Raw genomic sequence first — 72,089 nt, forward strand, 5'->3', positions numbered from 1 at the left:
TATTTCAACAGTCCTTGGGCATTGCTTTCATTTCTAGCGGCTATCTTATTGCTTGCACTTGCAACTACAAGAACGATATTTTCCATTATTCCGTATATTCCTTAGCTTTTTCAAGTAGTCTTGATGTATGTTCTCTTAGTGAATGTAATAAATATTGAATAATAAAAGTAAGAGTGTGGCCCCAAACCATATTTTATTGAATGAAATTGATTGGGACTTGGACGAGTACACAAGCTAACACACGAAATAGGGTAAAATGGATGGAGTGTCCATGCATCCATTTTGGCCTATTTCGTGTTTTAACCTGTGGCATGTTCGTGCAATTAGCACTGCTTTTGAATAACAATGTGGAAGGAAATTTTTCTTTGCTTAGAGCATTAGGCCCATATGAATAGTGAAATATGAGTAGTGAAAGTGTTTTATCTCATCTCATTATTACAACTTTATCAAATTTTTACATAAAATATAATAAAAAATTTGACTTATTAAAATCTCAAAATAATAATAATATTAAAAAATAATATTATAATAATATTTTATTTAACTTTAATTCAAAACATCTCATCTCACTATCCAAACCGCACCTTAGACAGCCGTACAACAATGATATGTTATCCCACACATCATGAATAAAATAATTTTTCTAGAAGACACCATGTATAAGTGACAAGGAATTATCTAGAAATGTAATAATTTTTCTTCTCTTACTTTTCAGTTTGTGTCAATCATAGTGTCTTTCTTAACTTCCAGCTAATCGGCTATACATATATAATTAAACTTATTTCTATAAATCGTAAATTTAACTGATATTGCATTTTATTATAGGATCAAATCATGTGCATGTTCGCATTACAAGACTACATAATAAGTACTATACAGGTCAGTCTCGTATTTAACCAACCAAACATTGAATGATTAAGCAGGGGTGGTTCAATACAAATTGAGGCCTAAGGCGATATTTAAGTGAGTCATTTGTAATTATAATATAATAAAATATAAATTATTATATGGAATATTTTCAAACTTTACAATAAAATGAGATTTTATTTAAAATCTTTAAATACAATTTTTGTGAATTTATATTTACAACAACAACTTAAAATGATCGAGGGTATAAGATTTTGTGTCTCAATCTAGCAAGATCTTAAAAGAGTTATTTAAAATATAAACAATTCATTGCTTTACTTATTCAAAAAAAAAAAAAAATTCACTGTATTAAATATTAAATTTAGTATTATGGGGCCTTGCACAACATTTAAAACTATAAAAATTATTTAAAATTTTATTTAATGAAATGGTTTTTATTTTAATTTTTCAAAAAAAAAATCTCATTTTTATTTTTGGGAGCCTTACCTAAGGTGGGGGCCTTATAACATATCACATGAAACAGCGTCAATTTATCAGTTTATTTTTGCTTTCCCTTACAGTAGTGGCGTGAATTCAAGAAGTAATGGAGGACTCAACAGCAAAGCTATAGCTCCGATTATAACTAGCTTCTAAAAATTTCCTCTTCCTTTAATAATTTTTTTATTACATGTTTAGCTTACAAAGTGATAATTCTTTACTTTTGTTATGGGAAATGACTTGTATAGTCTTAGGGCATATAAGCCCCGCATAGTCTTTAAAAAAAATATATATATATGCACACTTTAGACCTAATTGAAAAATTCCAATTTTTTTTCTTATATTGGGGATCCCACTTTTATTTAAATGATTGCACTAAACTTGCATTCATGGACATATTAGGTGGATGAAGAACATATCTCGCTTCTTTCTAAATCTTAGCTCTAATGCCTTTGCCATTGAAATGTAGTCAATTCATAGCTCACCTTTTTAATTACTTCTACTATCTACTAGTTTTTTTTTCCTTTTTAAGGGTATGCTTGATGCTTAAAATATTTCAAAATTTTATGAATAGTAGTGAAAGAGTTTGAATGAAAATGTTTTGTTGAGTCTTAAAAAAGGAGGTAGAAAAAATTGAATAAAAATAAATTTTGTATTGGAGTTTGTGAAATTGAAAAACCAATATTAAAATTTATTTGAATGTAATTTTTTAATATTAGTTTTGTTTTGAAATTGATAAAAGTTTGTAAAACTTTATGATATGAAATGAATACACACTATACTTTAATTTCCCCAACTTATAATTAATTTCCAAACTATAAGTTGACGTGTTATTTTTCAAATGGTTTTAACGCGATTGAGGTCCGAGGAGAACATCTGAGGAGCGGTTGCAAAAGGATAAGTACTAAGAATTTGTGGACAAGCCTATACGTACAAAGAAGAATATTATAGGGGAGCGTCACAAGTTCTAGCTACACTACAACAAATTAGAATTTTTTCACGAATGATTTTGCCGCAATTAGTCCATATTTTTGTCAGAAATAACTTTTTGTCGCCACTTCAAGTCGTAGCTAGCTCCCTGGAAATCAATGGCAACATATAGTACTTAAACTCGCGAGCGAAATGTATGCCGAAAATAATCTTATTTCCAACAATTTTTGTCCTTGCAAAAAGTGTAAAATTTCACTGCAAAAAGTGTGTCAACCATGGTTAACGGGGTTGGAAAAAGTAAATGTTTTTGCCAGAGAGTTTTTTGTTGCCGGAAAAAGTAAACCATAATGTTGAGTCCTGTTTAGAGATGCCTATTTGCAATGATTTTAAAAACTGCAAATATGCATTTGCCAACAAAAAATTAATTATGGTCGCAAATACTTATCTGCCTTATACCTAAAAATGCAACAAAAAAAAAAGTTCTTTTATGAAAAAAAAGTACTAGTAAAAAAGTATCACAACAAAAAGAAAAATGTGAACAATATATTACCAATACACTAAGGTCATAGATTAAAAACAAATACTAGTAAAATAATATCACAGCCTTATACCCTTACCTAAAACACATCAAGAATTTGAACAATATATTGTAAATACACTAAGCTCATAGATTAAAAAACAATTAAAAATAGTATAATAACTGAAATAGACCCTGTAAATCTTAGCCAACCTTTCCATGGTATACTTTTTAACAAGCAGCTGAAGATTCAGATTGAGAAGAAATTGGAATACAAACAATAATTTTTAGGTAGTTTGAAAAGAAAAAGGAAAATAAATAAATAAGCACAAGTACTAAACCATGGAAAAATGCATTGAATGAGTAAAAGAGCAAAAGGAAAAACTTCCAAGTAAAAAAGTCAAATGCACTTGAGTAGAGTTGAAAGCAAAAGAATCCCAAAGAAGCAATAAGAAAAACACTAAGTAGTCTTGGTTAGCCTAAAAAAAAAGGTATAACACTAAATAGTCTAGGTTAGCCTAAAAAGCTAGCCTAACACACACAAACACAATTCACCTAATAGTTTTTTTGCCAGAAGACTCCCAAACCACATCCAATAAAGTTAACATATTAGTATTAGAATCAGTGATCCTTAAACCTTATTGAAGCAAAAAAAAGAAAGGAAAAAAGAAAGATCGAAAGGTCACATTTGAATGCAACACAGACTATCCAATACTTTGGCATTCTCTCCAAATTCTTTCTTGAACAATTTGATTGAACCAAGGCTGCAAAGATCGTCGGTCATTAGAATGTCAATGTTAACCCAAACATTGGCTGCTAGTAGAAAAATAAGAATAATAAACAAATAATAATGAAAGAATAGAAAAGCCAACCCACCATATAAAAAACAAAAACAAAAACAAGTGCGCACATACACATGCAGAGAGAGGGGGCTCCCTGGCAAAGAATAGATGCTCTGAAGAGTAATTAACACAACTGTTAAAATTAAACTACCATGTTCTACTTAACTTCAATGGGAAATAACTACATTAGAAGATGACATACCCACCTCGTACTTTAGTTGTGCTCTTGACTGAAGATCTATTTCAAATAACGTAAAAGGTTTGGTTAGTGTGACTAAAATTTCTGTTAAAAGACAATTTATTTAACAAGTTGAGTAACACCTATCAAGTTTCAATCTTAGGCTATAATTAATTTTATACTAATTTTAAATGTCTCTCCCAATACAAGAAACTGATAATCTCTCAAAAAAAATGATAAGAAGCCATTCCATATTAGGAAAATAAACTAATTCCATTCCCTTCTTGTCAAATAATCTATCAGTTCTTGTAGTGGAAAAAACAAATTAGCCCTTACCAAATTTAAAAGTAGCTAGCTGTACTCAAACTAAAATCAATATGCAAATCATGAATTATGAAAAAGAAAAGCTTAAATGTGCATGTAGAAGATAAAGTCATATATGAACATTGTGAGCAGAAAAGTAAAACTAGAAAAGCTTACAAGTGAAAACTAGAAAAGCTTACAAGTGCATTTTACCAAATTGATTAAGTATACATATGTGGGGATCTCTAGGCCAACAAATTAAAGACAACAAAAAATAAAAATAAAAACTACTCCGAACACAAATTTGATTAACGAAGTACCTTGATTATTACTCGCTTGGCCCACCTTGATCCCTCTCATTTTCCCACTTTGATTGCTAGCTATAGACTGTACCAGCCCTTACACAAAAAAAATAGACCATTTTAATTAAAAAACTTAACCATAATAGATGTAAAACATCAAAACTAGCTTTAATTTGATGTCCAATTGACATTGACCATTTAACGTCAAAGGTAGGAGAATAAAAGATGGACTAATATATGAGGCATAAACATGCACAAATTAGCAATATCTAAAACCAAACAAGAGGAAAAACAATAGGCTAGCAACTATTAAAGCCAAAGATTAAAAATTTCCTAGAATCTCTAGTTTTTGGGTAGGGTTCAATCTTAAAAATATGAAGGCAAGTTAATCAGTGTGAAGCAATATAAAAAAATGTATGAATGTATTGTTGTATATTATGACATAATAACAATTAGGGGTTAGACTTTCTACAAATACCATCTTCATATCTATTTTTTTTATAACGTCTTCATATAATCTATTTCTCTTTGTCCAGGTTTTTTCCCTCACAAAGCATAGTGTGCCATCTAGAACTTGAGATGAAACGACAATAGAATCAACAAGCAAGTTAAAGTGTGCAACAAAAGAAGTTTACTAAAATTAGTCTTTCCGATGGCATTACAAGAAAAATCGATATTTGCGGCTAAATTTATTTACAACGATGAAAATTTAGCCACAAAAAGTGTTTTTCATTGTAACGGCATTATCTTTCTGGCAACAGAGAAAAATTGCCACAAATTCACATTTATGTCGCCGCAAAAAAAGGCGCCATGAAACAGACATACATCACTAATTTTGCAGTGAAAATACTATTAAGTTGTGACAATTGTTAACCTTTTACGGCGATGCTTGATAGCCACACAAACAGTTTCATGCAAAGAAACCTTTTGCGGCAAGTATTGTCGCTGCAAAAGGTCACTATTTCAAAATTAGACTTGTATTTCTTTTGCCCTATTTCGACATTCTGTCTTTCATTCTTGTAGTCTCTCTCTCTCTCCCTCACATGTGCCCAATGCCGCCCCTTCCCACAGCCACACCGTCGCCACCTCCCCTAGCCAATGAGTCTCTCTCTCTCTCTCTCTCTCTCTCTCTCTCTCTCTCTCTCTCTTCATTCATGTCTCTCTTTTTCTCCGGGGAGTCTCCCTCATGAAACCTAACTCCTATCTCTTTTATCTCACTCTCCTCTTCTTCCTTTCTTCCCCAACCCGATACTCTCTCTCTATTTTTTTAAATTTTCTGCTGCCCGATACCACTGCCACGCACCTGCCTTGCCGTGGCCACTAAAGGAAGGCAGTAAGTCTCTCAAGCCTCCATCTCCCTCTCCCTCACTCTATGTCTCTGCTATTCTTTTTTATTTCCTCAAAAAACCAAACCGTTGCATCTTAACCAATGACATTGGGGTTTCTATTTTCTATTTCTCTCGGCGTGTTTGTTTTGGCTTTATGCTTCTTCTTCTATTGTGTTTTTGTTAATGGCTTTTTGTTGTTTCACTTATTTCTACCTTGGAAGTTGGTTAAGGTTGTCGATGTCGATGTCGAAGAGCCCACTGCATTTCCATATTCCCACTCCGCTATCGAGGCCACTTCAACTAGCCCCTAAAAATTTTGGATTTGCAGACAAGCTACTTGTCGATGAATCTACTGTCACAATCCCCCCTTGCAACGTTTGGCCCTCATCTATTCAGTTGCTATAAAATGCATAGTGAACCTACCAAGCTCCATAAACTTTCGAGTGTACTGTTCCACTGTCATATCTCTTTGCACAAGATTAGCAAACTCCCTATCCTTATGTCGCTTCATATCGAGTTTGGAAAGAAGCAGTTTTCAAACTCTCGAATAAAACGCTGCCAGGACACTGCCATAATAGATCCAAGTTCCCTCTCAAGGAGTTCCCGCTTAGTCTCCCACCATATCGCTGCTTCTCCTTGAAATAGGTAGCCCACAAACAACACCTTCTGGTTTTCTGTGCACCCTTAAATCTTGAAGGTCGATTCAAGATCCCTGATCCATCTTCCTACACCGAGTGAATCTTCATTACTAGAGAATCCAAGGATCATATATGCCAAAAAATGTTCATAAGTACACCCTCGATACTCATCCCAGGGTTGGTGTTGAAATTTCTATGGGAGGAATTCCATCATGAGATTCAACGCCCTCGCCATGGCGTAATTTCCATCACCCCACGGTTAATCGTCCTCGGGAGCTTGACCAAAAGAGTCGTCATGCTAAAACCTGGGTTGCACCATTTTTGCCTGTCAAAATGCAACCCATTACTCCATTCCTTAACTCAAAAGGATTCTAAATAATTAAAGCCTAAATTTCTGGTACTGCACCTAGGTGACTTGTGGCTTTACCCAAAGTTGAACCGCTCTGATACCACTAGTGGTGCCCTCTACCCCCACATGTGATTTAGAGGGAGTCGCAACGCCGAGGTGTTGGCCGCACTGATCACACGCCCCAAGCACAACGTGATAGCAAGTGTGTGCAAGCATTGAACTTAAAAGTGTATAGTTATAAACGCAGTGGAGAAGTAAAAAGGCAGTCTGAACTGCTAATAGTACTAGAAATTAAAATTACAAACTCCACAAAAATAAACCATAAATTAATATAGTCATCCAACAGATAAGAAGTAATGCTAAATCAAGCTACATAAGGGAAAAGTTCTCAAGTCTTCAGTCCTCAGGTGGGTTTGGTCCTCCAAACTCATGACCGTCCTCTACATCAAAGTCTACAGGTTCACACAGTTGAACTGCATCTCAGGACACTACAATGAGATTTCACAATCTCAGCATCTAAATTTGATAGAATGACACCCAAAAATACAAACACAAAAGAGTGGACATATCACAATATATGCAACATAAACAAGAGTTTTACCAAAATTGCACTAAGCCAATATCCTTCTCAACAATTCATAGAAAATTCCACGCATGCCATAAATACTTATTCCCATCCATTTAATCACTGTATGCACCAAGGTCTCCCCTAGGGACCACCCTGACTCCCTTCATCACACAACAAGCGATGCCCAGCTCGTGCCCGGCTGCCTAAATTTCTGGTACTGCACCTAGGTGACATGTGGCTTTACCCAAAGTTGAACCGCTCTGATACCACCAGTGGTGCCCTCTACCCCCGCATGTGATTTGGAGGGAGTCGCGACGCCGAGGTGTTGGCTGCACAGATCACACGCCCCAAGCACAACGTGATAGCAAGTGTGTGCAAGCATTGAACTTAAAAGTGTATAGTTATAAACGCAGTGGAGAAGTAAAAAGGTAGTCTGAACTGCTAATAGTACTAGAAATTAAAATTACAAACTCCACAAAAATAAACCATAAATTAATATAGTCATCCAACAGATAAGAAGTAATGCTAAATCAAGCTACATAAGGGAAAAGTTCTCAGGTCTTCAGTCCTCAGGTGGGTTTGGTCCTCCAAACTCATGACCGTCCTCTACATCAAAGTCTATAGGTTCGCACAGTTGAACCGCATCTCAGGACACCACAATGAGATTTCACAATCTCAGCATCTAAATTTGATAGAATGACACGCAAAAATACAAACACAAAAGAGTGGACATATCACAATATATGCAACATAAACAAGAGTTTTACCAAAATTGCACTAAGCCAATATCCTTCTCAACAATTCACAGAAAATTCCACGCATGCCATAAATACATATTCCCATCCATTTAATCACTGTATGCACCACGGTCTCCCCTAGGGACCACCCTGACTCCCTTCGTCACACAACAAGCGATGCCCAGCTCGTGCCCGGCTAGTACATGACGAGGCATGCTCATGCCTAAGCCAATAGAGAGGCCACAGAGTCAACACGAGAGCGTTACCGTTAATTCGAGCCCATTGTAGGCCGACGACAACCTAGGGGACTTCACTCAGTTTTACACGCTCCCGAGTGATCAGAGGAGCTCTACCGAGATAATGTCCCATCTCTGCTTGGGATCGTGATACACACACACCCACAAAATATGCTTTTAATCTTTTGACACCAAAGCACAGTTTTTCCAGTTTGACAGTACAACCATAAAACAAAGCACAAGTAATAAACTCATGAAAAGTAATAACAATAATAATGCAAAGGCATGACTGCAGTTATTGGATGACATGGCAATAGGCAGAACAAACAATGACAGGGCAACACACCGCTTCATAGATTCACAAATCACAACTACATGCGATTCCCAAAACTTCACCATGCCCTCGACCAAAAATTCCAAGACCAACTACAATAGTATGTCCCAACGCTCCATAGGGTCCTTGACCACTTAACCAATCACAACCAGACTGCAAAAAACACAGTTAAATAGTTTATTCCGCATTAGTATTTCCAGGGTCAACCTAGGATTTTACTCACTGCATAGAGGAGATTTCTGGATGATCGCGTCATGTTCAATCCTAAGTGATGGTTCCTTTCAGATTGAGAGAAAACAATGCATGTGTTCGTGCACGTGTCACTGCACAGACAGAGTTGGTTAGATTATCTGAACATGATAAAAAATTTAAAGTACTAGGCAAGAGGAAGAAGAGCTTACTATGGTGGCGTTTGGAGTGGCGGCGATAGTGGCAACGTACGATGATAGAGACAGATCTGGGCAAGGTTTCAAGCTGACAACTAGATCCTTTAAAGGGGGTGGCAGATCTGATGTGGTGGAGGATGAAAGAGGGAATTCTTAGAGGTGGAGGGTGGCGGTTGGTGGTGGAGCAGATCCCAAAGGGGAATTTTGGACTCGGTTTGGGGTGGATTTGAAGGGGAAAAAAGCCTAGCAGAGTGGAAAGGGTTGGATGACCATTGCAATGCTGTTGGAAGGGGGAACCCCGCGATGGTGCACGACTGCTCTAGGATAAAAAAAAGTCGCCCTAAACCTATGGGAAGACAAAACAGAGGGAGATGAAGAAGGTGGGACGAGATTTGAGAAAGAGTGATGTGGCGCCCTCGACCCCAACGCCTGATTTGGTAGGAGTCACGACACCGGGGTGATGCCGCCTCAAGTCACGCACCCCAACGCCAAGTGCAAGTGTGTGCAGACATGCAATATGTGTACAATTTATAAACGAAATGAAAAACTAATAATAAGGTTGTCTATAACTGAGTACCAAAAAAGTTAAAATACAACCCAATAAGAAAACTTCCATGAGGTTGTTATAGTCATCTATCTGGTTAAAAATAAAATAAAAGTTCATCAACCACAATTGAAATAAACTCCAAGTCATCACTCTTCAGATGGGGTCGATCCCTCATGCTCACACCCATATTCTGCATCAAAGTCTACGGTTCCATGGTGGGAACACCACAATGCGATCTCGCAATCTCAGCAAGTAAATCCATAGATTAACAATAAGGAATTTCGAACATGGAAACTGATGAGTGCGCAAAAGTGCACTCTAAATATCCTATTATTGGATTAAAATACTAAAATGTAAATAGAAATAATTAGATATAATTTATATTCATGAATTTAATATATATTCACACTGACATATATTTGAGCATGATTTTATAATGTTTTAAATCTCAAATATTGCATTATTGGTTGTGAGAGGTAATTTGCAATTGAGCTTTATACTTAACATTTTTGGAACTTTACTATTTTAATTTTTACATTTGGTGTTATTTTGACGGCTGCCGCTTGGAGTAAAATGCGTGGCAACGTATATATGGGTGATGAGAATTGGAGTAGCCGTATATCACTTTGGGTTACACTTACATGGGCTCAACTTCAATTGATCCATGCGTGCGGCAAGTGGGCTCTTTTCTTTTGGACGTGGGATTCAAACATTTTGGAGATTAGTCTTTGGGTCGTTGACCAATGGAGGGGTCTTGGAAGGAATAGAAGACATGCAACACGTGGGGGCAATTTTGAGTTTTACTTTTTGGGTTTTACGGAATATGTTTTGTTTTTCTATGGTTTTACATGTGGGGGGCACGACACAAGAGATGGGCCCACACAATTGAAGCCATACCTTCATGTATCACAGGGCACCTCATATATATTGGGAAGAAAAAGAACCAGCAACGAGGTAGAGAGAGCCAGACGGAAGAAAGAGGACAAGACGGATGAAGAACAGATTGGAAATAAAATTCTCATGGCCTGTTTGCTCTATTTTTCTTTTAAGATTTTTATTATCCATTATATTTATAGGTAATTATATTATTAAGTAAGGTTAGAGATGAACTTGTACAGTATATGATATTTTTAATTTATGTATTTGATTTTTAATTACTAAAACCATTTTGTTTATCATTCTCAATTCGTAGTTGATTGTAACGACCCGATCTTATATTTTATTTTTTTTTGGGAATAAATTACAGATAATTCTTTTTTAAGCTCAATAAATAAGTTAAAGCCCATTAGAGAATTTCTCGGATTGATATTTTTTTTTAAATTACGGCTCTATTATTATTATTATTATTATTATTATTATCTCTTCAAGCTCATGAGTCATTTTCATAATAAAACTCCTCCCTACCGTATTTTTTTTCTCTTTGAATTTCAACAATCCACTCACATGCACATTCACAGTCTCTTTTTATTTAGAATTTTCTTTTAGGTTTTCAATCATATATATATGTATGTATGTTAATACACTCACCAAAACTGCACGCTGCGAGTCCTCCACCATGAATCTTCCTCTCACGCATCAAACCTATGCATGCATGGCTTCATCTGTTTCCTCCGCATTCACATTTCTCATATCTAGGGTTTTCCTTTTGGCTCTCAACCGGCTCGGTTTAGCCCTCCTCTGCATGAAAAGCAGTCACTGCCGCCCAACGTCTAAAATACACTCACGCACACAGAGAACCTTTCACAAACCTCCTCCCCTCAAAACCGCAACACACGTCCAGAAAGAAACAACCTCCACAACCTCCCCTCAGTTCGTCCAGTAGACCATCCAAGATCTCCTCCGTGACCACCACCGAAAGCCACTCCGCAAAACCACGTTCAAGACGGAAACACGACCCAGTCCCACGTAAAGCAGAAATCACTTGGCATCCTTCCATAAACCAGACCACCCACACGACAACACCAGGAAACACCTCCATGCTTCCCTGTCCAGGAACACGCAGCACCCACGCACGGCCAAGCCAACCATGTCCGGCGAAATCCGCCAGCCCACCGCCTAACCAACACACGGACCATACTCTATTTTACAGCACCAAAACAGGGGATTTTTCTCCCCACCGTGAGCCACAGCCCAGCCACACCACGGCACCAGCCCCCTCCACGTTGTCACCGCGTTGCTCAGAGACTACCGCCCGTCACTGCCCGCCACAGCAAGCCGCCAACCTCGCTTAGTAAGTTCATGCCGACCCTCTCCTTGCATAGTCACTCACATCATATAGTTTCTCCCGTAAACTCTCTCACTCTCCGTCTCTCTCTCTCTCTCTATATATATCTCTCTCTCTCTCAGTTGCATAATCGCCCACTCGCCGGAGAGCCACCGGGCCCAACCACGAACCGCCGTACCGTGCCACTTCCTCTCGGTGAGTATCGCATGTCTCTCTTTCTCTCGTGCTTTCTGTTTCTCTACAAGTATAAATTGTATTTCAAGTTTCCGTGGGTTATTGAAACAATTACAAAAATGCCCCTTTGTATTGTTTTCCCAAAATACCCATGTCTATTTATAATTAAAAGATGAGAATATTTTAGTGTTAGGAAGATTCTAGGTTTAGGAAATATAGACTATTTTAGTAGTTTAGGTTTTCAATAAAGTCACAGATTTAATTAGAAATTTATAAAAAATTTCGTGTTTATTTTTAGGCGATCGACTACGCGCTGAAAATAGTGGATTAGCGTTGCAAGGTAAGTAGCATAATCATACCCTTACACGTATGTACGGTAAACGACATGTCTTTTATAAAAATATTTTGCATGTTTGCCCTTCTTTGGAAGCTCGTTTTTACGTATCCAGTCATGATATATTTATGAAAATCTATGATTTTATGTGAAGATTTATGCATTAAATTCATATGATTTTATGAAAGAAGTTATGCATTAAAAGATTTATGAGAGGTCATGATTTTATGTGAGAGTTATGCATGAAAATAAATTTATGAAAAGTCATGCATGATTTCACGTGAATATTTATGCATTAAAATATTTTATGAAAAATCATCAATTTATGTGAAGAAACATGTATCACTACATTTATGAAAAAATACGATTTTATTTGAAATCTATGATATGATATGACAAGTATGTATGTGATTTCTTTTGAAATCTATGATAAGACAAGTATGTATGCGATTTCTTTTGAAATCTATGAAATGACAAGTATGCAAGTATGATTATGATAAGATATGTAACGGCCTATGTTATGATATGAAGACGGTACCTATGTTATGGGCATATTGCATTGCCAGGTCGTGCATGCTGGTAATGCACCCAGTATGTCTTCCTTATGTATGGATTCCACAACTCGCGGTCACGGGCGGAATCAGAATCTATTTAAATTCGCTAACCCTAACTCACGAGGGTCAACTGTGGATAACGGCCTATGATAAGTTAAAGATAGTTCAGGTTCATGTTCATATTAATTACATATATATTTGTGAGTATGCACGTTTCCCAATAAACCTTATGTTTATTATGTTTACTATATGATGAGTTGCTTATTGAGTATTCAACTCATTTTTGTATATTTTTATGTTTTTAAACAACCCAGGTGATGACATTTATGAGAATAAGACTGCAGGACAGGACTTGACCCAGGGAGGCGAGGCAGAGGCCTAGACAAATTATGCTGTGATTATTTTATGGTTTAAGCTTTAAATAAATTATTTTGATAAACACATGAGACTTTCGTAATTTTTTAAAATAAGTGCTTCTGTTTACTTTATTTTGGATTTTCAGTATTTATTGAAATTTGTTATTTATGAAAATCTTTCGCATTTGGCGCTTTGTTAAAAAGAAAAGCTTTTAAGTTTAAGTTTAGTAGTAGCACACTGGCTCCCTGAAAATTCTAAAATGTCTTTTTGGGAAGTGGGGTGTTACATTGATGCTTTCTTCTTCGAATAATAATAGAATTTATTCTGTTTATGGATTCAATCATAATTTTTCTATTGAATTGATTGGTTCTTTGATTTTGTTTGGATTAATTATTTATCTATATTGATATAATTCTTTATTGCAATATCGCTCCCCAAGTATATTGTCATCATTGGATTTTCTCAATAGGGATAATAATTTATGTATTTTAAAAGTGGTGAATAATTTTTGAAAGGATTACATTTGATTTAATTTTAGTCTATAAATCTATACCTTCCGATTGGAAATTTTGGTAATTGAATTCCCAATTAAGTTACTCAATAAATTAAGAATAATTAAAATAACGGATTTGTGCAAGGGATTCCAGACTCTTTACTGTTTGTCAAATTTGAGTACATTTTCCGTTAGTCATTTTGCTTCACTTTAATTTGCATTTAAACGTAATCTTTGTTCTCCATTAATCATTTCATATTTTTCTTTAATTTCTTTGTTCCTTCTGATATTCTTTTAATTTGTCTCTCTGTGGAATCGACACCCCAAAGTTGTGCTATAGCTTCTGCGTTATTCTTTGGGCGTAATCAAATTTTGGCACCGTTGCCGAGGAGACGGTAGAAGAATTGCTAGATAGTTTTCCTTTCAGCAGTTTATAAAGGCGGTAACTTCATTGGCTCTTTTAGCTTGCAACATCTTTATTTTATTTTCTTTTTCTTTTGTAGTTTTTTTTTGTAGTGTTGTGCTTTTCTCTACCTTATATGCACAAGTATAGAGACGCCTTGGGTCGGTTTGCTTGTAGACTTGTGTTAGAGCCAGAGTCAGAATCAGAGTCTAATTTTTCTAATCATTTGTTTGATAATTCTTCTAATTTTGAGGAAGTGAGTGAACACGGAGATCAACCCACTAGGACCCTTTAGGATTACCTCCACCCTACACGCATAGCCACACCATCAAGTATCTTGTTTCCAGCTTATATTCACCAACTGGATTTTAAAACAGGGATAATACAGTTACTCCCTACTTTTCATGACTTGGAAAATAAAAATTCATATGTGCACATTAAGGAATTTGAGGAAGTAGTTGCAACTTTTCATAGTCAAAATGCAACTGATGACATTGTCAGACTTAAGTTCTTTCCTTTCTCTTTGAAGGATAGAGCTAAGAGTTGGCTATACTCACTGACACCACGATCTATTGGGTCATGGAATGAGATGATTCAAGTCTTCTTTAATAAACACTTTCCCCAACATAAAATCAACGTTTTAAAAAGGTAAATCTCCACCTTTGCACAAAAGGACAGTGATACTTTGTATCAATCTTGGGAGAGATTTAAGGAGTTGTTGAGTATATGTCCTCGCCATGGGTATGAGAATTGGCGGCTAGTGAATTATTTTTATGAGGGACTTACACCTATAGAGCACCATTTTGTGGAGATGATGTGTAATGGTGAGTTCTTACAAAAAGATCCTGATGATGCCATAAAATACCTCAATGAGCCTGCTGAAAAAGCTCACACTTAGACTGGACCTAGTGCTACTGAAAGCACAAATAGTTCACGACCTGGAGGAAACCCAAATTGTGGTGGAATTTACCATGTCAGGCAAGACGATAGCATAAAGGCTAAGGTTGAGATGCTCACTAGGGAGCTAAATGTGTTAAAGACTAAGGACTTAAAGCCAACACACATGGCTAATCATACAGAGTCTTTTGGACCATGTTTTGTGTGTGGTGGGGTAGATCACCTCGCCCAAGAGTGTCCCACATTGTTGAGATGAGAGGGACGTATGAGGAACAATGTAATGTCTTAGGTATGTACAAGAAGCCATTTTCACCCTTCTCTGATACCTATAATCCGGGGTGGCACAATCACCCCAATTTTAGCTAGAAGTCTGAAAACTAGCTGCCTGCACAACCCCTAGATCATATCCTACACCATGTCATGCACCTTCATCTTCTAGGAGTCCTTTAGAAGACACTTTGCATGCTTTTATTGAGGCACATGGTAAGCCTAACCAAAAGTTTGAATCTTTGATTACGCAGGTTGTTGAAGAAAACAAGAAGATAAAGAGCCAAGTGTCCAAATTGATGAGCTCCTTGAGTGTGAATGAGCGAGGTAAGTTCCCTTCTCAAGCTCAGTCTGCACCCTATGGTCAACACATGATGCAAAAGAATTTGAAGAATGTGAATGCTATTGTGACACGAAGTGGTAAGTCATTACATATCTTAACAACGAACAAATCAGAGGATGTGGAAAAGGATCAAGATAGTAGTGATGCCGAGTTGCCCAAGGAACCTGAGGTGACAAAAAGTCCTGTTAAGGTACCATTCCCTCAAGTTTTAAAATCAAGCAAGCGAACTTTAGATCCTATCAATGAAATCCTAGAAAATCTAAGGCAGGTAAAAATCAATCTTCCTCTTTTGCATGTGATTAAACAAGTTCCTACTTATGCAAAAGTTCTCAAGGATTTGTGTACAATTTAGAGGAAGCACCATGTGAAGAAGACAATGTTCCTGACGAGCAAGTTAGTGCTCTAATTGAGTAGCAGACTCTCCCAAGTACAAGGATCCTAGTTGTCCAACCATTGCATGCAGCATTGGAAATCATAAGTTTGGGCAAGCTTTGCTAGATTTAGGAGCTAACATGAATCTAATACCATATTCTATTTATTTGCAGTTGGGGTTGGGAGAAATCAAACCAACCACTGTGGTATTGCAGTTTTCTGATCGTTCAGTCAAAGTACCATGAGGTGTGACAGAGTATGTTCTAATTCAAATTGACAAATTTTATTATCCTGTTGATTTCCTAATCCTTGACACTAGCTCTATTATTGATACTACTTCTAAAATTCCTTTGATTTTAGGTAGACCTTTCCTTTCCACTGCTCTTATTAATTGCAGGAATGAGCTCATGAAGCTGTCTTTTGGAGACATGACTCTCAAGGTGAATATATTCCATATTGCAAAACAGCCAAAAGATGATGACGAGAGCTACCAGACATACATGATTGACTCACTCATGGATAAGGGAGTTTCTATAGCTCATGATTTTGACCCCCTTGAGTATTTTCTTATTAATTCTGAGTTTGATTCTATCAGTGATCCATCTGATGTAGTTGATATTTATGCTATTTCTTATAGAACTCAGGATTATGGCACTTGGGCATGGCAACCGAAGTTTGAGGAGTTGCCTGAGAAAGGTGAAAAACAAATTTCTTCAAGTGTGGAAGCACCCAAAGTTGAATTGAATCCTCTGCCTAAGGGTTTGAAGCATGCTTTCCTTGGTCCAGGTGATACTTTTCATGTTATTATTTCATCTGAATTGTCTGAGTCTCAAGGTGAGAAAATAATTCGGATCCTAAGTGAGCATAAGTCAGCCTTAGGTTGGAGCATTGCTGATATAAAAGGTGTTAGTCCCCTAGTCTGTTCTCATTAAATTAATTTGGTGGAAGGAACTAGTCCTCGTAGAAACCCACAGTGTAGGCTTAATCCCACTATGAAAGAAGTGGTAAAGAATGAAGTGTTGAAACTATTAGATGTAGGAATGATATATCATATTGCTGATAGTAAATGGGTAAGTACTACACAGGTTGTTTCTAAAAAGTTAGGTGTTACTATGGTGAAGAATGACCTGGGAGACTTAGTCCCTACAAAACTTGTGATTCGGTGGCTGATGTGCATTGAATACAGAAAATTAAATGCTGCTATCTAGAAAGACCATTTTCTTCTCCCTTTTATTGATCAAATTATTGAGCCTGTGGCTGCTCATCCTTTCTATTTTTTCTTGGATGGTTATTATCAAATTGAATTTGCATTAGAAGACCAAGATAAAACCACTTGCACTTGTTCTTTTGGCACTTATGCTTTTCGTAAAATGCCATTTGGATTGTGTAATGCATCTGCTACTTTTCAACGTTGCATGATGAGCATTTTTAGTGACATGTTTGAAAATTGCATGGAAGTTTTTATGGATGATTTGACTGTTTTTGGATCTTCTTTTGATGCATGCTTATTGAATTTAGAGAGATTGTTGACTCGTTGTGAGGAGAAAGAATTGGTTTTGAATTGAGAAAAATGCTGGTTTATGGTACCTTCAAGTATTGTCTTAGGGTATATTATTTCTTTTAGGGGGATAGAGGTTGATCAATCTAATATTGAATTAATCTATAAATTGCCTACACCTAGGACAATAAAGGATGTGAGATCCTTTCTTGGTCATGCGGGCTTTTATAGGAGGTTCATACAGAATTTTTCCACCATATCTAGACCACAATGTGACCTCCTAGCTAAAGATGCCCCATTTGAGTGGACACAAGCTTGTCAACAGACCTTTAAAATGCTAATTGACAAGCTTACCTTAGCAGCCATAATGCAGCCACCTGATTGGACTTTACCTTTTGAGATCATGTGTGATACTAGTGACTTTGCCGTAGGTGCTGTTCTTGGACAGCGAAGGGAGGAGAAGCCTTTTGTCATTTACTATGCCAGTAGAACTCTAAATAGTGCTCAGATGAATTATTCCACCATTGAAAAAGAGTTGCTAGCCGTAGTCTTTGCTTTGGATAAGGCTTGCTTACTTGATTGGTTTTCCTATTATTATTTTCACAAATCATGCAGCCCTTAAGTACCTTCTTAGAAAGAAAGATGCTAAGGCGCGACTAATACGATGGATTTTACTTTTGCAGGAATTTCATATCACCATCAAATACAAGAAAGGAATGGAGAACGTAGTGGCTGACCATCTCTCGTGACTCACATTTGAGGACACCTCTGACCACCTGCCAATCAGGGATGATTTTTCCAATGAGCATTTATTTTCTACTACTTCTCTACCATTGTTTGCTCATATTGTGAATTATTTAGCTGCTGGTGAGATACCTGTGGATTAGAGCGCTCAGGACAAGAGGAAGTTCATGAATGAGGTACGTAATTTATATTGGGATGACCATTTTCTTTTCAAGTACTGCCCTGACCAAATTTTAAGGCGTTGCATCCATGATGAGGAGATAGCCAGCGTCTTGGAATTGTGTCACTCCCAAACTTATGGGGGCCACTTTTCAAAGAAGAAAACCGCTACAAAAATCCTACAGTGTGGATTTTATTGGCCCACCTTGTTTAAGGATGCAAACAACTATCGTCGCTCATGTGAAAATTGTCAAAAGTTAGGAGTTATGTCCCGTCGTAATATGATGCCCTTAAACCTAATTTTAGTGATTGGAATTTTTGATTGTTGGGACATTGATTTTATGGGACCATTTTCTCCTTCTTTTGGATATCAATTTATTATTGTGGCAGTAGATTATGTGTTAAAATGGGTATAGGCAGCAACTTGCAGGAGCAATGATAATAGGATGGTAATTAAATTTCTCTAAAAGAATGTGTTATCTCGATTTGGTACACCACGTGCCATCATTAATGACTGGGGTACTCATTTTTGCAATCGTTCTTTTGAGGCTTTGATGAAAAAATATGGAGTGGTACATAAGGTCTTTACATCCTACCACCCCCAGACAAGTGGACAGGTAGAACTTGCAAACAAGAAAATTAAGCAAATTTTAGAAAAAAGGGTCAACCCAGATCGCAAAGAGTGGTCTTTGAGACTAGTTGATGTGCATTGGGCCTACCGTACAACTTTCAAAACTCCCTTAGGCATGTTACCTTATACGCTTGTTTTTGGAAAGCCTTACCACTTTCACTTGGGCCATCAAGCATTTCAATTTTGACATGGGAGAAGCAGGTAAGTTTAGAAAATTTTAGTTGACCGAGTTAGAGGAGTTGAGAAATGATGCTTATGAGAACTCTAGAATCTATAAGGCTACAATGAAAGCGTTTCATGATAAAAATATTTTGAGAAAAACATTTAAGCCTAATGATTGAGTGTTCTTCTATGATTTTAGACTCCGTAAGTACCCAGGAAAACTTCATTTTAGGTGGACCGACCCTTTTGTAGTGAAGAATGTTTTTGCAAGTGGGGTGGTAGAAATAAAGGATCTTAAGGATGGTCAGATCTTTAAAGTAAATGGTCAATGCCTTAAAGTATTAATCGATAGGAAAGTTTCGGAAGTGGAAGACATTCCACTTGTGGATCCGGTTTATCAACCTTGACCACACCACGTATGTATGTTTTTCTTTATTTTTTTTTGTTTGTTTTGTTTTATTTTTGTTTTCTCTTATTTTCTTTGTTGTTGTTTTCTTTGTTTTTGTTTGCAGGTTAGTTTCATTTTGTCATTTCAGGTGACCATCTTTGGTGCTTAGCAAGCTACCCACGTCACTCATCAGGTGTATTCTACCCTTTTTAGTTACTCCCCATTCAAATTTGATTTTTAAACATTGAGGACAATGTTTCATTTAAGTTGGGGGTGGTGGTGCAAATTCAGTATTTAAAATGCTTATTGGAGCTCTGTGGCATATTTTCATGTGTCATTTTTTTTTTTTTTTAATTTGCATCACATGTGCATCTTTTTCACATGTGTACTCATTCTTATTCATAGCTATTTTCGTGAATTCACCAAAGTTTTTTTTAATTTGCATCACATGTGCATCATTTTCACATGTGTACTCATTCTTATTCATAGTCATCTTCGTGAATTCACCAAACTCACCATAATCATTTTTTTCGCTGAAGCATTCACAGAACCCCTAATGCACTCATCCAAACTTTGTGGTAAGATGGTGGTTTGACACATGTAGCTAGAGAACTCTTTTCTTTAAGTATTCATGTGAGTCTTGGAGAGGATTGAAAGCCTACAAATGCAGTAAATTGTGATAAGCGTTCATTGATCTGTTGAATTGAGCATTTTTTTTAAGAATATCATTACGTGGGTTGTGGTAAGATGGTGGATATACTTAGGATATGACGAATGTCAACTTAGGATCAACGTTTGAGCATTTCAAGCTAACTCTTTCTATCATAGACCCCTAGTAGCCAACTTTGAGCCAATAAACACATGTAGTTTTTTCTTTTCATATGCCCACATTATCCATATCTCTCCACATTGGAGTATAACCTATACCCTGATTTTCTCTACCCCTATTACTTCCAAGTGTGTACTAGATCTGAAATTCTTCATTTTTACAGGAAAAGGAAAGAGAGAGAAAAAGTGAAGAACATGAGTTATAAGGTGTTCAAGTGAGTGAGCTTCAAAGGCAAAAATACCAACGCTGGGTAGAAATAGCAAAATACTAGGGTTACGTAATTGTTCACCAAATTATAAAAGAAAAAAAAAATGAAAAAAAAGAACAAAACTAAAAAGAAAAAGAAAAAGAGGTATTATTCGATGATTTGAAAGGTTGAAGAGTACATCAAGTGAGAAATGTGGTTTATTGAGAGGTTTAATAAGATTCCCTTTGTATGTACTTGAAAATTTTTTAGTCCTTTTCATTTTTTTTTATATAGCCTTGAACCTAAGCCACGTTACAACCTTTTGTGTTGACCGTTTTGATCCTAAGTAAGCTTTTGGAAAGAGTGGTGGAAGTCTTATTTGTTAGTGTTCCTATCATAAGATCAATATTTACTTGTTGCTTGTACATAATTGCCTAATTTTCCATGAGAGTCTGTGTGTACCCATTGTGAACTCCATAGAGAAATCCTCACATGAAACACTTTTATACCCGTGAGTTATTGAGTTGAACCTTTCGCTTGAGATGTTCTTGATGTTGCATGTGTCAGGACTTTTGGTTAGATGGATATGGTTTGGAACACACACACACATACTCTGTGGATTGCTATAGGTGGATTGTTTGTCATAGGGTTATTGAATTCCAAATATTGCTTTGATATGTGAATCTGGAAAGTGTGACTTGGTGGCCATTGTATGTGATTTTCTTTGGTCTCTTTCATTGTTTTGGCATGAAAATTGCTAGGGACTAGCAATGAGTAAGTTGGGGGTGTGATGAGTACGCAAAAGTGCACTCTAAATACTTTATTATTAAATTAAAATGCTAAAATGTGAATATAAATAATTAAATATAATTTATATTCTTGAACTTAATATCTATTCACACTAAGATATATTTGAGCATGATTTTATAATATTTTAAATCTCAAATATTACATTATTGGTTGTGAGAGATAATTTGTAATTGGGCTTTACACTTAATATTTTTGGAACTTTATTATTTTAATTTTTACATTTGGTTTTATTTGGATGGTAGTCGGATGGAGTAAAATGCGTGGCAACATGTATATATAGGTGAAAGGAATTGTAGCAGCCGTATATCACTTTGGGTTACACTTATGGGCTCAACTTCAATTGACCCATGAGTGCGGCAAGTGTGCTCTTTTCTTTTCGACGTGGGATTCTCAAAATTTGGAGATAAGTCTTTGGGTAGTTGACCAATGGAGGGGTCTTGGAAGGAGTAGAAGACATGCAATACGTGGGGGCCATTTTTCTATGGTTTTACATGTGGGGAGCACCACACAAGATGTGGGCCCACACAATTGAAGCCATACCTTATGTATCACACGGCACCTCATATATGTCGGGAAGAAAAAGAACCAGCAGCGCGATAGAGTGAACTTGAAGGTTGATTCTATTGCCGCCGTTTGCTCTATTTTTCTATTAAAATTTTTATTATCTATTATATTTATAAGGAACTAAATTTTCAAGTAGGGGTAGGAATGAACTTGTACAGTAAATAGTATTTTTAATTTATGTATTTGATTTTCAATTACTAAAACTCTTTTGTTTTATTATTTTTAATTCATTGTTGATGTTTTCTTCTCCGAATAATCATAAAATTTATTCTGTTTATGGATTCAGTCATGCTTTTTCTATTGAATGGATTGGTTCTTTGATTAAGTTCGGAATAATTATTTATTTATATTGATTTAATTCTTTGCTGCAATATCGCTCCCTAAGTATATGGTCGTCATTGGATTTCCTCAATAGGGATAATAATTTATGTATTTTAAAAGTGGTGAATAATTTTTTAAAGGGTTACATTTGATTTAACTTTTGTTTATAAATATATACCTTTTCGATTCGAAATTTTGAGAATTGAGTTCCCAATTGAGTTATTCAATAAATTAAGAATAATTAAAATATCGGATTTGTCCTGGGGATTCCTGACGCTTTACTATTTGTCAAATTTGAGTACTTTTTCCGTTAGTCATTTTGCTTCACTTTAATTTGCATTTAAAAGTAATCTTTGTTCTCCACTAATCATTTCATATTTGTCTTTAGTTTCTTTGTTCCTTCTGCTATTCTTTTAATTTGTCTCTCTGTAGAATTCACACCCCAAAGCTGTGCTACAACTACCGCGTTATTCTTTGGGCGTAATCAGAAACAAACCACACAAACACGCAGAGCATCCAAGAGAGATTATCCCAAAATACCACTTTTTGTAATGTTTGCCAAAATTGTTTCAATTATAGCCAGTCACGCCAAAACTCACATTTGTACACAGTTGACATTCATTTATTACGATGTGCACCATCATCTCCCCATGAGACCATCCGTACACTCTGGCTCTCTCCATCACACCAGGGATAACGACCATGAGTGTGAGTTCATAATGAGCAATGCCTTGCTCCGCATATGGAGCATACGTAATTAGACATCCTCTGGTCATCGCTAGCTGAGGCCCATAGAGTCGTACCAAGAGCATTACTGTCTGGGTCGAGCCTATTGTTGTCTAGCGACAGCCTAGGGGACGTCACTCAGGTTTACACTCTCCCAAGTGACTAGAGTTGCTCCATCGAGATAATACCCCATCTCGGCTTGGGGTCGTGATACGCACGTACCCACAAAATATGCTTTTAATCATTCGACACCAAAACACAGTTTTTTTGATTTCACAACATAACCACAGGGTAGAGCACAATTAACAAATCATGACAATCAATAACAATAAAAATTCAGAGGCATGACAGGCAGTGATTGTATGGCATGGCATAATACATCCAAGCAGTAAACAATTCATCATACAAACAATAACAATTGTCACAGTCTCAACAATTTCACAATTTCCAAACTATATGTGATTCCCAACGCTCCACCCGGCCCTAGGTCGACATTCATCGCCACCTATATTAATATAACCCAATGCTCCACATGGTCCCTCGGCAACCTCTCATTCACAACCAGGCTGCAACAACATTTGAGGGTCAATCCAGGAATTTACTTACAATAGCGGAACGACAATTTTTGAATGATTAAGCGTGATGAATTTAAGTATACCGCGAGCATGCGTGAGAACGTGTTGCTGCGCAATTGGACGAAAAATAGTTATTTAAATCTTATGCTGCCTAAAGATAAATAAACAATGTGAGTGGCATGCGGCTTACTGTCGTGGCATTTGGAGGGGCGGAGTACCGTGGTGGCAGTGGCGGATCCGGACAGATATAGGGTGGAAAAGGTGATTTTCACGACCGAGTGTGGTGGAGCATGGTGAAGCAGTGGCTAAAGTGAGCCTTCGCTCACGGGTTGGGTGAAATCAAGGGAGGAGGAAGTCGGGAATGGGATGAAGAAGGCAAGGAGGTGGTCGAACGACAACTAGAACGTGACTGAGAGTGGTGGCTCGAGGCAGCGCTGGGGAAAAGCTTCTCCTTAATTTTTGGGAAGGCAGATCTAGAGCTGAGGAAGTCAATGAGACTGTGTATGGGAGAAGGAAATGGCTTTTGAAGGATGATTTGGCAGTGGAGTGACTTAAGGGTTGAGGGTCGGTGGGGAATGCATGAGCTTCGCACTCGTGGCGTGCCGGTTGGTACTCAACAGCAGCTTGAAGCTGCCTTGGTCGTGGCTTCACGAGGAGCCAAATGAGGAGGTACACGGTGGAGGCGAATGGAAGGGATGGCTGCTGTGGGGAAAACATGTGGCAATGGCCGCCGAGGGGGTGGGCGACAGGAGGAGGTGCTTCAAGTCATGGGTTGAGGGGGTTGAGGAAGGAAGAAGAAGAAAAGAGAAAAGAAAGAAAAAGGGGAAGAAGTCGTGTAGTGCTGAGGAAGAAGAAGAGGAGGGGAAAAAGAGCTAGGGTTTTCACCCTTTGTAAAGACCCGGCCCAATATTTCTAAGGTTGGATTATAGATAATCTTATTGGGCTTAAATTAGGTTTAATGGGCCAATATTTTGAATGTTGATGGGCTATTATTTATTTAGGTTTTGTGTCATGTTGAGCCTAAATTAGACAATATATTAATTATTTATTGTCATTTTAAAATAATATAAAAAATATTTTTACTTTAACATATATTACTATGATGAATTTTATCAAATTCTATTAGTAATATAACGCCCTGGTCCCGCAGGGATCGAAGAGTTACTCCCTATAACTTAAAACTCACATTTCATCAATATATTTATAGACTCCAAAATATAACGTCATCAAAAAACTACAAAATCTCTTAATAAAATCCGTCACTTCTCAGAAATCTTCTATGAATAATCCACTATGCTTAAATAATCATCTCGCCGATGCTCCATAATCATGATCGTTAGCTGGACTATTCAAAATCATCTGAAAAATATATAAAGATAAGGGGTGAGTTATCAACAACTCAGTAAGCAGAGGACATATACTAGTGTGTAAACATGAACATTTTCACAGATTTCAGAATGCATAAACAAAACATTTCAGTATCAATATGCAAATCTTAAAAATACATATTATCAAAAAATCAGAGTGATTTTTCAAACATTTCATATTCAGAAACCAATATTTATATATTCAAAAACTCATTTGGCACAACATGACTTAACATCTTCATCTTACCAGAACATATCAGAACATCATATCAGAACAGATGTCATGTTTAACCCCCGTGGTAGGGTTGTGCATCCTGCGGAAAGCCAAACAGAACATAAATCACCAAGAATATCAAAGCGATTGAACTCAGAACAGAAATCGACTATTATATCCCGTTGTAGGGCCAGAGGTCACTATTATATCCCGTGACAAGGCCAAAGGTCATTATTGTATCCCGTGACAAGGCCAGAGATCACTATTATATCCCGTGACAGGGCCAGAGGTCACTATTATATCTCGTGATAGGGTCAAAGATCACTATTATCTCCTGTGACAGGGCCAGAGGTCACCATTATATCCCGTGACAGGGCCACATATCAGAGCAAAACAGAATCAGAATCACCATATCAGAGTCAGAATCAGAGTCAGAACAGAATCAGAAAGTCATGCCAAAGGTTTTTCAGATGCCACATCATATCAAAACAGAGTACTGATATTCAGATCATTTCACATTTTTCAAAATAGATTCAGAACATTTTCACGTCACATGCAAAATTTATCAAATTTTTATATTCACTCATTTTTGTCAGTTCAATAACAGAATGCCAAAAATAAGCTCATGTCTACACCAGTCATGACAGAAAATACTTTCTTCTTAAACAGAATCTCATGAGTAATGCAGCACAAATATCTGAGGTTGTTTTAAGATTTCTTTTCATAACAAAACATGCACATTTTCCAAAAAGGACCTCAGTTCATTTTATTTTATGCAAAGTCTAGCATATGAACCCCGCTTACTGGACTTCTTAGCCTTTTCAGAATTTTCTTCAAAAATATCGAACAATAATTAATCATCATCTATAAAATAATCACATAATTCTCGTAAATTTTCAATTAATCTCATATTTCGATATTCAATCCTACGCTTCTAAAATAACCTATTAAATTCCTCAAAACCTAAAATTTCAAATCATCATTTTCTAAAATCATCATTGTTGATTTAATAATTATGACAAAAACATTAAAAGTCAGACCTATTTATTATTGAAAACCAACTATAAAGTTTAATACTGGATAATATAATTATCCTAAAATATTTTAAAATAAACCATAACTATTTTTAAATAGACTAAATCATATCTAAAGTGTAAAAACAACATTACTCCAATATTGTTTACTCTTAAAATAAATCTTTACTTAGTAACATGTTGAAATACTTAAGTGATTTTCAGTAATCATAATTAAAATGTTCAAAATAAAATTCCAAACTTACTGTAAATATAATATGCTATCATTAGTACAATTCGAAAACCCTATTTATTTTCTGTAAATTTCTGGCAAGTTTGGGACATCAAACAAAACACAACATTCTCATCTCATCTCATCTCATCTCATCATTACACCTTTTTCAAATCCTCATACAAAATATAATAAATAATTCAATTTTTTTAAATCCCAATACACCTTTTTCAAATTCCAAAACAATAATAATATTAAAACTTAATATTTTAAACTTCAAAACAAAACACAAAATTCTCATCTCACCCCCCATACCTACCTTATACTTCCCACAAAGACCATGTAAAAAACAGATATATTATAAACATAATACCAAATTGAAACCACCCAATAATAAGGGTAATATTGTAATTTCATATCCAAAAATATGAAAAAGTAACTTTACGTAAATTCATGCGAAAATGTTGAATGAGTTTACGGTGCAACAGTCAGCGAGGCGGGGCGTGAGATGCAATGATAGTGTTGGGCGGAGGTCGAAGGTGGTCCATGCGGTGGCAGAGCACTGAGATTGAGAGGGAGAGATTAGCGGGAGAGAGAGAGAGAGAGAGACGGAGAGGAGAGGAGAGTTGAGTTCGGGGTTAGCTTACTGAGAGGAGAGTGAGGAACTTGGATGGAGTGCAGCGCCCAACGATACTCTCTGTGCGGTGGCGATGTCGTGGAAGAGGTTGGCGGCTGCATCGCTAGCTAGTCTACATCGAACAATAGCAAGCAGAAAAGAAATTTGCTCTGTTTTTGGGGACAAAAATAGAGGTTTCTTTAGTGTTGTTTGACCGTGGAGGAGGCAGGGTAGCTGGGCAGTGGGAGTTGTACCACGGTGGCTGAGAAGGGGTGCAACGGTGGTGGTGCAGGGACGGCGCTAAGGGGGTCCTAACGCAGAGGCAGAGGCGAGGCTACATGGGCTTCACAGTTTGCCAAGGGTCTGGGCGGTGGGGCTATCACACGGTGACTTGACTTACGGTTTCTGCAAGGGTGCACCCTCCACGACTGAGTGTTACGTTGGTTTGGGCTTACGTTGTGGAGGGCTTTCACACACGAGAGGGATGGGGAAGGTGACGGCAGTCCTGAGCTGAGAGCTACGGGTTGTGTGAGTGTGGCATTGAGCTTGCGGGGACAAAGACTACCGTGGGAGGTTTGCGGCTACTTCATTTTCAGGAGAGGAGTACAAGTATATAAAGAGTTGATTGACAAAACTCTAGAGAAAAAAATAGGCAAGAGACGTGCAAGATCATGCATGCCGTGGACGAGAGGGAAACTTAAGGGGGAAAAAGAAAATAGATGGAAAGAATAAAAAGTGCGGAAGTTAACGTGTGAAAAAAATAAAATAAAATAAAATAGAATAAACTAAAACAAAATAAATAGATAAATAAATAAATAAAAATTGAGCTTGATTGGGTCCGAGTGTTACAAGTAACGTGTAATTTTTAATTCAGGTTATTATTATTATTATTATTATTACCCATTAATAGAATAAACCCGCATCACGTCTTCCTCTTCATGTATATGCATGTTTATCAGTCTATAACAGATTGCATTGAACGCATTGAAGCTCTCTTTATATATCTTCACAACAAACCACCTCGAATCAAACCAAGCCCCCACTTTGAAGTCGATATGCATCGCACCTACCAGTAGTGTCGTGAACCTCGTTAGGTTAAGATGAAAGCCATCGTTCCATTAAACAGAGCACTTCTCTCTCACGCCAGAAGCCGCCACGGGGAGTCATCACAAGTTATGTCGCCAGCCACAACAGAAGACATAGGAGCACTTTTCCGGATAGGCAAAAAATTTCCGCTGTTGCATCGTGACGTTCGGACCAAGAGAAAGCAGCTGCCCAGCCACGCAAGACCATAGCACTAGCGCAGCTCCTCCTCCCCCTTTGCAGCAACTCCACGTTGCCCAGAACACGCCGACACCACCACCGGCTTAGAAGACATCGGACCAACCTCAGCCGCCAAGGTACGCCGCAGCAGTGAGGAATGCGAAGCCTAAAGCCCCTGCTTCTCTTGCATGGTTGCCACCTTAAGATGATGAAAAAACCACTCAGGAAGCCACAGAAACTACCGCATGGTTCACTTCCTTCGGCCTCGCATCACCACGGTAAGCCCACGACCGTTGCCACCCTCCTCCCTCTATTCCTGTCGGCTTGGTAGATCACACATTCTCTCTCTAACTCTCACTTCCTCTCTCGACGTCGCACCTCCCTGCCCAGAGGACCACCCAGAACTACCGCACGTCAGCTTCTTCTTTCGATGAGTCCCCTGCCTTGCACACCTCTCGCTGTTGCCTTGTCTCTTCACATATTAAGTTGCTTTTAGGTTTTAGTTAGTAAGTGCAGATATTGATGAGATTACATATATGCCATCTTTAATCTAGTATCATGAAGGATTGTTTTAAGTATAATTACACTTATAACCTTACATTTTAGTGTATGTTAATTATGGATATTATTAAGTCATTTTATTTAAAGTTGAGTTGGGCTTAATATTTTAAAGATGAGTTTTTACTTAAATAAATATATTAGTCATGAGCTCATTTTTATAAGAAAATGTTTAAAGAATTTGAAATGTATTTTAAAGTATACCATTGAGCCGATTATGTTAATTAATAATCCAATTGACTATGTAAGTAGGTTTTTTAAGATTTTTATTTTATATTTTGAATGGAAAATTAAGGAATATGTTATAAGTTTTGAATAATTATGTTAAGAAAAGAAAGCTATTTTAAGAATTGGGATTTTTTATGACTTATTTAAAATAGTCCAAGTATTCTATTAAATTATAATATGTTATTAGTATTTAAGTAATTTAAACACGAGGATTTATTGATTATGGTGTTAAACAAAAGATTTATTTGACTATCTTTTAGATTGTGAATTTAATTAAGTAGGATATTAGTACATGATGTTCCTAGATAGATTTAGTGATAGTTAATATTGCGTATAGGTGATGAGCTAAGAAGTGAGATTCAAGAAGAAGCACAACGAGGTAAGTAATATTGATCACAAATTAGGATCATCACAGTTCAGCTTATATATAAGTATTATTCAAGCCAGCTCTTTGACAACCATTATTTATGAACCACTCATGTCAAATGCAAATATGTCATCCAGCATAGCATACGATCATGTCATTCCGCATCATGTTCAAATTCAGAAATTATAATTATGTATATATTACGTAATGCATCTCATGTGTATAAAACATGTAAGTTATCTTAAGTTCAAGTGCAAGATAAAATCAGATCAGTTAATCAGATGACCATTCAGATGCATGGTACCAATGCAGTTTAGTTTCAAGGTGGATGTGCAAGCCACGGGCTCAAGCGTGGTCCTCCATAGTATGCCAGAATACTATCAGAGGCTGCCCTTGCTGCAGCGGGACGTGGGGCCAATGCACAACCTCACACACGGGGTTAAGTGTGTTGGCCAGTCAGATCAGTCAATTAAGTCAGATCAGTCAATTAATTCAGATAAATCAAGTCATGCATATCATAAGCATCAGTATGAACAGTCATGAACACTAATAAACCAACTATCCTACCTCCTTGGGCTTTAGTTTTTACCAAAGAACAAAAAAAGAAGTAACTAAAATACATAAAGCCCAAAAAAGAAAATTTTGGGGTCTCATAAGTGAGAAAGATTGGGATGATTTTCGAAAGGGGGAAGTCTGGCCTATTTGTAGGCCATGGAGTAGGGTTGGGGAATCGCAGTTGTGGCTGTGATTGGTGGTGCGGGATGAAGGGAGGAAGCCAAATGTTGCATGTGTGGCATGCAAGGGTTGGTGTGCTGTGGCGACAAGCAGACAACATCACCGAGAGGCGCACAGGTTGGAAAAATGAGAGGTGCCGATTGGTGGAAGGGGAGGTGGCAGCATACAAGGGCGGTGGCCAGAGTTTAAAGGATGCATGGCGATGGCGCAACGTCAACATGGGTGGCGAGGGCTCATGGGTTGCAGGAGGGAGGAGGAAGAAGGAAAGAAACCAAAAAGAGAAGAGAAGAAGAAAGGGGCGTGCGGCACTGGGGTGAAATGAAGAAGACTTATGGTTTTTCTTCCAAGGGCCAAAACGGTGCCCCGTTTTGCTTGGGGAAGGGGTTGGGTTTCAGACTCCCATTTATGGGCTAAAGGCACACGGTTGGGCCCTGAATCTACACCCAAACTACACTAAGATAACCCAACTCACACGAAAATAAGAGAACCCACTTCAAACAAATTGGGCTCCATATTTACCAAAGAAAATCACACACTCCCTCCCACACACAAAAGCAAGACACGCTTTTCAAGAGAGGCAAAAGTGTGAGAGCATATAAAGAGATAAAATCCCTAGAGAGAGAGAAATTTGAGATTGTGTGAGTAGAGTGATGTTCTTCTAACCCACTGTGTGTGATTGTAATCTCCTCTAGAATAAAATTCCTTGTAGCTCTGTAGATGTAGGCACGTTACCGAACAGCATTAAATATTGTGCCGTATGTGTACTGGGTTTCTATGTTTTCGCATATTGTTTTACTGTCTGTCTTGATATCATTGCGTGTGGGTGTTGCTACTCTAGTACTCTACCACAAAAAAGTCCCTAGCTTTTTATCATTGAAGTTAAATACACGTTCAAGTAAAAGAATTATGTCTAACATCTTATACTGCTGCAAATTTTCAGATCCTAGCTGTTACACTGAATAGGATCCACTATTAAAAATATATTTTTTTTTTCATGAGAAAACAATATGCTTTCTAGATGGTGTGAAACCATTTCAGGGAAAGAGTTCCACCAAACCATTAAGTCATGAAGATGCAATGAATACTTTGCCAAACAATCGGCTGCAGCATTGGCCATACGGCCTCTATGTTGTATTACAACTTTAGGAAACCTTTTTAACAGATTTCTGATTTCTAGAACTAGATTTCCCCAAATAGACATAGACTCCTCCCCTTTTGTAAGCTCATGAATAGCCAACAAAGCATCACTTTCCACTTGAAGAACTTAATTGCAGGACCCTTAGCAAAGCTAGAAGTTCCACTTCCATAGGATCAAAGATCTCATGCTTGGGTTTACTAGTTGTAAAGAGCGCCTTACCAGTTTAATCTTGGAGTATCATTCCCACACCAGATCTACCTTGATCATGAAATAGTGCTCCATCAGCATTCAACTTTAGGCTACAAACAGGTAGATGGATCCAACCACAGTGAGGTTTAGAGCCTTTTTTCTATTATGCTACTGCACACCTATACTCCTTTGCAACTAAGAGAGCATGGTCTACTGCTTTTTACAGAGCTATTCGCTTGTTCTCATAGATTAGTTGGTTTTTGCTGTACCAAATTCCCCAAGCACAAAAGAATAATTTTTCCATTTCTCTAGTTTTGTTCCTTCAAATTACTATATCCACAATATGCATAAAATTTGCTTGTACTGCATTTTCCTTTAAGAAACCTAGCTGAGATAACATAGCATCTTGGAGTCTAGGACAATAAAGTAGGGCATGATTGATATCCTCTTCCTCCATGTTACACCATTTGCACCTCGCATCTGTCAGTACCTTCTTTGCTTGTAAGTTCTTTAATGTCGGTAAACCATTTAGACATACCCACCAAACAAAAATTCTGATTCTATTTGGTACTTGCAATTTCCAGATTTTTCTCCACATCTTTCTTTCCTCCTCACCATATGATACCTCACCTAGCTGCGTCTCTTCTCTAGATGCTAAGAACAATCTGTAAGCACTTCGAACACTAAATAGACCATGCTTCTCAGTTTCCCATATTATAGTATCAGGTCTATTGTTAGCAGGAAGTGGTAACTTGAAGACCTCATATGCTTCTCCTGAGGGTAAGATTTTGGCCATCTCCTTCTTATCCCACCTCTTTGTGTGATCATCAATTAACTCCAAAATTGTCCAATGCAACTGTGCTTGTGAAATAGACTCTGAAATTGGGATAAGTTTGTGATGAGTTAGCTAGTAATCTATCCAAATATTGATGGCCTTGCCATCACCTACTCTCCAACTACACCCTTGTAATAGTAAGCTTTTTGCCTCCCATATGGATACATAGGAAGGTGTTGCACCTAACTTAGCATCTTTGAAATTTGTTGTCGGAAAATACTTAGCTTTAAAGATGTTATGTAGCAGTGAGTTTTTCTCCTTTAAAATCCTCCATCCCTACTTGGCTAGAAGAGCCATATTGAATGTGTGTAGATCTTTGAAACCCATACTACCCTGGCCTTTGGACTTGCACACTTTCCTCCAACTTACCATCTGATTTTATTTTCTTTATTCCTCTGACCCCACCGGAGCTTAGCAATCAAATTCTCCAACTCATTGCACAAAGACATTGAAAGCTTGAAGCAGCTCATAGAGTAAGTGGGAATAGATAGTGCAATAGCTTTAATAAGTACCTCTTTCCCCCCTTGTGATAAGAGTTTTTCTTTCCACCATTTTATTTTCTACCAGACCCTTTGCCTTTAGCTAAGAAAAAGCATGACGTTTTCTTGTACCAACCAAAGATGAAAGCCCCAAATATTTATCATACTGTTGGTGTCTTTGAACTCCCCAGAACTACATAATTTCAAATTGCAAACTTATGGGTATTGTCTTGCTGAAAACCATAGAGGTCTTCTCCCTGTTCACTTTTTGGCCAGATGCTTGTTCATATATCTCCAATAAGTGAAGAATATTCATGTTTTTTTGTAGATTAGCCCTGCAAAATAAAACATTGTCATCTATGAAGCCTTATGGTGAAAGAATGAAGTGCTTTTATCCCCATCCGTTAGCCACAAGACTCTTGATCTTTGTTTCCACATTATCTCCCCCCTTTCTAACCACTTATGCACCTTTGCACGAGCCTTTTTAATATCCTCTTGATTATGTCCTCTTGGATCAGATTCTTGAAGTAATTGTAACTGCAGTTTGGCCTTCTTTAGATTCTTTTGCACATTGCCAAAATTTCGTCTATTCCAAGAGTCTAACTGCTCCCCACATCTTTTAATCTATCTCATCACACCCTCCATGCTTCTATCTCCATCACACCCCCCCCCCCCCCCCGAAGCATTTGTTATAACGGTTTTGCAACCTGCATTCTCCACCAATATAGCCTCAAAGTGAAATAACTTCTTATTTCTTCTCTGTGGTATGTCATTCTGTATGTGTAGGGTAATTGGGATATGGTCAAAATAAACAACATTACCATGTCTAACAGAAGCCATTGGATACATGGATTTCCATTTCAGGTTTGCCAAATAGCGATCTAGTCTCTCACTTATACAAAGTACAGGCTCCCTCTTATTACACCAAGTGAATGGTGTACCATGAAAACCCAGATTCAACAGTTCACATTCATCCAACATCTCTCTAAAATCCTTCATCTGTTTTTATGTTCTCTCCCTCCCCCCATACTTCTCAGTTGGGCTTAGTATCTTATTGAAATCTCCCATCAATAGCCATCCTTCATCCCTTGGCACCTTGAGAGATCTCAATAGGTTCCAAGTTTCTTGTCTTTTACTAGCTTCAGGATGGCCATACACCCCAGTAAAAAACCATAGGTCTGAAGAAATTGTCATATCCTGAATAGAAGCATGAATGTGATATCGAGAGAAATTTTGTATAATCAGCTTGATATCATGCTTCCAAAACAAGGCAATACCACCACTCCTTCCTTCACTACTAACAGACAAACAATTTTCAAACCCCAAACGAAATTTTAATCTTGTCATCACCCTTTCATGTAGTCTAGTCTCTTGCAAGAACAAAACCTTGGAATCTTCCTCTCTAACGAAATCAGAGGAAGCTCGAACTCCCCCTGGGTTCCCAAGCCCATGGAAGTTCCAACTTAGGAGCCTCATTGGGGTTGGTAGGGCTGTTCAACAACCTCTGCCAATGTCAACTTTGTTTGTTCTACATCCAAATAAAAATCTTCTAATACATTTTGCAAATTCCTTTCATCTAGAACATTTGTCCTTCTACTTTTCTTTACCCCCACTTGAGTAGAAATACCACTCACTGAGTCTTCTAAGGCTCTTTTGATGCCCAAGACCAACGGGAGAGGAAAAGTAGACAAGGTAGACTTATAGGCATGCTTCTTCTAGGTATTACAGAGGTCTATAAATTTTTCTGGGACAAAAACGCTATGGCTACTTGGGCATGTGGAGAGCCCATTTCACATATACTTTCCCTCCCAGCATTCAAAAGTCCATTATAACCATTATCTTCCACCAAAGGCGGCATTTTCATCCTGTGTTCCATCTGTAATTGCTCCTTTTCATTTAACTCAGGAATCTCAACAGACTTGCCCATGTTCGGAAGATCATCCACCGTTACCTTTTGAATTATCGTCAACCTTATCGCCACCTTCCTCCACCACCTGCTTCCTTGTCTCCAACTGTACCTTCTTCCCTGTCGAACTACTTCTAGACGGTGCAAAAGTCTTGAATTTTTGACCTCCTGCTTCTGCACGTAACCAACTGCCAAATTGTTTGCTATTTGTCCTTATAGTAGATGAAGATGGACATTCTGGTTTATCATGGATCACTCGTCCACACTGCAGGCATAACCTTGGAAGTTTTTCATACTGTATTGGGATCCATGGCTTTCCTAAATCTAATAAGATTTTCATACACAGAGAGGATCCCCATCCCGCATCATCAGTATCTACTTCAACAACTTCCAATACCCCTAATGAACTTCGTAACTTTGTTCCAAAATCTTTTGACATTCCAACTAGTGGCAACTTATGAAACTGGACCCACATGCCTGCCACATCAAAAGACATATTTTTGAGAGGAGTATACCCATCAAATGCATTAATCACAAACATATTGCCATCAAAGAGCCAACGCCTCCCATCCTCCACCCAATTTTTATCTGCATGGGTGGCAAAAGTAATGATAAATGTGTTATACCCCATCTCAGTGAAATTGGCTAGCTTACTCAATCGCCAAACCTTGGCCATAGTTGATTCAACAACCTGTTTCCCAATCTGTCTCTCAGACCAGATCTCCCTTCTTGAGGACTTCCGCGATCCCTTCTCCCTCAATAACAATAGCTTCTCCCTCTTCCTCATTTAACTGTAAATTCTCCCACAACTCTTGAAGTTTTTCCATGGGAACAAACTCGTAGAAGATGTACTAAAAAACACCACCTCTAATCTAGGGAGAGAATTAGAGAGGTGACTCAAACTAGGATTTACTTGTTCAATTAGCTTTGAAAATTAAACATGAAAAAAATGCTCAAAGAGAGACAAAAATCTAGATAGCCTACCAGTGTTTTATAATTGAATTGGTGCAATGTGTCAATTTTAATAATTTTAAATACAAAGTAGAAAGTACATCATGATATATATCTGAAAGATGCAAATTGATATTACTTTCTCTGCATTAATCACATCATTGACACATAAAAGGACATTAAACCATCATAATCAATGCGCTAAATTCTATTGAAAACTAAACCAATTTTTTTAAAAGGAAAAGCATGACGCTCTTGGAATATTAGTACAATCAATCCCAATTAAAGTTTGTAACAGTAGGATTCTAAATTTGTTGATCAATATTGTACTCCTCAAACCTATTTATATTAGTATTTTATTATCCCTCAACAAAACAATTTTATTAACACTCAATAAATTTATTATATGAATACAAATAATTAAATTGTGTTTAGAAGAGCAAGTCACTTACTTATACACCAATATATATAATATGACAATTTGGAAAAATCCGAAAATTTAAAATTTGACCATTAACAAAGACAAAAATTGTTAGAGTTGAAATTATGACTACTAGATAATAATAAAAATATTACTATTAAAAATGTCAGATTTTGCTACCCTTATAATTTGACAAAAATGTTATTTATGTGATGATCCCTTTTTTTTCTAAAACCTTATCATTTGGGGTAAATATTAAAATTGTGTTATCTTATACTTAGTCTCCTCTCTGGTGATTTCTCCAGAGGTGGTGAAAATAGTCTTCTTCGGTGAGGAGAGATTTAGGGGGAAGGCTCGGTGGTGATCTCGATGGACGAAATTGAGGATCTGTGTGGCAATTTGCGATTAACTGAGGAAGAGGAAATAATAGTTGAATGCTCTTCTGGTAGTGAAGAGGAAGTTCTACGGAAGGGTGCAAGGAGATTGGTTGTGAAGATTTGTGCAAATCGGGCTGTAGGGAAGGAAGTTGTTGCAAACACAATGAGGAAAATATGGAGAATTAGCAAACGGGCCAGTTTTCTTGAAGTTGGCAAGAACGTTTTTATAATCACCTTTGCAAATCATGCAGACAGGCAGCATGCGCTCGAAGGAAAGCCATGGCTTTTTGATAATTTTCAATTTATACTGAAGTTGTATGAGGGTGATCTAGAGCCTGGCAAGATGAAGTTTAATGTGGAATCCTTCTGGGTGCATATTTTCAATCTACCGTTGGGCCATATGACTAAGGACTGGGGAGAGCGTACTGGGCAGTCTATGGGGAAAGCTCTTGACGTTGATGTAGATGAGGGTGGTATCGGATGGGGGAAGTACTTGAGAGTGCGGGTTGAGTTAAATTTGCATAAGCCTACAGCATCAGGTCGAATCGTCATGGTGCAAGATAAAAAGATTTGGTTGACTTTCAAATATAAGAAACTCCCACGATTATGCTTCGTTTGTGGATGGATTTTGAATGGTGTTGATGGGTGTTCTGTGGCTGCTGATACTGATTGCTTCGGGCTAATGCCAATTATAAATGTAGGTCTTCATTCTCAAACATTGACGTAAGTTCTGAAGGGATGATAGGAGGAGTGAAGGACTTGAATTATGAGGTTCGAGCAAGCGAGGCTGAAGGTTCAATGGACAGGACTGGCATTGGGCGGTGGTGGAAGGAATCCGATTAGGGCAATTCTGGAAACTCTGGAAAGAATCCCTCAAGGATGGTTGATGAAACTATTGGCATGCATGGGGAAAATAATATTGTTGAGATTGCAACAGCCCCGAATTTGGAGGAAGTGGATACCTGTTCTCAACGGAATATGTTGAAGGGGATAATGGTCGTGCCAATTATGGTGGAAGTTTCTTCAAAACAACAGGTAGAAATTGGCTTAAATCCAGTTGGGCGGGAAAAGTTGTTGGGGGAAGTTAATCTAGAGGTGGGCTTGAGTGACATGAGCCGGATATTAACAGATGTTAGCAACGACTCAACCCTTAAAGAGCCCAATGATAATAGTGGGTATAAGGGCAGTCTTCGTTCGCATACAAATTCATAGGGGTCTACTCTAATTTCAACAGTTATCAACTCATATACAGCTCAACCACCGAAACTTGCTAAAAGTAATTCACAGTGGAAACGGAGGGCTAGGGGTCAAAATACTGAGTCAACAGAACAAGAATACTGCTCTGGGGAATAAAGGCCTACTGGATCGAGAGTAGATGAGTTAACTGGGGGGATAGGTCTAAGATAGGTAAGCTCTCTTCTCTAAAAGTTAGTGATGAGTATAACTTTGAAGTGGCACAGGCTGGGGTTCAAGCTAGCTGAGCATCATGAAAATTTTCAGTTGGAACTGTCGGGGGCTTGGCAACCCCCGAACAGTTCAAAGTGTTAGTTTCCAACTCAAGGCAAAAGCTCCCAATGTGGTTTTCCAAATGGAAACCAAGTTGAATATTGTTAATGCTCCAACAATAGCAAGGAGAGTGAATTATGAAGGATGTGTAGTCGTGGATGCTGTAGGAAGGAGTGGTGGCCTAATGGTTATGTGGAAACAGGATATAAACTTGGAATTGGTCAATTTCTCCCAGAGGCATATCAATCTAATAGTAAGGACCAAAGGACAATAAACCATGTTGGTTGCTAACTTATTTCTATGGGCATCCAGATTCGAGTATGAGAAGGGATGTTTGGCAACTGTTAAAATCCTTTAATCCAAGGAATATGGGGTGGTGCATCCTAGGTGATTTTAATGAGGTACTGTCTCATGATGAGAAAGTAGGAGGTAGAGTTCGTTCTGAATCTCAGATCAATATGTTTAGAGAGGTTCTTCAAGAAGGGGTCTATATGATTTGGGGTGGAGTGGATGCAAGTTCACATGGAGTAATAGGCATGAGGATTCCTCATTTACTAAAGAAAGGTTATATTGAGCATTGGCAAACAATTTGTGGACGCATGGTTTTTATGGTGTTAAAGTTGAAATATTGAGTGCTTATGTTCAAACCATCGACCAATTGTTTAGAATATTCACACAACAGTGGCCCAACATCAAGATTTGAACCTTCTTTTAAATATGAAGCCAACTAGACTAAAGAGGAGGGTTGTAAGGAGGTCATTAAAGTTGCTGGGCAGAAGGGGGGAGGTTTGCCTTCCAATCTTGGTATGTTACAATAGAAACTTGAAATTTGCAGTAGAGATTTAAAGACCTAGAGCAGGAATTTTAACAAGAATATAGAAGTGCAATCAAACAGAAAGTTAAAGAGATTAAATAGTTGGAATTGGTGGAATGTGTAGAAAATATGCAGGCCATCAAAGGGGTGGCTGCTTCTAAGGGAGGCATAAGGATCAATCATCTCATTTTTGCTGACGATTGTGTGTTTTTTGCAATTCTATGGAAGTAGAATGGTTTAATCTACTTTATATTTTACATATGTATGAAGTGGCTTTTGGTCAGGTGCTAAACAGACAAAAAACTTCAATCCTCTTTAGCTCTTATACAAGGACTGCTGTTAAGGAATGTATTCTCCAACATGCTGAAGGAGTTATTTGTGATAACTATAATAAATATCTAGGGTTACCTACTGTTGTGGGAAAATCTAAATATGATACTTTTAAAGGGCTCAACGACAAAATTTGAAAGAGGGTCACAAGTTGGAAACCAAAGTTACTATCAACCGCGGGCAATGAAGTCTTGATTAAGAGTATTCTTCAAGCAATACCAACATACACAATGAGTGTTTTCAGACTTCCAAAAGAGTTACTCAAGGAAATTGAGCAGCTAATTGCCAATTTTTGGTGGAATCATAATAAGGACAGCAAAGGGATACACTGGAAAGGTTGGACAAAGCTAGGAGTTGTAAAGATTGTGGGAGGTTTGGGATTTCGTGATCTTAACTGTTTCAATAGGGCTTTGGTGGCAAAACAAGTCTAGAGATTCATTCAAGACCCTTCATCTTTGGCTGCTCGAGCCTTCAAACAAAGATACTTTCCAACAAGTCATGTACTGGAGGCAAAAGCTGGGTATTGTCCCTCACACATATGGAGGAGTTTCTGCTCAGTATTGGATTTGGTAAAGAGGGGGTATGTCTGACAAGTTGGCAATGGAAAGAAAAATAAAATTTGGAAAGATAAGTGGATCCCAATTCCATCTACCTTTCAGATTCAAACACCAATATCCACTCTGGATGCTGAGGCTACTGTGGATGAGCTAATTGATGAAGATTCCAAGACCTGGAAAAAAGAAGTGTTGTATTCAGTATTTAGAAGGGAGGAAGCAGACTGTATTAGCAGAATTCCTATCAGTCTAGTTGCATGGAGGACAAGGTAATATGGGGTTTAGCAAATAAAGGAGTGTTTTCAGTTAAATCTGCCTATTTTGCTGATCTTGAAAGGAAGAACCAAAGCATAGGTCAGGCCTCTATATCTTCAAATGATGCTAAGATGTGGAAGAGGGTATGGAAGCTGGACTGTATAGGAAAGGTAAAACAACTATTGTGGAAGGCACTAAACAATATTTTATCTACAAAAGAAAATCTATTCGAAAGAAGGATAGTTGAGAATTCAATATGCCCAATATGTCAATTAGTTGAGGAGTCTGTGATACATGTTATGTGGCAATGTCCTGCGTCTATGGATGTTTGGGGGGAGATGATTAGTCCTATACAGAAGTGGAAACATGATCATTATGATTTCAAATCCTTATGGTGTGATCTGGATTCCAAATTAGATGATGCCACTATGAATAGAGTGGCTGCTGTTTTTCATGGTATTTGGAAAAGGAGGAATGAGTATGTGTTTAGTAACAAATTTAAAAGCCCTTCTCTCCTGTTTCAATTGGCAACTCAAGATGATGAAGTTCTTTGCATACCAGGTTCACAGGTCTCAAATGAAGTCAGGCAAGAAGAAACAGGAATGACAAATGCTATGCAAGGTTGGATTCCACAAGAAATTGGGTTCCTAAAAGCAAATGTTGATGTTGCTTATGTCAAAGAATTAATAGAGAGGATGGGAATTGAGGTTGTAGTAGGGGAATATTGTGTGAAGTACAAGTAGTATTAGCTGCCTCTAGAAGTGCTATCCAATCTGCTGCCATAGCAGAATGCTGGGCTCTACTCAGAGTTGTAACTCTCTACAATGAGCTTGGTTTGAGGTGTGTTCAATTCGAGGGAGACACAAAAATGGTTGTGCATGCTGTCAATAAGAACTCATCTTATTATTTGTGGAATGGTCAACTCATTGAGGATATAAAAAGTACTTTGTTGTCTCACCAACATTGGACCATTCAACATGTGACTAGAAATGGAAACAAAGCACTGCTGCTAAACTACGATTATTGTTAAGTTCTGAACATATTTGGATGGAAGAGGAACCATCTGAGGTAGGCCTGTGCATATGACCCGGTAATCTGAGTAACCCAATTGACCCGACTTGACCCGACTCGGCATTTGATGGGCTACTAATAATCGGTTCACCGATCTGATAAAAACAACGGGTTTGAGTTTTGGTGTAAACCGACCAATAAAAACAACTTAAACCACTACCTAATTACTGAGAAGGGTCTACTGGGTATGGGGTCCACTTTTTAGAAAATTAATTGAACAATTAAAGAAAGAATGGCCATAATAATTGTGAAGAGATGGAGATTGACGGATGTAGAGAGATACAAAGAATCACCGAGAGGGACGGTTGCAACAAAATCTATTCTTCTTCGGCAGAGAAAAAATAAAACTAGGTACAAAAATCAGCTGAAAAACCAGCTCACTTTTTAGAGCTGCAACCCAAAAGCCTTCAAGGGAGAGAGCAGACCTTCAAGCCCGATGGTGTCCAGAGGGTCCTGGTACCTAATCAATCTTCAATTAATTACCTGGTAGGCTGCAGCTCTAGACAACTCCAAAACAATCAAAATCGCTTTGTTTTTTTTTTCTTCCTCGAGTCTAGTGATTTTGTTTGTTTAATGGGATTCTGGTTTCATTTGTTATAGATCTGTTGTTGTTGGAGGATATTTTGGGGGCTTTCTGTGTTGGGGGATTTGTTATAGATCTCGTTGTTATTGGAGGACTTGTTGGGGGCTTTCTGGGTTTTCATTTGTTGCGATATTTGTTGTCTTTGATACATTTTTTCTTGTCTAGAGATCTCGTGTTTGGTCGATGAGTGTTTTAAAAAAAAATAGAACTTATTGGCTAAATGTTCTAAAAATGTATAAGCTTAATCTATCATGCAACTTGCTTTTCTTGGTTGGGTTGGGAATTTTCATCTGTAGAAAATGGATACAAACAAGGTCCTGTGCCGATGAAGAAGAAAGAACAGTATTTTTTTATTTTTTTTAACGACAAAGTTGGGTCATATGAGTTCGACCCGATATTGTTTTGATGGGTCGGTTTGGATCGGATTGGCGCCTTACGTAATACGGGTCGGGTCGGGCACAAACCCGATATTTTCGGGTCGAGTTGCAGGCCTAATCTGAGGTTACTCCTTTTATTATTCTTGACAAATCATCATGTATTCTTTGATTTATGAATGAAAGTTTCATTTCAAAATTATAAAAAAAAAAACAAAAAAACAAAAAAAAACCTTATCATTTGGGAAAAGATGATTTCTTTTAAAAAATATATTATTATTACGAAATTACAATTTTGAAAACATTAAGGCCGTTTGTAAGAGATAAATAGTGTCGATTTTAAAAAAAAAAATTTCGTAAGAGATAAATTGTCGAAAACACAATTAAGGAAAACAAGTAACTAAGCAGTTAAAAAAAATGTGAAAAGAAATGAGTTAAAAAATAATCTTTTAATAGAGTAGAGAAAAAATTGAGAGTGAGATGCAGAAAGTTTTGGGAATGGAGTAGTTAAAATATGAAAAAAAGATTTTTGAATAAAATTTGGAAAAGATTTTAGAGAGCCCGAGTGAGTACTGTCAATGGGATGCCAACCGGGGTGCGAGATAATGCGAGTTTGTTGTTGGTTTGTTCCTATATATGATACTGTTTACACATGAGCTCCTTTTTGGGACTTGGCTTTGAACTTTCCGTACAGGAAAAGTGGTTTCCTTTTTCCAGCTTGGTTAGGCCACAATATTGTTTATTTTTTAGTGAGTATAATTTAGCTGTCCCCAAATTATTTCTTATAATTTGGTACTACAGTCTCCTGGCTTACCGCATATCCAACAATATTAAGAGAGCAGTTCCACTTAGGGTATGGTAGATAATATTATATTAATAATAATGTATTTCAACAAATTGCATGTTTTTTTTTTGGTACAACAGACTAAATGAGTTGTCTTATTAATTAATGTAACGTCCTATTCTCGGAGGTCCGGAGAGTTTAGCTTTTGTAACCTAAAACCATCTATCATAACATGTTTATATACTCCAAATTCTCCATCAAAATATAAATCCATTTATTCAAACCAAATATATATGTTCCTCCACCAGAACACCAAATAAATAATTAAATGAAATAATTTAAAAACTCCATAAAGATTAAGAATATCCATAACTCCAAATACCAAATAACATAAAATCATTTGACCTACTAAATAAGACTCTCAAATAAAAACTTATACCCTCTGGCACTTATTCCTCTATGATCATCAAACCATGCTAATACTTCCTACTCCTGATTTCTGACTAAGGTATCAAAATTATCTAAAAAATATTATAGAGATAAGGGATGAGTTATCAACAACTCAGTAAGAGCATTCTCATTGGCTTGGCCAAAGTCGAATGATAGCTAAACTTTAGCTAATATATGCCAAAAAACCACCACATTGGATTGGGCATCTTTATAAAATTTTAGACTTCTGCTACAGTGATTCTTCAAATATAGCTAACTACAATTGCTTCATGAAATATTAAAATATTAGTTTCTCACTCCAAGCAAATAAATTAAATTAATTAGAATATAATTAACATTTAACATTTAGAATATAATTATTATTAACATTTAATAAATTTTTTTAATATTAATTTAATTAGAATATAATTATTATTAATATTTAATAATACTTTTTTAAATATTAATTTAACTAGAATATAATTATTATTAACATTTAATTGGTAGAACTATAAAATGTGATAAAAATAAATTGAATTAATTAATTATTAAAATAATAATATTTTATTATTATATAGAAAGTGAATGGCTAATCCAATGTGGAGATTAAATTTAAATGGAATAAGCAAATGCAAAAAAGTGTGATATTGGCTAAATTTTGAAGATGCATTTGGCCAAGCCAATGAGAATGCTCTTAAAGCAAAAAATATATACTAGTATATAAACATGAGCATTTTCAGAATTTAGAATGTATGACAAAATATTTACTTTCAAAATGCAGAATCAGAAATATTTACTTTCAGAATGCAAAATCAAACATGTTACCAGAAATATCAGAGCGAAACTTTCAAAAAACATTCTTATTCAAAAATCCTTTGGCACAGCAAAATCTAAGACCTCATTTTCATCAATCAGAATATTACATCGGAACAGATACTATGTTTAACCCTCGTGGTAAGATTATAAACCACCATTGTAATCCGTGGAAGGGCTTTATCCACTATTATAACCTGTGGTTGGGCCGTATACCATGTTTAACCCCCATGGTAGGGTTATAAACCACAATTACAACCCGTGGAAGGGTTGTATCCACTATTATAACCTGTGGTTGGACCGTGTCTACTATTATCACCCGTGGTTGGGCCGTATCCACTATTATCATTCCTGGTTAGGCCGTACGCCATTATTATTACTCGTGGCTGGGTTGTATCCACTATTATCACCCATGGTTGGGCCGTATCCGTGATAGGGTTATAAACCACAATTATAACCCGTGGAAGGGTCGTATCCACTATTATAACCCACGTTTGGGCCATATCAGTACATAACAGAACCATCATAATCATACTTTAATCAGAATACAGAATCAGAATCTCATGCCAAGGTTTTCATATGCCACATCATATCCAAAACCAAATACTGAACAACTTCAGATAATTCCACATGTTCAAAATAAACAGAATCAAAACATCTTCATTTATTCACAGCAAAACTTTTAGATCTCATGCATCAGAACATTTTTATTTCATCAAGACAAAACTTTCAAAAAGAAAGACTCATATTCGTTCTCTTTCAGATCAGAAACAAAATGCACAAAAATTAGCTCATGTCTGCACCAGTCATGACAAAAATACTATTCTTTTTCTTACGATTCTCATGAGTAATGCAGAGCAAATAACTAAGGTTATTTTTCCATTTCTTTTCAAACAAAAATATATTATGCACATTTTCATAAATCAACATCAGTTCATTTTCTTTTTATGCAAAGTCTAGCATAGGAAGCCTGCTTATCTAGATTTTTTAGCTTTTCAGAAATTTTTTCACAACAGTGTTGAACGAATATTAACTGTCACCTATAAAATAATCGTGTAACTTCAATAAATTTCCAATCCAAGTATTTCAATATCTAAATCTGAAATACCTGTTTTAATACCTCAAAACCTAAAACTTTTCTTAACTCTAAAATACCATCACCTTCTAAATTAATCATTTTCCACTTAATAACTCCAACTAAAACATTAAATTCTAACTTATTTTTACTATTGAAGTTCAACTATACAATATAAAATTGGATAACATAATTATATCAAAATCTATTAAAGTAGACAAAGCAAAAATGTCATTTAATTAAAATAGACTTAATTAGTTTTAAAGTATTTAAAATTAAACTAAAATCTTATTATAAAACACTACTGAAATTAGTAATAGAATACTTAACAATTTATTTTGAAAAGAAAAGTATTTTCTATTGGCTTTCTTATCACTCAAATAGAGCCATGCAAAACAAGTTTAATATAAAAAAAAATATGCCCAATGAGCTATTCTAGTGACAAGGGCGTTTTGGGAATGTAAAATCATAAACATGGGTTGTTTCTGAAAAGCATGAATACAAAAGGAAAACTGTGTTTGTAAAACAAAAACTCCAGACCAAACAATGCAACATAGGCGTCCATACTCACTAAGAGAGTGGAGCCGCAACGTAGCTGGGTGTAGTGGGCAGCGGTGATCACGTTGGCAGAGTAGTGAGAGAGAGATCTATATAGAGAGACCAACGAATGAGAAAAATATGCGAAAGATATAGAGTAAGCCGAGAGAAGGTAACACGGAGGTGCTGTTGGTGGCTTACCGGGAGGGACGCGGTGGGCTAGGAGTGGCATGGAGTGACTGTCAGAGTTTTCTGTGCCGGTGGTAACGACGTGGAGGGGTTGGCACCGTGTGTGGTGGCTTTGAACGAAAAGGGCACAAGGCTGTGTGTTGCTCTACTTTCAGGAAGCTAAAACAGGGGACAATGAGGCTGTGTGGGGTACGGCGGTGCAAGACAGTACTTTGGAGGAGTTGTGGTGTTGCCCTAAAGCTGAGCAATGGTTTTGTTCTGGGTGGTTTGGTTTCATGCGGTGGGTGACTCGTTGTGCTTCTGTTAGGTACCTTCGAGTTTGGAGGTCCATGGAAGCTAAAGGAGTGAGCTTTAGGGTCGGTGGTGAGAGACTTGAAGTGCATAGGTGAAATTTGAGGAGGAATCGAGAAGGAGACTTCGTATGACGGCAAAAGGCAAAACGCATAGTAGCATTATCATACGGCGTCATTGGTTTAATAAGAAGAAACGGCATAGTTTGATGTTATTTCAATAATGGGTTTATTGTAAGAAACACATTGTTTAGTATATTTAAACGGTTAAGTCTCAGTAGATTTCTAGAAGAAAAGTTAAAGGATCTTTTATGTAATTTTCTATTGAGTTTGTTAAGTCTCATGCCAATGATGCAATTTGGGCATTCTGGAGCATTTTCTCATCTAATTTTTGTATTTCTCTGAGGAAGTGGGGACCTCGAATCCCCCATTGCGTATGAACGTTTGAGGTATTTTCTATCATTGTGTGTGTATCTTCTTCACTATGATTGCCTTATTTCATGTACAATTACTCTTCATCACTAGGAACCCTAACAGCTTCCGTGGTGGTGAGGATGCAGCCTAGAGTTGAATGACGGCTAGGTCCACGGCCAGGGGCCCAAGGCTAGCGGTTGGACGTGAAGGTACTGACGGCAGTGGTTAATCTCGGTTTGATCCTCAAGATGTAGCGAAGGAAGATTGAAAGGTTCATGGCAGTTTACGGAGGTGCAGACCAGGTGCGTTGGGAAGGTGGCTGGGTCGTTTTCCAATGGTTGCAACGCTGGTCTGGCTTGGCAGAGCTTGGCAGCGGTGTGAAGCTTGGTGGCACAAGAGGGTCGACGGTAATGAGGAAATATTCTGCTTGCATGGGACAGTGGCTCCAAGGCCGTTTAATCGTGGGCTCGTGTTTCGTGCATGGAAGCTAAGGGAAAACAAGTTGATGATGGTGACTGTGGTTGGGCAGTTTTCTCTTCGCATGAAATAATATATGTATATATATAAGCGAGTGATATGAAAATCCTAGAGAAAGCAAGAAGGAGAGACGTGCATGAGGAGGGAAACGACGTGCATGAACGTGGGGCCAGAACGAAAATCTCATGGACTTGAGCTTTTTGGTCCATTTCAAAACTTGGGCCATGACTGGAAGTGAATAAAATAAATTAATAAAAGGGCTTTTCCCTAATTTTTTGGGCCTTGATCCAAAACTCTATAATATTAGGACTTGTCATATAAATTTTCTCGGCCCATAAAATTATTTTTAACCCAATTCAAAAAAATGTTACAAGAATTTAACTATAATGAAAAGTCCATTAAAAAATTTGATAACTGTTAAAAAAATAATAATTTGGACTCATAAAATAGTACTCAAAAAATTTTAATTGGACTCTTCATATACTTAACCCAAAAAAAAAACATGCGCTAAGCCCTGGTGTTACAATTAACAATATGGTTAATTATTCACTCATTGTTGGTTATAATGGAAGAAGTCTACGATCCATTCCTCGAGGTTAATTAATGCTATTATCGGTGCATGTCTTCAGGACAATTGGTAAAGGGATATTTTTTTGGTGGGTGCTTCTATGTATAGGCCCTAGCTAGGTATACTATTCGAGTGGCGTCTCATCATGGATGCCTTCAGGACAATTGGTAAAGGGATAATTTTTTGTAAGGTTCACAGGCTACATACCAATTACGAATCTGCGCTAGGCTACATATATAAGTTTTAATGTCACAGTCTAGAGGGTTCTTTTGTTTCGTTTTTCTTTTTCTCTGGTCACAAGATGCCTGAGAATATATGGATTCTAATATTGTTGCCATCAATCAGATCGAATCGAACCAGTTACATTCATATAAATCATGCTATTACAGAAGTTCTTCATTAAGTGGCTTGCTGCACCTTTTAAAGACAGCTATTGGGAGTCCTTGTAGAAGTTATGTAACCTTTAACCACACGTCGTGGGAAGGTTCTTTTAGGTGGGAAGGCTTGTCAATAGCCTTATGATCAAGGCTCTTGGACATGTGGAGGTTGGATTTCCTCGAAAAATCCGTACGTACTTGGAGAATAAAGATTCATTCAGTTCTTATAATTCCCCTCTTGCAAAAGAAGGGAATAAGGTTCGGTGCTTATAACTTCAGTTATAGTTACAACGCGAATCTTCCGTCTTTTTGTCTCCTTTATTCTCTCTCACGTGTCACATTCCTACCAAAGTTAAGATTTTTTTATAACATATTAATTTACATATATCTATAACATTTATTTTTCGAAACAAGAGCCTTAGTACTTCTTGATGCTTTCTTGTTTGGATGAGTTGTGCTAGGCATCTTTAAAATGTGTATAATAATCTTAAATATTCTTGAAAAAATAAATTAGATTGTTTGGGTTATATAATATATAAAGTACTTTTTAATTTAAAATAAGTTAAAACGAATATATGAGAAAAAACATTGCTTTAAATGATGCTTTTTCTCAAATATATTTTTAAGGATGATGCATAACGTATTTTCAATTTTAAAACAGACTGTTAATAGGTGAAAAAATATAAATCCATACAACTTTCAGATAATATAAAAAAAAAAAATATTTTTTTTAAAATAACTATAAGCCTTGAGCTAAAAGCTATATTGCCTTGATCAAGGCAATCCCAAACCTCTGGGTAGCTCTATCTTTCCAACAGCTACGATGTGTACGTAAGTGACAAGCCAAAGTGAAGGAAGAGTGTTGCCATACAACAACAATAACAACTAGAGTTAGCATGGCTCAAGAAAACAAGAGCTGCATGTAGACTGTGTAAAACCATGAGAGCAACATACACATTTTGATGCTAAAAGAATTCCACTGTAACGTCCCAAACCTGGTTGGCCTGGAAAATTACTACCTATTACTTAAAAATATGTTTCCCAACACAATTAAAATAAAACTCTAAAACTTTATTAGCAAAACTCAATCTCAAGTACTCTAAATAACCATATTGAAACTCTACAAAGTCATTACTTCAACAAAATAAACTAAGGAGTCCAAAATCTCCCAGTAGTCATAACAAACCAAACTAATAACTTCAAAAGTCTTACTAAACCCAAGCCCAAGATATAATTAAATCTAAAAGACATAAAAACTAAAGGACATCAAAATTCCTTCTTCTAACATCCTCTCTCAGCTTAATCATGCTCACCAATCTAATCCAGGTCTTCAGTTGGACTCTCCACATCATCTGAAAAATATTATGAAGATATGGGATGAGTTATCAACAACTCAGTAAGCAGAGGACATATGTTAGCATGCAACCATGAGCATTTACAAAGTATAGCATGCAGAACAAAACATTTTCCAGAGTTATCATGCAGAGCAGAACATATTTTCAAAAGTAACAGAGCGATGGTTTTAAGACACGTAAAACCCATAATACTTTGGCATAACATAAACTGAGTATCATCATCAGATCAAAACAGAGCATCAAACAGAGCAGAGATCATGTTTCACCTCCGTGGTAAGGTTGTGTTAACCACGGTGGCCAAACTAGGCAGAGACAGAGGTGAAATCTTTCTTTTATTCTTCTCGGAGCCCCGAGTGTGCACATAGGAAAAATTACAATAAAACCACTTTTCTTCCAAAGTGGGTGCACTCAGAGACAGAGAAGTTGTTACCAACCCAAACAGAGCAGAGCAAAACAAAGCAGAGCAAAGACAGAGTCAAACACAAATATCAATACACCATGCCAAAGGTTTTCAGATGTTATATCAAAATAATACAGAGTACCGAAACAGAATCAGACCGTTTACACACACTGACAACAAAAGCCAAAACATCTTTCTAAATAAATGCACAATTTTCTATATTCTCAATATCGCTCGCTTTTTCAAATTTCAGAAACCACATAATATAATTTAGCTCATGTCTACACAATGTATGTCAGAACAAATTTTTCCTTTTTCACATAGATTTCATGAATAACGCAGATAAGTGACCAAGGTTGATCTTTGTTTTCACAAGTTCCCATCATAGCACAAAATATGCAAGTTTTCATAAAATCGACCTCAATCCTATTAACTTGTATAAAACCTAGCATAGGAACCCCGCTTACCTGGACAACTTAGCTTTTCAGAATTTTCCTCAAAAATATCGAATCGAATATAAATCGTCACCTAACAAAATAATCACATAATTTCCATAGGTTTTCAATCAAACACGGATTTCGATATTTAAGCCTAAACTTCTAAAATAACCTATTTTAATATCTCAAAACTTAAAACCCTCAAAATCTCAAAATATATCATCACTTCCTAAAAATCACCAATATTCACCATGACTAACGTCAAACTCAAAACACCAATATTTAAACCCGAAACAGCCAACAAATTTCATAGCATAAACCAATCTCACACAAACAACTCCATCATCCAATCCAACCGACCTCCTTACTCCTCGGATTCAGCCCGGCATAACCAATAAATTCACAGTAAATATGAATTAGCATAGAAATACATTTAAATCTCAAAAGTTCTTTGGCAAAATACTTACAATGCTATAATATAAATTTTGAAAGATCACGGAGGTGCTAGAAGCGGCAACAAAACAGTGCCAAACGCACTGTGGCCGTGGGTCTCAAAAACCCACTTTTGAACGGGTGTAAACGAAGACCCGAAATTGATAGGGTAGGACTTATGGATGTCGATGAAGCTAGTGGTGGTGGTGGTGGTGGTTGGTCGTGGGTGGCGGCGTAGAGGGCGGTCGAAGGCTAAAATACCCCAAATGGAAATATTGATGGTGAGGCTTCACCGGTGACAGATCGGAGGTGGGGTTGGCTCCATTGGGTTGCTAGGAGGTCAAGGATGATGTGGTGAGAAGATGGTAGCCGGAGGTGGCACGACGGCGACGCAGCGGCACAAGGAGTGCTGCGGCTTGGTGTGGTGCGTAGGGGCTAACGGCGGCGCGAGGAGGGCTGAAATTACAAGGAGGTGGTCGCCAGTCGAAGGGAAGGTGAGAGGGAGGGGCGGTGTCGGTCACTGCCAGCGCACGGCGGCGGGTTGGGGGAGAAGAGAAACGGACAGACAGAGGGAGGGGGGTTGCGGCGCGCGGGAAGCAGGGGAAGAAAAAGAAAAAGAAAGAAAGGAAAAGAAGAAAAGAAGAAAAAGAAAAGAGGAAAGAGAAAATATAGGAAAAGAAATGAGGTCCAATGTTCATATCTTGGGTCACAAAAATGATCCAACGAAAATGATTTTAAAACAGCAAGTAAAATAAAATAATTCAAACGTAATGATTAAAATGAAAATAAATAATTAAACCCAACAACAAGTTAATTTAATATGAAAAACAATTAAATGTATTACAATAACCAATTATAAGAAAGCACTTCAGAATAATTTTCACAAAATTAAAATCATAAAAATAAACCCACTAAAAATCCAACCAATTTTAAAACAAGAGAATAAATTTTTAAATTAATAACAAATAATCTTTCAATTAAAAAAAATACACTAAAATACGGAGTGTTACATCCACACTGTTAAATTCTATCATCAAGTGGTATTTCGTTATAACCTTGGTGAGGTGGGTATTGTTCAATATAAAATAGGAATGAGGAAAGCTAGGGCCTTGGTCCCTCAATAAGTTCCATACAGACTTCAGAGTAAAAAGTTCATTTAGAATATGTTTCCATAATCTAATGTATGTTCCTGGTATAGAATTTGTTTACCTCCTGAAGCATAGCTAGGTTATTGAATGCCTGAACCTTTGGGATGGAATGGAATCTATTTACAGTAAGGCACTCCACTAATGATATTCCACCCAATCTAGGTGCCGAAAAGGAATGGGACAGTAAGGCACTCCACTAATAATTCCTAGTGTACTATGGATGGATCCTAAGCGACGATAATAAAAAAATCACCCACCAAATGTATAAACAAAATAAATGGAAAGGAATTAACCCCAAAATAAACGGATGCTCATCAAAGTACCAACTAGAGCATAGCTCGAGAAAACATGAGATGCAGACTGTCTAGAATCATGAGAGCAACATACACATTTCGATGCTAAAGCCATTCCGCACTATTGAATTCTATCACCAAGTAGTATTTTATTATGCCATAGTTTCCAAACAAATATATTTACTTTTATGGGGTACTGCATATTGTTCCATATAAAACCGGAAGAAGGAAAGTTGGGACCATGATCTCTCAATAAGTTCCATGTAGACTTCAAAGTAAAAAGGCCATCAAAATACTCTCGTGTCTGTTCCTTGTCGCAGTCTGATGGAGAATTCATTTACCTCATGAAGCAAAGCTGTGTTATTGAGTGCATGACCTGTAAGTAAGAATAAGTGATGACAAAACCCTTATGAACCAAGGATCCATTCCCTGCCCCATTCCCAAACCAAAAAGAAGTTGAACCCTCTCGAATAATCCATTGGCTTTGTTGCTGAATTATGAGCAGAATTTGCATAGTCTTCCACGTTGGTGAATGGAAGCTCTTGATAGTAAGGCACTCCACTAATGCTTTTCCACCCAATCTAGGTACTTTCCCTCAACGAAAAATGATCAATGGCATAGTATTTCTACTTAGTTCAGCTGCTTTTGTGATTTTGAAAGTTGGAATAGAAAGATAAATAATAATTCCCACGACAGAAATTGGAAACTAAGCCACAATACTAAAAAAACACCTGCCAATTGTCTAAACAAAGTAAATGGAAAGAAATAAAATTTAAGATAAAGGGATTCATGATTTCTAGATTTAGCACCTTTTAGATTGGAATGGAAGAAATTACACAGACCTCTAAATTGACAAGTATCCCACACTTACATTAATCCTATTAAAAAAGCATGTGTTTCGTACATCCTACTTAATGGCACAAGATATGCTAGCTAATGAAATCCTCCAATCCAGTTTAGTGGAAAGCTTAATCTGTCTTACTCGTTACATGTTAATGGAAATTTGTATGCAAATACATGGAGCAGATATTTGTACTATTTCTCTAGAATATGAGGTCTACTCTCTATTCATATTAACAATTAAAAAGCTTATATTTTTCTATCAGAAATTTTTGTTAAAATTACTGAGAATTTGTATGGTTTGTATTAGGAACAGAGACTTGTACTACTTCTTTACAATATGATCAGGAAGACATTGTCCACTCGTATAAAGGAATTTAAGGGAAAGAATATTGCAGGGTTGACTAGAAATGCTAAAGAGTGTTGTATGTATAAAGTGCATGAGCAATTACGTGACATAAGCGAGAAGGCTTACAAGCCCGTGCTGCTTGCCATTGGTCCTTACAATGACCAAGGCAAGGTTGGCCAGCGGTTTATGGAAGAGCATAAATTGCGCTATCTACAACAAATGCTTAAAAGAACAAAAGGAAGTGTAGAAACATACATTACCACCTTGAAAGAATTGGAAGAAACAACTCTTAAATGCTATGGAGAACACATTAGCCACACCTCAGATGAGTTTGTAGAAATGATGGTACTTGATGGGTGTTTCATTATTGAGTTGTTTCACAAGTATGAAATCTATTGTAAAACAGAAGATTGTCACGATGACCCAATCTTTCAAATGAAGTGGGTACTTCCTAGAATAGCTCGTGATCTACTGTTATTTGAAAATCAACTTCCATTTTTTGTTCTGGCTAAATTGTTCGGGATTAGTGAGAGTAACAACACACTACTTCATAACCGATCCAAAAACTTAGGAGAACACATTGTCGATATTGATGAGGAGAAAGATGGAATTAGTGTTGAAAGCTCTACCTCCATAGCTCAGATTATCCAGACACGACTTAATGATCTTGCCCTTAATTTTTTCTCTGGCTTTTTACCATTTGAATGGAATGTTGATGCATCAAGTAACAATTCAACCAAAAAGATTAAGCATCTACTTTGTCTGGCAAATGAAGCTCTCACCCCTTCACTTCTAAAAATGGTATATGAACGTTTAATGGTTGGGTTCAGATTCAAGAATGCGGAGTTTGAGCATCTCCTTGGTCTCATACATGCAACCATTGGTATTTCATTACTTGATACGGAAATAGATCATGCCAGAGAATATCAAGAGGTAGGAATCAAACTCAAGAATGCAGAGATATTTAAGTGCCTATTTGGTCTGACTCGTGAAGCTATCATTCCATTACTTGCAAAAATGAAAAGGAGGAGGAAGGCAATCTCTAATTCTAGTGAACGTCAGAGGTCTGGCTCCCTAGTCAATTTGGCAAAGAAATTGACGGATTTGCATTGTCTAAAAAAGATTTAAGACTGGGAACCAATTCAATATGGCTCAGAGTTTCAAGAGGTTGGAGTTGAATTCAATATGGCAAAGAAATTTAAGGATAAATTAGATGAGCTTTGCAATTGGAGAAAAATACCTTTTGCTATTGAACTTCAAGAGGCTGGAATTGAACTCAACAAGGCAAATAATTTTAAGGAAATATATGATCAAAATAGGAATGGAGACCATAAGTCAAAACAGTGTGAAAAAGGGACACAAATGGATGGAGTCAAATTAAAGACAGTAGACAAATTTAAGCATCTATTTTGTCTGGACAAGATTGAGAACTGGAAGTCAATACCTTACGGTAAAGAGCTTCGTGAGGCTGGAGTCAAATTCCACAAGGCAAAGAAATTTAAGCATCTACATGCTCTTAGAGAGATTGATGACTTGAACATACATAGTGCCACAGAGCTTGAAGAGGCTGGAATCAAATTCAAGAAGGTAGAGAAATCTAACTTGATTTCCATAAAGTTCAACAATGGGCTAATGGAGATTTCACCTTTGAGCATACATGATCATACAGAAACTTATTTACGAAATCTAATTGCATATGAGCAATACTGTGATCGACAAAATGGTTTGAATTATGTATACAACTATGTGCGCTTCATGGACCATCTCATTAACTCTCCAAAGTATGTTGAATTACTCCGTCGAAAAGGAATTATCATTAATCGTTTGGGTGATGATGAAAGTATTTCCTCGATGGTTAACAAGCTTGGTCACTATGTCAGGTTTTTGACCAACATTTATGCTAGAACTTTCAAGAATCTAAACATTCATTGCAAGAGACGTAGGAATGTATGGATGGCAAAATTAAGGCGTGATTATTTCAGCAGTCCTTGGGCATTGCTTTCATTTTTGGCGGCTGTCTTATTGCTTGCGCTTGCAATTGCACAAACCATATTTTCCATTATTCATTAGGTTTTTCATGTAGTCTTAATGTATGTTCTCTTAGTGAATGTAATAAATATCGAATAATAAAAGTAAGAGTGTGGCCGCAAACCATATCCTTTGTTGAGCTATATATGAATCATATTTTATTGAACGAAATTGATTGAGACTTGGACGAGTGCACAGGCTAACACAGGAAATAGGGTAAAATGGATGGAGTGTATGTGCATCCATTTTATCCTATTTCATGTTTTAATCTGTGCCCCTGTCCGTGCGATTAGCACTGCTCTTCAATAACAATGTGGAAGGAAATTTCTCTTTACTTGGAGCCTTAAGCCCGTTTGGATAGTAAAAGTATTTAATCTCATCTCATCATTACAATTTTTTCAAATCCCAAAATAATAAAATATTAAAAAATAATATTCTAACAATATTTTATTCAACTTTCATCTAAAACATGTCATCTCATCTCACTATCAAACCACACATTAGACAGTCGTACGACAATGGTATGTTATCCCACACATCACTAAGACACCATATATAAGTGACAAGGAATTATCTATAAATATAATAATTTTTCTTCTCTTAATTTTCAGTTTGTGTCAATCATAAGGTCTTTCTTAACTTCTAGCTGATCGACTATATCTATATAATTAAACTTATTTCTATCAATCATAATTTTAACTGATATTGCATTTTTTATAGGATGAAATCATGTATTCGTATTACAAGACTACTTAATAAGTACTATATATACATGTTAGTGTCGTATTTAACCAACCAAACATTGAATGATTAAGAGAAATGTTTTAATCTCGAAGAGATTTCACAAAAATAAAATCACAAAATCACGTGACTTGATATGACAAGTTAGATTCTAAAGTTATTTTTACTATAATTTAGATCTAACATATCACATAAAACAGTGTCAGTTTGTAAGTTTATTTTTATAAAGCCTCCTTGTGACTATAGCACTTCTCAATGAATACTAGCTTTCCCTTATAGTGGTGGCAAGAATTCAAGAAACAATGGAGGGACACGAACAACAAAAACTATCACTACAAGAAATCAGGTCTTTTCCAGCGATTTTAAAATCATCGAAAAAGTAATCGCTGCAAATATATGTTATTTCTAGTGATTTTCAAGTCGCCGCTCAATCTCTAGTGCAAAGTTGGGAACTGGAGGAAGAGAATTTAGACTTCACTTTTTGCAACAACTTTTTCATCTTTCGCGGCGATTTTTGTCACCACAAAAAATAATTTTTAACTGTAGCGGTGTTAATGTTCCGTCGATTAGAAAAATCGCTGTAATTAATGATATTTGCGGCAAAAGTTGTTGCCGTAACAAAATATGCGGCAATTAAAGCTTATTAGCGGCGAATGAAAATCGTCGGAAACAAGCACATAAAATTAAATAGCCGTGCATTACGTTTTCCCCTCATTTGTTTCCCTCGAGCCCTCTACCCCTCTCCCCAATCCCTCTGCTCCTTCAAGCCTTCGCCACGCACAGCCCGTCACCAACGACCCCACCACGCCCACGCCACCGCCACCTCACCTCGATGGCCACCCCCTCATTTTCCTCTAGCCCCCACGCAGATCTCTTGCATTTTCCCCGAATCTGGCCTCACCTCTCTCTCTCTCTCGGATTTCTCTATATTGCCGCCACTGGGGGCGCTGTTTGAAACCACCCACACCTCGGCACCATTGACAATCCTCTGTCGGAGCCCCTTCTCCTCCACGCCTAGTCGAGCAACCTGAGGCCCTCCCTTTCTCCCTTGCTCTATTTGCAACCCACGACCACCAGCTCTCCTCAGCACCGCCGTGCTCCTCCCGAGCCACCACTCCACCCCAAGCTACCACCACGACCACCCCTGATATTTCCTTCGGTTTTCACATATGGGTTCTTTTCATTCCTTTTATCTTTGCTTGATTTCTTAGTTTAGTCTTTTCAGAGATTGGGTTTTGTGTTTTGTACCTATACTGTAGAATTATCTATGTATCCAAGAAGAAATTCTTATTAGTTCTTAGCTTGCTCTAATTCGGATGGTCTCTTAAGCTTGTCCTTTGTGTTTTAAGATTTTCTATGAATCTTGGAATAACTGGCACTGACTTGAAAGTTGACATTTGATCTGCGTTTATAAAGTGGGATAGTTATTGTTTGATAAATGTTAATAATTGCATTTCTCTTCCTCTGCACCAAGGTTAATAGATTATTGTATTCTTTTGTTGATATTATTTTTCTTGAGTTTGCATGTCGGATGCATTTGAATTGTTATTTCTTCCCTCTATCATATTGAGAAGTCGGTGAATTCCTGTTTATCTAAATTTTGGGTCCTTATGATCATGTGCATGCTTTGGTGGTGTCTGAAAAAGTGGTGGTTTGAAACTGTATTGAATGGAAGACTCAACAATTTGAACAATGAGAAAGATGTGAGAGAAATGGGGCATCTAAAGCTAGCTTACAGTTAATTTTTTTATAACGAGAGTAATGCTAGTTATAAGTTCTAAATGTACAAGTCTTGTACAAAATTCTTGGTAAAAATGTAGATTCTATCAAGAAACAGTAAGTTTTTAACACTTTTTCATGATGAGATTCACTTTTTTATAAAGTATTTGCATGAACCAGCCTCTAGAAATTGTATATATCATTTTCTTGTATAAAATTGTTGAAATTAATCAAAAAAGCCTTTAAAATTTCGTCGAACCTGCAGCGATTTAAAAATCGCCAAAAATGATCAAATGTAGCGATTATTATATATATTTGTGACGATTTTGAGCACTGAAAAATACCTAATTTCTTGTAGTGTATAGCTCCGATCATAACTAGCTTCTAAAAAATTCTTGTTTCTTTAATAATTTTTTTTTATTACGTCTTACAAAGTGATCATTCTTCGCTTTTGTTACTAGAAATGACTTGCATAGTTTTAGAGCATGCAAGTTCCGAAAAACCTTTCAGAAATATGCACACTTGGGAACTAAATAAAAAAGTCTATTTTTATTTTATGGTGGATCCAACTTTTATTTAAATGATTGCACGAAACTTGCATACCTAAACATATTAGGTATACCTACAAGAAAAAAGACTTTTTCCGGCAACACAGGATTCTCTAACTAGTTTGGCTTACTTTTTCGGGCAGATAAAGGAGTTTGGCTTACATTGACTAAAGGTTCTCTAACGAAACTAAAGTAATAACTAACGTGTGAAACATCTAGCAAATTGCAAAAGCAACAAACTTCATGCGTATAGGCCGAATTTTGTCAAACACATAGCAGAGACAACATAAGAACATGAAAATATGGGAAGGAATAGCCATGAAAACACACTTCACGCTTAAATCAATTCTGACCCATAAAACATGAAAACATGGGAAGGAATAGTCATTCTGACCTGTTTATCCAAAGCATAAACATTTTCATCATATTCCGAGTATATCAATTAGTGAGCCCAGCAGAAATAAAAAATAATAATATGAGTTCCTTCAAAACTACAAATTAAATGAGTTCAACTCAATCCAACTCAATCTCAATTTCAGCTAATAACTAAACTATTTTAAAACACAAAACCACGAGAACCATTTGCCTATACATAGAAAGAATCATAGACTCACATCTACACATGCAAATCCACTTCCGCAAAAATAAGTCTTAGCAAGGGAAAGTACATATAAAAGTCCAACAAATGTTTGTGCATAGAGAGGCTAGTGCCTTGTTAAAACCAAGTAAGCATTTGGGACTAGTGCCAACAAAACCAATGGGGGCCATCTTAGTCAAAATACATACGCGCCAATGATGCCATAAAAGATCAATTATTTATCTGCCATCACACCGCACATAACTGATCAGAGTTAGTTGAAAAAAGTAGTGTGAAAAATTATCTGGTGGTACCTTGTTCATAATTCCACCAACGCACCCCACACCAAAGACCTCCTGATTAAGGGAAACTCCCAGATTGTTAAAGATTGCAAAAACTAAAAAGCTGTTCAACAAATTGGTAATATAATATATATATTATTTTAAAATAATAAAATTGGTAAAGTATGATAAAAGATAAAGCTGGTGACATCATTTAAGAGCAAAAATGATGAAAGAAAGGCTTCCTATGAGACTAATGTGAAAACTGCCTCTCAAAAATTCATGAAGAAGTTCAGATCTCGCTAAGCAATACAAGTGTGCATGTGTATATATACCTTTAGTCCGCCAGCTGCTGACCTTTTCACAACCGAAGAAGAATTATTAATGGTAACTTGATGCATCCACCAAAACAATGACATAAGGACATAAAGAAAAATGGCAAGAAAGTAATCCACTTTCCAAAACCAAAGTCGTGAAATAAGATTAAGGACTGATTTATAAAGATAAAGATAACATGAATAAGTATATTCTCCTGCAGATCAAAAAGAAGAAAAGTGGTAAGGTTAAGCATGTTTTCAAATAATAAAAACAAAGGAAACCATTCAAAATTTTGAAAACCCTATCTTGTACATATGATTGCGTATGTGTGTATGCATACATAGATAGAAAATAGATACACAGAGAGAGATAGATGGATGGATGGTTGAAGAGAGACAAATATTTTCCAAAGTAATATATAAAGACAAAATATTAAATAATTAGTTTCAATATCTCGAATATCATGAATATCCACAAGATAACCATAAAAACATGATGGGACTATCTTTGCAATAATTACAAGAAGGCTAACTTACATAAACATTGGAAGATTATACATAATTGGGCAAAAACCAATTATTCAACTATGAAACATTAAAGAATTACTTGCTCCAAATAGAAATTAAAAACAAAAAACCCTTTAGCCACTCACTTCATCGGGTGGAACACCAAACAACTGTCGATACTAATCTTCACTCCTCAATAGTGCTGGAGACTGTAACAGAATAGCACAATTGAACCACTAGATCTATCATGTACGAGAATCTATGGTGGGAAGAGGAATCTAAGATGGCACCCGTCTCTCTCCTAAGGGATCCAATCTGAACTCCTTCCCTCACTTTCGTTCATGATAGTCAGTCGAGTGGCCACTGTTCCACTTTATAGTTGAGTTTCGCCTGTTCCCATAGCCTTATCATTATGGCCGCTATCCATATGGTCGGACCTCCCAAGAAAAGAGGGGGGAACCAAGATGTTGGGCTTTAGAAAGTGATTCCTTGAAAGAGTCGGGCCTAGTTAGAACAGTTGTAGACTTCAATAGGCTGCTAGTAGAAGAATAAATCTAGCCCAAATTAGAAAGTGGATTTGGTATCAATTGAAACCGTTCATCATCCCCAGCTACAATATTGGGTCTTTGTGATTTGAGAGATGATGAAGAGAGAAAAGGGAAAAAACTAGGGCATAAATGAGCTTAGATTAATGCGTGAGAGAATCCCTATTGGATAGTAAAATAGAACATGAAATCGTAAGTAGCTCCAAACATTGGAAGGAGATTAGGGTGATGGGTGAGAGTTACGAAGAGAGAGAGAGGGAGGCGGACGGAGAAGGATAAAGAGAGAGACTGTTATGTGCGACGACTAAAGCCCGAATTTGAAGGGGGTCAATGTTATTTGGGGGTTTGTCTTAGGGTTACGTCTTCAATGTCCATTTGTATTTAGTTGGGGTTATTTAAGTACTTCGCTTTAATTGTTTTCCGTTAAGTGTGTTGATTGGGTCTTAGTTAGTGGGCCAGTTAGTTTGGGTGGGTTACATTCTAGTAGAACGTGAGCAAGCCCTTTGGGCTATTGTAATCTTGTCAATTAGTGGGTCTGTCCTTTAAGGGTCTAATTATATTCTGCATGGGTTCAATGAAATTAATCAGTTTTCATCAAAAGATTCCTAAAGGTCAGTGATCCTCGCGAATAGTAACATATCACATTCATTTATTTTTACAACGAAAAATCCCTTTATTCATAACAATGGTCACAGAGTTCCTGCGCTTTGGCGGAAGGTACTCGCCATGCTCAGCTAGCAGAAGTAGTATCTGCTTTGAAGGAGGAGACAAGTGTAATGCTCATCCTTGTGGTGTGACTTTAGAAAATTATTTTAGAAAAATGAGACGGGAATTACTTAACCATTTAAAACTTTTTCCTCCCCTTCCTAGGATATAAAAGATTTTAAAGTTAAAATTTAAAACTTGCATTTACAAATCTAAGAGAGTTTTACAACAAAAATCATTAAACTAAAATATAGGCTCTTTTACAAAAATAAGATTTCATATATTACACAAAAGACCTAGGCTTCCAACACCTTTTCCTTGGGCAATGTATGTCCTGACACTTTATCCTCATTTTATTCCGGGGTGGAGCACACATAAAAACAAAATGAGTCGAATACTCACTAAGCATTACTTTATACCGTAAAAATGCAAAAAAATAAGTTTCATTCATGCATTCTCACTCATAAGCATACTTTACATAAAACTTTTTCTTTTCTTTAAAACATTACAAGGTGGGCTTTTTCTTTTTAAAAAGGTTTTCAATCCTCAAAAACCTTTACACCTTGTACTTTCCTTTGTAAAACTAAAATATTTCATGCATACAATTAATCTTATCACTTTTTCTCTAGTCGGTACACACAGTTACATCCTGTGTATTGGGGTTAGCAGTCTTTTGGACCCGATTCCGCCCGTGGCCGATAGTTGGAAATCCCTCCATCAGGGGGCAGCACTGGGTGCACTGCTAGTACTACTTACCAATCCTTTGGTACCATCATTCATTCATCAGTCATGGTCGTTACGTAGTTTCATACATTAAAACATTAATTTCTTTTCAGTCCTTTCATTTCTTTTCCTTTCATTTCATTTCCTTTCATTCATTCTTTTCCTTTTCATCAGTTCATTTCATTTCATAAAACATCTTTTCATAATCATAAAGCATAAAACCTCATTATTCATTTCACGGAACATACCTACAATACATATTACATATAGCATCCATTCACATGCATACAACTATTCATGGGGTGCCTAAAAAGGAGTTGCCAAAGAAGGCCATTATATACATTTACTTAAACCATAATACCTTATCATATATTCATAAAGCATTTTCATTCTAAGAAACTTTTCTTTTCTTTCCATTTTTATAAAGCATTTTATAAGACATTCATTTTCATTTTCATATCTTTAGAAAACTCTAAAAGAGTATGAACGTAATACTTACCTGGACTCCATGCTATGCAACATTTCATCTAGTTCGTTCATGTGCGTGTCAAATGACAACCTACATGCATTCACAACCTTTCGTCATTTCCTTTTCATTTACAAGAACACTAAACGTAGAACTTGCATAATAAAACTATCCCTAACTCTTAGTCTATTCACTCCTTCATGGCTTTAACCTTCAATCGATTCTTTACTTAGACTTTTCTCTCTTAGACTAGTCCTTGTACAAATAATTTCCATCAGCTGTTTACTCCATATACCTTTTCAGGGCATTCCTAATACCTCTAGGTATTCAAAATATCCATCTCATTTCACTTACACGTCATCATCCAATTCTTAAGGTATAACCCTTGCCATACATCTTAAGCCTAACTAGGAATCTGAAATCCCGACTTTATTTTCAGACTAATAAAGTGAGCTTCCATGCTTCTCTTTAATTTCAATCCATTATTCACAAGCTTACAACTTAATCCCAATTTACCATAAAGCCCAACTGCAGTTACAATGCCAGTTCATAAACAATACCCTTCCCCCATACCTAGTCCAATCCAAATTAACCCACTTCCTGGCATCCAAATGCATAACACAAGCCAACTAACCATACCAATACTGCCAACCCCAAACATACATAGACAATCTACCAAACATACATGTGCCATACCTCTTTATCACTTCAGATCAACATATAATCCATTCAAGTACCCACTTATTCTAATAAATGTCATCAATACGTAATACATTCAAGCTACATACTCTGCCCAAATATATACCATCCACTCCCTTGCAATCCAAACCAATACACCCAATACATGAAATCTACACATACCATTTATACACCTACACCACACATTCATAAACACAATCACACACCTAATCCCAACACTTCACTCAATTTACAACTTCATGTTAATTCCCCAGCACTTCACACTACACACAGTCGCATCACAACCTACTCCATTCACAATTAACCGTTCACAATACAACATTATTCACAACACCATTCAATTTCAGCTTCACAAACACAACAGTTCTAAATTCAATGTTTTATATTTTTCCTTTTCAATATTTCAAAAGCATGCAAGCATTCATTAAAAAATTCAAACCGAGTATCTTTAATTAACAGAGTGCAAAGAGGTTTATTAATTTGGAAGAATCCTTTATAAACTGACGATAGAACCCGGCGTGACCCAAGAAGCTCCTCATGCCTTTCACATTGGTTGGTGGTGGGAGTTTGTCAATTACTTCGATCTTTGCTCGATCGACCTCAATTCCCTTGAAGGAAATGTGGTGACTGAGCACTATTCCCTCATTGACCATGAAGTGGCATTTTTCTCAATTTAAAACAAGATCTGTCTCCTTACTTCTCTGCAAAACCAAAGATAAATTAGATAAGCAATTATCAAAAGAATGACCAAAAACAGAGAAGTCATCCATGAAGACTTTTAAAAAAATTTCCACCATATCTGAGAATATGAAAATGATGCATCTTTGAAAAGTGGCTGGAGCATTGCAAAGGCCAAAAGGCATGCGCCTATATGCAAAAGTGCTATAAGGATAGGTGAAAGTGGTCTTCTCTTGATCCTCAGGTGCAATGACTATTTGATTATAATCGGAATATCCATCTAGAAAATAGTAGTAGGCGTGGCCGGCAAGTCTTTCTAGCATTTGATCAATAAACAGTAAGGGAAAATGGTCTTTCTGAGCTGCATCACTCAGTCTTTGATAGTCTATACATACTCGTCATCCAGTAAACGTCCTCATCGGTGTGAGTTCATTGTTGTCATTCTTGATCATGGTTACCCCTCCTCTCTTTGGGATGACTTGCACTGGACTTACCCATACACTATCTGAGATTGGATAAATGACCCCGACATCTAACAGCTTCAATACCTCTTTATGCACCACTTCTTGCATTGATGTATTCAATCTCCTCTAGGTTCGGCGATCGGTTTAAAATTATCCTCCATTAGAATCTTGTCATGCAAATTGAAGGACTAATTCCTTTGTTGTCCAAGATGGTCCAGCCCAAGGCCATCTTGTGTTCCCGCAAAACTCTCAACAACTTCTCTTCCTCTACATCACTTAAAGAACTGTTAATAATGACTGAAAAAGTAGAGTCCTGGCCTAAGAAAGCGTACCTTAAAGTTGATGGAAGCTGTTTTAGTTTAGGCTTAGGCGACATCAGCTGAGATGAGTTTAACTCTTCCACTTTCAGTTTTATTGAAAGAGAAAGGGAAGGTGTAGCTCCAAAATATCTCTCACACTCCTTGACCTTTTCATCTTCAGATTCAATAGACGTAGAATGAGTAAGACATACCTCCAATGGTAGCTTTGAAAATTCGGTTCCATAAGTCTTGTCGACCTTGACCATGTCTCGGTCGCTTATTTGAAAACAATAATGTACCCGAACTGGAATTACATAGATTTAAACCCGTCAAAAGTGATTTGCTCTTCGCCGACCCTCAAAATGAGTTTCCCTTTCTGGACATCAATTAAAGTTATCCTTGTCGCAAGGAAAGGTTGGCCCAGTATCAAAGGAATCTCTCCGTCCTCCTCCATATCAAGAACAATGAAGTCAGCCGGGAAGATGAACTTATCAACTTTCACCAGTACATCATCAATGAGTCCTCTCTAGTACTTAATAGATCTGTCCACCAACTGTAGAGAGATGGTGGTCGGCTTTGCTTCTCCAAGGCCTAATTTTCTGAAAACAGAGAAAGGCATTAGATTAATACCTACCCCTAAATCACATAAGTTTTATCAAAATAGGAATTTCCTATAGTGCAAGGGATCGTGAAACTCTCTGGATCATTCAACTTAAGCGCCAGCTTCTTTTGTAAAATTGTGCTACTCTCCTTGGTCAGCATCACAGTTTGATCCTCCTCTAACTTCTGTTTGTTTGATAATATATCCTTAAAAAAATTTGCATATTTGGGCATTTACTCTAAAGCTTCAATGAGAGGAATATTAATATGTAGTTGCTTAAATATACTCATAAATTAGAGAACTGACTATCAATCTTATTTTTCTTTAATCTTTGCGGAAAAGGAATTGGTGGATCGTAAATTGATGGAGAATAAGTTCTAGAAGTAAACTCCCTAGATTTCTTGGATTTTGCAACCCCTTTATTATCTCTAGTCTTCTAAGCTTGCTAGTCGGTTGCCTCTCGATCAGTCTCTTACACCTCGTACTCGGTTTCCTTCTTCTCGGACTCCACATTTTCGATAGCTTCTTCATCTTGCTCGGTATTTACAGACTATGGCTGGTCATATGTCCACCCGCTTCTCAACGTTATGGCTTCGACATGTTCCTTTGAATTGGTCATAGTGTTGCTTGGTAAGGTCCCTCTTGTCCTCTCGATAAGCATGTTGGAAAGCTGACCAATTTGTGCCTCAAAATTGCAGATTGAAGCCGAGTTTTTTTAGATCACCATATCAGCCTTTGCATTGCCATATTAGTCTTTTACATGTACTGCATAAACATCTCCTCAAGTGTCGGCTTCTTCTCTTGCTGTGGAAACTATTGAGGTGGTCTAGCCGGCACTTGGATATTGCTCTATGAAAAATTCGGGTGATTTCTCCATTCGAGATTGAATGTGTTTGAATAAGGATTATTTTAACGTAGGAAATTGGACACGTAATGGGCTTGTTCATGACTCGGTAGGACAAAAGGATTCAACACTTGGCAATCTACACTTGAATGATTTCTTGCGCAATGATCACAAACAGCATTAGTTTAAATAGCATTAACGTTCATCTTACCTAATTGTTGTGTTAAATCTGCCATCTGCACCGCCAATGTGGTAATAGAATCAAGTTCAAAAACTCCAGCTACCTTTCTTGGCATTGCTCTCTCCGCAGACCATTGATAATTGTGGGACACCAATTCTTCTAGAAGTCCATATACGGCTTCATGTGTCTTACTGATTAATGCTCCTCCTGCGATTGCAACATCCAAAGATCGATTTGTGGGTCCCAAACCATTGTAAAATGTCTGTACTTGAAGCTAGGCGGGGAGGTCATGATGTGGACACTTGCTGTAACACCCCCTTCCCATAGGCTAGGATTGTCACGTATTTTTCATAAAATAAACCTAGCAATAGATCTCATATTTAATAAATGAAATTATAATTTATTTTGTAGAAAAAAATGTCTAATAAAATGTCTTCCAAAAATATTAAATGAATAAACTGAATAAAATTTATGTCATAAAAGTAATTTTATTCTAGAAAGTCTAAAACTAAATTAGCTGCTCCTTCTAATCCTGGCATGCCTGCTCGTATTCATCATCCTCACCTAGAGTGGTTTAAAAACATGAAATAAACTAAAATGAGTCGAAGACTCAGCAAGAAATCCATCACGACGTAAAAATAATAAACATAAGGTTTTCATAAAATTTTTCATGCTAAGAGCTTAAAATCATGATTATTAATACTAATGCTTATGCTATGCATGACTGATTTATCTGAATTAACTGACTGATCTGACTGGTCAACACACTTAACCCTGTGTGCGAGGTTGTACACTGGCCCCACGTCCCCCGGCAGCAAGGGTAGTCGCTGATAGTATTCTGGCATACTATGGTGGACCAAGCTTGAGTCTGTGGCTTGCACATCAGCCTGAAACTAAACTGCATTGGTACCATGTATCTAAATGGCCATCTGATTAACTGATCTTATCTTATCTTGCACTTGAACTTGAGATAGCTTACATGTATTATACATATGAGATACATGACATAATACATACATAATTATAATTTCTGAACTTGAACATGATGCGGAATGACATGATCGTATGCTATAATAGATGACATGTTTGCATATGACATGAGTGGTGCATAAATAATGGTTGTCAATGAACTTGCTTGAATAATACTTATATATAAGCTGAACTGTAATAATCCTAATTTGAGATCAAATTACTTACCACGATATGCTTCTTCTTGAATCTCACTTCGTAGCTCATCACCTATATATTTTTTTTTTTATTGAAGAGCCGGAAACCACCTGTCCATTAGCGGCCCCGTCCCAATTTTATTAATCAACCTCACTTATGGCGGAGGAAAACCGTGGTAACAAAACTGACACTCAGGATACAGACCATCCCTTGTATCTAAACCAAAACCCAAAACCAAAATACAAAACCAACTAAAACTACAGAACCTTACCAGCAAAACGAAAAACAACGCCGCACGAAACGAAAAATGGAAAAGAGAAAACAAACTGCTTATACCAGCAAAACCAGACCGAACCCCGAACCACGTCAAACGCAAAACAACGCCACACTAAACGAAAACCAGAAACAAACACACGACTCACCTATTTCTTCCGCCTAACAGAAGGAAGCCCCCACTTATCCACTCTAATCAAACCCCGAAACAGAGGAGAAACCTCACCCAAACTCTGCCATACCGCATCACCATCAATTGCCCCCCTTTTAGCTAACCAATCCGCAACCCCATTTCCTTCCCTATGAATGTGCATAAACCGTATATCCATATTAATGATCAGAAGTTGCAATTCCTCCCAATAATCCTCCAAATACCAGCTACCACATCGTTTGTTATCTAACCAAGCCAGAACCACTTTAGAATCCATTTCAACATCTACAGCTATCAAATTCAAATTCTTACAATGTTTGACACCCTCCACAAGAGCTCTCAACTCTGCATAATTACTGGTACCGTAACCAATATTTTTTGAAAATGCTAACAGCATATTTCCATGCATATCCCGGATCACACCTCCTGCCCCTGCCACACCTGGATTCCCAAGACTACTTCCATCCGTGTTGATCTTCACACGACCTGGTTCCGGCTTAGACCAAGCTATATAATCAGTCTTTTGTTGTTTGATTTGAACTTGCTGTAAATTAAAACAATTAAGAATGTAAAGATCAATCTGATTAAATTTCCTTGGCTTTAAAAACCCTTGACAAATAACGCCCACCCACTGTTTGATAGATTGCCACACAACATAACCAGATTCAATTTTCCCTTCCATACGGGCTTTACATCTCCTATTCCAAAGCCTCCACGAAATCACAGTAGGTAATACACCCAAAATGACACCAGATTGAGATGCATTAGAAGCTCTCCTAAACCAACTAAGACATGTTTCATACCAATTCCTTCCAATAGGCAACCCAAGCATTACTCCAATTTTTTTCCAGACTTCGGCAGCCTCTTCACCAGCAAATAAAACATGATTTAAGTCTTCATAATGTCCTTGAATACAACAGTTGCATCTCGAGACTAAAGGAATACCAATTCTCCAAATTTTATCATCCACTGCTAAAGCTCCATGCCAAGCCTTCCACATAAATACTGAAAATTTTTTTGGAAGAATACTATTCCAAATCCACTTATTCCCCTCAAAATTTTGACCTCTAACACGAACACAATCCCAAGCTGATTTTGTTGAAAACTTTCCACTTTCACTAGTAGTCCAGATTAACAAATCACTGCCTTCTTTACAATTTGCAAAAACCTCTAGTACCCTCTCAGCAACTTCAGACCCGACAAGTCTCTCTAACCGAGCCATATCACATCCTCTATCCAATATACAATCTTTTATCTTCACAAGCGGTTGCTCACTTACCAAAACATTATCAGCAAGAGGCCCCTGATCCAACCATTTATCATACCAAAAAAATACATTACCTTCTCGAATTTTCCATTAAGAATTACTCAAAACTGTAGGAATATTTCTAACAATCATCCACCAAAAACTTGTCCCCTTTTTAGAGTCCAACAACAGCAAAGGTTTATTCCCCACATATTTTGAACGAAAAAAATTTGTCCAAAGAGAATCTTCATGCATCAATTTCCAGGTAAGCTTTAAATGAAGAGCCTTTTGCATATCATCAAACGATCTAATACCCAAACCTCCTTCTTCTATTGGCATACAAATATTTCTCCAAGCAACCCATTTTTTCCTACCCTTTCCATCCCTTTCTCCCCAAAAGAAATCACTCATTAACCGATTTAATGATGAAATAATTAACTTTGGAACTTGTAAAACTGCTAGTTGATGTAACGCCATACTCGCCAAAACATGCCTCAATAAAATCACTCGACCCCCTGCTGAAAGTAATTTCATTTTCCAACCACTAATTTTCCTTTTAACCTTGTTCTCTAACTCCTCCAAATCACCAATTTTCATTCTACCCGACACAATAGGCACTCCCAAATATTTGAAAGGAAACTTACCTTCCGAAAATCCTGTCAATCGTTTAAGATTCCTTCTTCTAGCCATCGAAAGTTTTTTGGAGAAATACATAGCAGTTTTCTCTTTATTAATTAATTGACCAGACCACTTCTCATATGTATTCAAAATATTTAGTAGACATCGGATTGATCGACAACCACCATTGGTGAATATGACCACATCATCCACATCCATTAGATGAGACACTAAAATCGTACCTCTAGGTTGAGAAAAATGTCCAAAACTTTTTTCTTCCACCTTTTGTTTTATAAGACGAGACGAAACCTCCTGTAAAATAATAAACAAATAAGGCGACAAAGGATCACCTTACCTCAATCCTCTACCACCTTTAAAAAAACCTTTTGTTGTACCATTCATTAATATCGAGTACCACGGCGTAGTAATACACTCCTTAATAAGATCACAAACAGCAGGAGAAAACCCAAAAGATTGAAGTACCTTCAATAGAAAATCCCACTCAACACGATCATAAGCCTTGGCCATATCAAGCTTTAATACCACGTTACCCCCATGAATTTTTTTATTAATAGAATGGACCATTTCTTGTGTTAGACTAATGTTCTAAAAAATACTTCTTCCAGGAATAAACGCACCTTGTTCAACAGAAATAATTTTAGGAAGCAAAACCGCCAAACGGTTTACAAGCACCTTAGAGCAAATTTTATAAAACACCGAACAAAGACTTATTGGTCTAAATTTATCAAACCCATTAGGCTTATCCATCTTAGGAATTAATACCACATAAGATGACGTATAAAATCTCGACCATTTACCACCTCTAAAAAACTCTTCCACCGCTGCCATAATATCCATTTTAATAATATCCCAGACACTTTTAAAAAAACCCGAACCAAAACCATCCGGCCCTGGCGCACTATTAGAAGGAATGGAATCCAAAGCATTTTTCACTTCATTAATCGAAGGAATAGCCCCAATACTCTCATTATCCTCCAAAGAAATAACATCCGAAATAATATGAGATAAATCTGGTAAACTATCATGACTTTCAGTTTGTAAAAATTGTGAAAAATAATTGACAGCACTTAAATGAATCTCCTCAGGAGATCCCAAATAAGTACCATCATGTAATCTCATGTCCGAGACTCTTTGTTTCCGTTTAAAAGACAAAATCGCATGGAAGAAAGATGAATTTTGGTCCCCTTCCGCCCGCCATTTCATTTTAGCCAATTGAGCCAATCTAATTTCTTCCCGTCTACGCCAACTAGCTAACTCCATATTTTTACTCACAAGATCCTGCTCAATCGCCGGATTCCAATGCTGTTGTAGTTCAGATTCCAATTCCTCAATTTTATTTTCTAACCCCTGAATATGATCTTCAGTTCTACCAAAAATACACTTATTCCATTCCCGTAAAGAACCTCTTAATTTTTTAAGCTTAAAAGCCAGCTTCAGAAGACCGAAACCACCCACCTCCTCTGACCAAATTCTACCCACAAACTGATGAAAATCTGGATGCTCTATCCACATCTGCTGAAACCGAAATGGAGAATGTCCATACTTAAAAATATCAGACTGAAATTGAATAAACATAGGCGAATGATTAGAAGTTGATCTAGATAAATAACAAAATCTAGTCAAGCAACTGGCATTAACTAAACCTCTATCCTATTTTGCCCAACTACGTGCTAACCCTCTTTGGCCATTACACCAAGAAAATCTTCTTCCCGACGACTTCATGTCCATTAAACCACAATTATCAATCCAATTATTAAAATCCTCCATAGCCATTCTCGGACGTGGTCTACCACCTCTACGCTCCGAGTCTTCCCTTATAATATTAAAATCCCCTACAACAATACAAGGTTCATTACCAATTAGGTGTTCATTGAGAGACTCCCACAATTCTCTCCTCTCACCCAAATTACATTTAGCATAAACAAAACAACAAATGACAACGTTATTTCCCACTCCAACACGAATTAAAATATATTGTTCTTTGTAAATAATCGGCTGAACTGAAATATCATCATGCCAAAACACCCAAATCTTACCAGCCTCCCCATCATTTATAATAAACTTATCCATATGAAGAAACCGAGCGACCTCCTGCACCTTATCCAAGGAAGCAAAAGGTTCCATTAACGCAACAATTTTCGGCTTTAATTTCCTAACCAAACTTTTTAAACGACCTCTAGACGTTCCAAATCCTCTAATATTCCATGATAAAATTGGACCAATCATAAAGAAAATTTATTTGGCCGAGAACTTACCCGATTCGAACTTCGAACTTTTTGAAATATTTTCCTCGTTCCTTTTCGCTTAATATTCGCGCCCTCATTATCCGAAGCATAGTCTTTTTGTTTCGAGAAATGTTCCACGTTTAACTCCGTATCTGGTTCAGAAACTGTATCCTCCATACATTCATTATTCTCCTCAGGTATTTTTCCTAGTTTCGAATCAGAAACAATCGGCTCTAATTCCTTTTCAAAGATCAAATTACTATCCAAATTTTCTGTATTAACAACCCCAGCAAACCTCTCTTCCATCGACCCCTCCCCTGCCAGATTAACC

General features: G+C 37.0%; 2 protein-coding genes and 1 non-coding gene across 3 annotated transcripts; 2 read left to right on the plus strand and 1 right to left on the minus strand.

Moving 5' to 3' along the window:
• Nucleotides 1–14,714: 14,714 nt before the first annotated feature.
• LOC118349083 lies at nt 14,715–14,822 on the minus strand. The gene has a single exon (XR_004802076.1). It is a non-coding gene; the product is annotated as a small nucleolar RNA R71 (small nucleolar RNA).
• Nucleotides 14,823–36,432: 21,610 nt separating this feature from the next.
• Nucleotides 36,433–37,167, plus strand: LOC108986790. Its single transcript, XM_018959551.1, has one exon. It carries the CDS (start codon nt 36,433–36,435, stop codon nt 37,165–37,167), a length of 735 nt encoding a protein of 244 aa, XP_018815096.1.
• A 17,152-nt stretch (nt 37,168–54,319) lies between these two features.
• On the plus strand, nt 54,320–55,204 carry LOC108986791 (putative UPF0481 protein At3g02645). The gene has a single exon (XM_018959552.1). The coding sequence runs from the start codon at nt 54,320–54,322 to the stop codon at nt 55,202–55,204; it is 885 nt and encodes a 294-aa protein (XP_018815097.1).
• Nucleotides 55,205–72,089: the final 16,885 nt, after the last annotated feature.

This window comes from Juglans regia, chromosome 7, assembly GCF_001411555.2.
Source record: "Juglans regia cultivar Chandler chromosome 7, Walnut 2.0, whole genome shotgun sequence".
Classification (NCBI taxonomy): Eukaryota; Viridiplantae; Streptophyta; class Magnoliopsida; order Fagales; family Juglandaceae; genus Juglans; species Juglans regia.

What these genes read in the sequence shown, in the direction of transcription:
- LOC108986790 (XM_018959551.1), top strand. Translation starts at nt 36,433, where the DNA reads ATGGACGAAATTGAGGATCTGTGTGGCAATTTGCGATTAACTGAGGAA.
- LOC108986791 (XM_018959552.1), top strand. Translation starts at nt 54,320, where the DNA reads ATGGCAAAGAAATTTAAGGATAAATTAGATGAGCTTTGCAATTGGAGA.